This window comes from Centropristis striata, chromosome 7 (genome assembly GCF_030273125.1).
Source record: "Centropristis striata isolate RG_2023a ecotype Rhode Island chromosome 7, C.striata_1.0, whole genome shotgun sequence".
In the NCBI taxonomy this organism is placed as follows: Eukaryota; Metazoa; Chordata; class Actinopteri; order Perciformes; family Serranidae; genus Centropristis; species Centropristis striata.
In genome coordinates this window covers 1,893,520-1,965,608 of record NC_081523.1, presented here as the reverse complement: position 1 = coordinate 1,965,608, position 72,089 = coordinate 1,893,520, and the positions used below count along the sequence as shown (strand labels likewise).

Below are 72,089 nucleotides of genomic sequence, written 5' to 3'. Positions count from 1 at the left end.
CTTCTTTCTTGACATTTTGACGACATGCTATACTATGACTTCTTTCTTGACATTTTGACGACATGCTATACTATGACTTTTATGATGACATTTTGACGACATGCTATACTATGACTTTTTTCATGACATTTTGACGACATGCTATGCTATGACTTCTTTCATCACATTTTGACGACATGCTATACTACGACTTCTTTCATCACATTTTGACGACATGCATTACTATGACTTCTTTCATCACATTTTGACGATATGTTATACTACGACTTTTTTCATCACATTTTGACGACATGCTATACGATGACTTTTTTCATCACATTTTGACGACATGCTATACTATGACTTTTTTCATGACATTTTGACGACTTCTTTCATGACATTTTGACGACATGCTATACTATGACTTCTTTCATCACATTTTGACGACATGCTATACTATGACTTTTATTATGACATTTTGACGACTTCTTTCATGACATTTTGACGACATGCTATACTATGACTTCTTTCATCACATTTTGACGACATGCTATACTATGACTTTTATTATGACATTTTGACGACATGCTATACTATGACTTTTTTCGTGACATTTTGACGACATGCTATACTATGACTTTTTTCGTGACATTTTGACGACATGCTATACTATGACTTCTTTCGTGACATTTTGACGACATGCTATACTATGACTTCTTTCGTGACATTTTGACGACATGCTATACTATGACTTCTTTCGTGACATTTTGACGACATGCTATACTATGACTTTTATTATGACATTTTAACGACATGCTATACTATGACTTTTATTATGACATTTTGACATGCTATACTGACTTTTATTTTGACATATGACGACATGCTATACTTTGACTTTTTTCGCGACATTTTGACGACATGTTATACTACGACTTTTATTATGACATTTTGACAACATGCTATATCAAATCAAATCAAATTAAATCACACTTTATTTACATAGCGCTTTTCATACATATAAATGCAACACAAACTGCTATACAAAAAATAAGAATAAAAACAGACAATAAAAATGACAAAACCCACCCCTCTCATCCCCACATACACATCTGTATGTTTACACACACACACACACACACACACATAGACACGCACATAAACACACACGTACACAAAACACACTCAGACTCACACACAGCACATATTTATTGACAGTGTAGAGACATAGCAAGGCAGCGAGGATCCAGATGAGGAAAAAACAACCTGTGGGAGCATCCACACTGAGAGGTGCCAGAGCCCACAGCCATAGAGGACGCTGTCACAGAGACCACCACGACCCGGGTAGACCAGGGTGGACTCCACACATGGTGCAGAGCTAAAAACTAAAAGACTAAAAGACTAAAAGACAACAGGACAGGATAAAAACTAAAAGACTAAAAGACAACAGGAAAGGATAAAAACTAAAAGACTAAAGGACAGCAGGACAGGACAAAAACTAAAAGACTTAAAGACAACAGGACAGGATAAAAACTAAAAGACTTAAAGACAACAGGACAGGATAAAATCTAAAAGACTAAAAGACAACAGGACAGGATAAAACTAAAAGACTAAAAGAAAAAAAGGACAGGATAAGAACTAAAAGACTAAGAGAAAACAGGACAGGATAAAAACTAAAAGACTTAAAGACAACAGGACAGGATAAAAACTAAAAGACTAAAAGACAACAGGACAGGAAAAAAACTAAAAGACTAAAAGACAACAGGAAAGGATAAAAACTAAAAGACTAAAGACAACAGGACAAGATAAAAAGACTAAAAGATTAAAAGACAACAGGACAGGACAAGAACTAAAAGACTAAAAGACAACAGAACAGGATAAAAACTAAATGACTTAAGGACAACAGGACAGGATAACAACTAAAAGACTAAAGACAACAGGACAAGATAAAAAGACTAAAAGACAACAGGACAGGATAAAAACTAAAAGACTAGAAGACAACAGGACAGGATAAAAACTAAAAGACTAAAAGACAACAGGACAGGATAAAAACTAAAAGACTAAAAGACAACAGGAAAGGATAAAAACTAAAAGACTAAACACAACAGGACAGGATAAAAAGACTAAAAGACAACAGGACGGGATAAAAACTAAAAGACTAAAAGACAACAGGACAGGATAAAAACTAAAAGACTAAAAGACAACAGGACAGGATAAAAACTAAAAGATTAAAAGACAACAGGACAGGACAAGAACTAAAAGACTAAAAGACAACAGAACAGGATAAAAACTAAATGACTTAAGGACAACAGGACAGGATAACAACTAAAATACTAAAAGACAACAGGACAAGATAAAAATTAAAAGACTAAAGGACAACAGGACAGGATAAAAACTAAATGTCTTTTCTTTTTTCTTTTTTTGGTTTGTTTTTTGTATTCTTTTTATGTTTCAGAATTTCCAGTAAGTCAAAATGACTTGATAATAATGAGGTTGAGCTGAAAAAGATGATACCAGCATGGCAAAAAAAAAGAAAAAGAGTCAAAAACCAACAAAATAGCCCCAAACTCCAGAGCGTTAAGTTTTATTTTAAGAACACTTCAGTGAATCCGGCCCCTTATTCTGGTCCTGGTCCTGGTTCTGGTCCTGGTCCTGGTCCGGACAATGCTGACATTATACCTGAATCAAAGATTCAGTCCTTTTCTTTTTTTCCCCCCCATCAAATCAAACCAAATCTTCAATCATAAAAATAAAATAATGTCGCTCAAAGTGTCACACAGACTTATTTTTCTCATATTTCTTTCAGCTGATGTTTTGGACTTTTTACTTTCTGCACAGAGGCAGAAAATAAAAATGGATATTTGGCTCCACCCAGTGGCCGAGTCGAGTTACTGCAACTGATGGTGTCCACTGCTGAATCACACTCACAACAATACAGAAAGATTTGGGGTAGAAATAAAGTGAATTTAATAGCTTTTTAAAATGATTGTTCATGTGTTTTTTTGTTTTTATTTTAAAGGATTTTGTGTGATCTTGGAGAATAAATGACGTTTTGTTGTCCTACTAATTAATATTTTTATGAACTTCCCATCTAAATTTTGACTTTTTATTATGAACTTTTGACGAAATACTATACTATGAGGTTTTTTTTAATGAAATTTTTTACGACATGCTATGACTTTTATTCTGAAATTTTGACTTTTATTATGAATTTTTTAAGAAATACTATACTAAGACTTTTTTTAATGAAATTTTGACGACATACTATGACTTTTATTCTGAAATTTTGATGACATACTATGACTTTTATTCTGAAATTTTGACAACATACTATACTATGACTTTTATTCTGAAATTTGGACTTTTATTATGAAATCTTTAAGAAATACTACACTTAGACTTTTCTAAATGAAATTTTGACAACATACAATGACTTTTATTCTGAAATTTTGACGACATACTATGACTTTTATTCTGAAATTTTTATGAAATACTATACTATGACTTTTTTTAATGACATTTTGACGACATACTATGACTTTTATTCTGAATTTTTTGTGGGTTGTCTTTTTTTATTCTTTCCTGGTTCTTCGTTCTAATGTACCGGTTTAAAAAATAATAATAATAAAAATAAAAAAAATTGGATAACAGCTGTGGAATAACTTTATGTCTTGGGTTAATGATTATGAATTGCTGATCTCCAGTAAAAATAAAAGAAAAACATGAAAGAAAAAGGAACTTGATTCTGGCATTCAAAAACTCTTTAAACATTAAAACACTAAACATTAAAACAACTAATATAAATACTATTAAGATAACACTGTAAATGAGCTGCACTATATCAGGACTGTTAGAGTTAAAAAGACAAAGAACATTATATTATTATAATCTATAAAATAGAGCAATACAGCTCTATTAGCTCTCTTTCTGCAGCACAGCGAGGAAAATATGACAGTTAATAAAGCAGCTGCAGGACGTTAACAGCATTGTAAATCTTTAGATTCCATATTAAACAACAACAACAACAACAACAGATGAGATTAAAGCTGCTGCTGCTCTTCTATTGGTCGACCTGCTGGTAACCCACAGACATGATAACTGGGAAATCGATCCTCCGCTCTGTAAACTATAAACTGTGGCTTTAAAATGATGCAGACGCAGAAATGAAGACTGTAGCAGCAACAACATATCATCATATTATATTACATCATATCACGTCATGTTGTCTTGTGGCAACTGGAGGTTTGATCAAATTAAAGGTTTTCTAATTGCAGCCTGACTCCTTTTATTATCTCAGATTAATCAAGACTGATTTAGGGTCTAAAAAAAGTTTTTTTTTGCCTTGAAATTACGTTTTGAGTGATTTTTTTATATTATTTTGCAGACTTTTCAAAGGAAAAGTCTGCAAAATAGTGTTTCAATATGGCTTCCTGGAGGTCATGTGACTGATTAGAGCGTTGCTATTGGTTCCCTAAACTCCTCCCTCTTTTTTAAAGTATTGCATCACTCAAAAACATGACTTGTAGAAATCTGACAGGACAGAAATGGGGGCAACACCGAACCATAGAGGGTTTTTTTTTACATCCGACCACATTAGGCCTATATAAGGCCTTTTTTTTCTTCTATTTTTTCTATATAATATATGCCATCTATCACTTATACTACATTATACTATACTGTTTATCTCTGCATATACTTTGAATATATTTATTCTATTTTATATGTAGTCATCCTACTACATGCAACAACCCATTTAACTTATTTAACATACTAAAATGTATTTTCTCCAATTTGCAACATCTGTAAAATGCAAAGTACTTTCAAGAAAACAAAATTAAAAATATAAATTATTAATAAATACCAATTAGCAGAAATTCATGTATAGAATGTCTGTATACATCTTATTTTTTATTCTTATTCTGTCTTCTATATCTCCTCCAAGAATTACATCTGGAATGTCCTGCTTATGCTGCTGCCCCCGCGACCCGGCCCCGGATAATTTCCTCACTGCAGGATAAATAAAGTCATATCTTGTCTTATTATGAACTGGAATCTCCTGACTGTGAGATTGTAAACAACAAGAGGACAAACATGTAAACAGAGTCAGCAGCCTGCAGGCTCTGAACCAGACTTTGTTGTTGTGGGTTAAAAACTGAACCACCGTGCAGCCAAAACAGTCGATTCCTCCAATAAGAGCTCTGCAGGAAGTCTCTGCAGCTCATCCAGAGACCGCTGCATTTATTATAACAGTCAGCTGAAGCTTCAGTGTTTCCTCATTGACAATAAAAAGTCCTGGATGATCCTCCAGCCTCTGGGCTGCTCCAGGTCCAGGTCTGGAGTCAGTGACCTGGATCAGGATCTGGTTTGGTTGCTGCAGATGAATCAGTTTGGACACCTGCCATTATTCTTCTGTCCGTCAATAAAAGCTGCTGCAGGCTGCAGAGGCTCGTCAGACAGACGCACTGGGAAAAACAATTAATCATTCCGGGACCAAGACTGCAGCTCTGATGGAGCTCACACAGTTACAGCACAACATAAACCTGGAGCTTCACAGAGGAAAGATTTAAAGATTTAAAGAGAAGTTGCACACAATTACTATTTTATTATTTTCTTTTATCTCTCTTTTTTATTCACACTTCACACTCACAATAATACACAAAGATTTAAGTTAGTAATATTTATCAATATATTAATTAAAATGTAATATTTTTCAAAAATCCAAACAAAAACTTTTCAAAATTAAATTAAATTAAATTAAATTATACTTAATTTTCAACTGATCAGCAAAATGTTAAGTTTATCTGGAACATTTTGTTAAATAATATGTTTTTTTTAATTACACAAAAACTTTTTAAACTAAAAGTAAATTAAATTAAATTAAAAAAACATTTTCTATTTTACTATTTTATTTTATCTCTCTTATTTCTTCACACTTCGCACTCACAATAATACACAAAGATTTAAGGTAGTAATATTTATCAATATATTAATTAAAAAGCAATATTTAAAAAAAATCCAAACAAAAACTTTAAAAATTTAAATTAAATTAAATTAAATTAAATTAAATTAAATTAAATTAAATTAAATTAAATTAAATTAAATTTATTTTATCTCTCTCATTTCTTCACACTTCACACTCACAATAATACAAATATTTGAGGTAGTAATATTTATAAATATTATATATATATATATATATATATATATAAAAACACATTTTTTATTTTTTTATTTAAACAAAAAAAATAAAAAGTAATATTTTTAAAAAATACAGACAAAAACTTTAAAAATTAAAATTAAATTAAATTAAATTAAATAATAATTCATTTTCAACTGATTAGCAAAATGTTAAGTTTATCTGTAACATTTTGTGAAATAATATATTTTTTTAAATTAAACAAAAACTTTTTAAACTAAAAGTAAATTAAATTAAATTAAAAAAAACATTTTCTATTTTACTATTTTATCTCTCTTATTTCTTCACACTTCACACTCACAATAATACAAATATTTGAGGTAGTAATATTTATAAATAATATATATATATATATATATATATATATATATATATATATATAAAACACATTTTTTTAATTTATTTTTATTTAAACCAAAATATTTTATTTTTTAATTTTATATATATATATATATATATATATATATATATATATATATATATAAAACACATTTTTTATTTATTTTTGTTTAAACAAAAATAAATAAATACAATTTTAACAATATAAAATAATATATACATTTTTTTTTAAAACCCCACATATTTTCAACTTGACAAGATGTTTAAAGTTTATCTGGACCATTTTTAAAAAATTATTTTAGCCTCATTATTACAAATTATAAGCATTATTAGAACCTCTTTATATAAATATCATTCTTTAAAAAAAACCCTCATAATAATACACAAATATTTTAGGTAATATATTAATAAATAAATAAATATATTCAATAAATAATATAATTTTTAATTCAAACTAACAAAAATAAATGAATAAATAAATGAATAAATAAATAAATAAATAAATAAATAAATAAATAAATAAATAAATAAATAAATAAATAAAGAAATAAATAAATAAATAAATAAATTTTAATTCAAACAAAAATAAATAAATACAATTTTAAAAATACACATTTATTTTCCTAACAATATAAAATAATATATAAATCTTTTTTTATCATTATCATTCTTTAAAAAAACCCTCATAATAATACACAAATATTTTAGGTAATATATACATTTTAGGTAAATAAATAAATATATTCAATAAATAAGATAATTTTTAATTCAAACTAACAAAAATAAATAAATAAATAAATTAATTAATTAATTAATTTTAATTCAAACAAAAATAAATAAATACAATTTTAAAAATACACATTTATTTTCCTAACAATATAAAATAATATATAAAGAATTTTTTATCATTATCATTCTTTAAAAAAAACCTTCATAATAATACACAAATATTTTAGGTAATATATTTATAAATAAATAAATATATTCAATAATATAATAATATAATTTTTTATTAAAACTAACAAAAATAAATGAATAAATAAATAAATAAATATATAAATACATTTTAATTTAAACTAAAATAAAAAAAATGTAAAAAATACACATATTTTCAACTTGACAAAATGTTTAAAGTTTATCTGGACCATTTTTTTATTATTATTTTAGGCTTATTACAAATTACAAGCAACATTAGAACCTATTTATATAAATACCATTCCTAAAAATAGCCTAAATTAAAAAAACGCGGACGAAAGAAAGAGCATCTCGCACACCTGACCTGCCAATCAAATCGTTTGCGCGCACACGCGAGAACGCGCACAGCCGATGATAGAGAGAGAGAGAGAGAGAGAGAGAGAGAGAGAGAGAGAGAGAGAGAGAGAGAGAGAGAGAGAGGAGGATGAGGCGGGCTGGGCTCAGATAGATGACAGACTGACTGACTCTGGTTCTGTTTCTGTCCGGATGTTCGGATGGTTGAACTTATTTCTTCCGTTTTTTCCTCTTCTGGGCTCGTTTGAAGGCTGAAAATCACAAAATCAGGTGAGAACCGAAAAACACGGAACACCGAGCCGTTATTATCTGTGTGTGTGTGTGTGTGTGTGTGTGTGTGTGTGAGACGAGCAGCGGAAGTTGCAGGTGCACGACTCTCCTCTTCTCTCTAATGGAAATATTAGTGGATAAGCTTGCAAAATTACTATAAAAATATTATTTTGATTTAAAAAAATGTTTCTGGATTTTTTGTTCCACTCAAAGCTTAAAAAAAAAATGAAAAAAATAAATAAATCAGGGTAATTTCAGTGGAAAATATTTATTACTTATTATATTATTATAAACTTATTATAATAAGTTTATAATGACGTCATTTGTGATATTTGACAGTGTTTGAGTGTGTGTGTGAGCAGGAATGTGATGAATGAAGTGTGTGAATGTGTGTGTGGGAGACACAACAACAACAACACGATTGTTCTCTGACATTTTTCTCACTATGTGGACAGAAACAGGATGCTGACGTCACTTCAGGGGGAAATTATACTGAAAAAGTCTTATTTTGATCATTATTTAGACGCATTATTTCGAGAATCTGCTTCTTCACTGCAAAAAACATGAAGCTTACCAAGTATTTTCTTCTTCTATCTATCAATAGTATCTTAATTATTTTGTTTTGAGTATAATTTACCTACTGACCATAGCTTTATGTGCTTATTTTAAGAATGTGTGTCTTTTTTTGGTCTTGTTTAGTTACACTGTAAAAAATGTCTGTATATTTTACAGTGTAAAACTGCTAAATCACGACAGTAAAAGACGTAAAATGATAAATGAGTTAATTCAGTTTCAGTAACAATGAAACACTGTAAATGTATAAATCAGCCAAAACAGTATGTTTTACAGTTTGTTTTTTGAAAAATACATTACTCCACTGTAAAATACTCTGTAATAAGTATTTAATGTAATATATATGCAAATATCACTGTAATTTTTGCATTTATTTTTTGTAAAAATACTTTTTCTCACTGTTAAATGTACCAAACACCATATCTCTAACAGAAATATACTGTAATATTTAACGGTAAAATCTTTAATTCATGCAGCATTTATAAAGTATTTTTCTTGTCAATTATATGGCAGAACAGCGTTTATTTTGATGCAAAAACCTTTTATTTATATGGTAAAAAATGGAATAAAAAAGACAATCTTAAACATGAAATCAACAGTGCTAATATCATTTTACCGTAATATTAAAAAAGTTGCACTGTATTTATTACGGTAAAGTTCTGGCAACCACAGTTGCCGGTTTTTTACAGTGTACGTGAACAGAAACAGGCTGCAAAAGTCTTATTTTGATCATTATTTAGAAAATCTGCTTCTTCACTGCAAAAAACATGAAGCTTACCAAGTATTTTCTTCTTCTATCTATCAATAGTATCTTAATTATCTTGTTCTGAGTATAATTTACCCACTGACCATAGCTTTATGTGCTTATTTTTTTAAGAATGTGTCATTTTTTTGTTTTGTATAGTGTATTTTACACTGTAAAAAAAGTCTGTAGATTTTAGGGTGAAAAACTGCTCTTTTTGCCTCATATCATCGATTAACAATTTCTTTTTTTTCAGTTTCAGACTAAATAATAATAAGAGAATTATAATAACAGATAAGGAAATACTTTTGCTGCAAACTATCCACTTTTGTGTTGAACCTCTTAAATAAATCAATAGATGTTGATGGTCTAATAGTTACAGTTTGATATGAACACTGTAAAAAATGTCCGTAGATTTTACGGTGGAAAAACTGCTAAACCATGACAGTAAAAGACATAAAATGATAAATGAGTTAATTCAGTTTCAGTAACAATGAAACACTGTAAATGTATAGATCAGCTAAAAGAGGATTTTTTTTCATTATTTACAATTTAAATATTTTTTTAAATACTCTGGCACCGTGTTTGTGACAAAAATATACTGCAATTTTTGCATTTATTTTTTGTAAAAATACTTTTTCCTCACTGTTAAATGTACTAAACAAAATATTTAAAATAATAATTAAAACAATAAAATAATAGTAATAATAATAATAAAAAGATCAAATAAAATTATTATATATATATATAATCTGGTAAAAGTATTTTCTTGTCAATTATATGGAAGAACAGTGTTTGTTTTGATGGAAAAACTTTTTATTTAGACGGTAAAAAATGGAATAAAATGGCAATCTTAAACGTGAAATCAACAGTGCTAATATCATTTTACCGTAATATAAAAAAAAGTTGCACCGTATTTATTACGGTAAAGTTCTGGCAACTAGAGCTGAAACAATTATTCAATTAATGGACCAATAATCGATTATTAAATTAATCATCAACTATTTTGATAATCCAATAATTGGTTTAAGCAGTTTTTTTTAAAGACAATAAGTCCAAATTCTCTGATTTCAGCTTCTTCAATGTGAATATTTCTGGTTTCTTTGTTCCTTTATGACAATAAACTGAATATCTCTTTGGTTTGTGGACAAAACAAGAGATTTGAGGACGTCATCTTGTGGTTTGGAAACACTCATTGATATTTTTATATATTTTGTGTCTTTTTTTAGTCATTTTGTGTCTTTTTTAGTCATTTTGTGTCTTTTTCTTGGTCATTTTGTTTCTTTTTGTGTCTTTTTTCGGTCATTTTGTGTCTTTTTCTAGTCAATTTGTGTCTTTTTTTAGTCGTTTTGTGTCTTTTTTAGTCATTTTGTGTCTATTTTAGTCATTTTGTGTCTTTTTCTTGGTCATTTTGTGTCTTTTTTAGTCATTTTGTGTCTTTTTTAGTCATTTTGTTTCTTTTTGTGTCTTTTTGGTCATTTTGTGTCTTTTTCTAGTCAATTTGTGTCTTTTTGTCTCTCTTTTTTTAGTCATTTTGTTTTTTTTTGTCATTTTGTGTCTTTTTTTAGTCATTTTGTGTCTTTTTCTAGTCAATTTGTGTCTTTTTGTCTCTCTTTTTTAGTCATTTTGTGTCTTTTTTTAGTCATTTTGTGTCTTTTTTAGTCATTTTGTGTCTTTTTTTAGTCATTTTGTGTCTTTTTTAGTCATTTTGTGGTTTTGGAAACACTCATTGATATTTTTATACATTTTATTGACCAAACAACTAATCGATTAATCGTTTAAATAACCAACAGACTATTGGATAATGAAAATAATCATTAGTTGCAGCCCTACTGGCAACAACAGCTGCTGTTTTTTTACCGTAAAAAGAACAGTTTATTTTTTATTTTTTATAGTGTGTGGACAGAAACAGTCTGCAGGATAAGTTGAGGGTAAATTTCAGTGTAAAAGTCTAATTGTAGTGATTATTTAAAGCTTCCTGCTGTGGAGCAGAAAGGGAGTGACTGCTGCTGTAACTTAATACTTCCTGTCTCCTGAATAATAAATGGAGGAGACACTCGTTCAGCCTGATGGACTCATTCACTCTCTCTTTCTCTCTTTCTCCGGTTTTCTCTTCTTGCAGCGTCAGCACTTTTCTGTGAAACATCACTCCGACTTCCTCACACGGAACTTTTTCTCCTGCTAAATGTCCAAACACGTCTCACAGCAGAATATTAAAATAGTCCCAACATGTAATCTATTGTACATGGACATGAACCAGCCACCGTACCATGACTTTACATTCTTGTTTATTAACTCGATGGAGTCTCGTAGGGCTATTTTGTCCATTTTTGCATCCTTTTCATCTCTTTTTGTGTCTTTGTAAGTCATTTTGTGTCTTTTTTGGCCATTTGTGTCTTTTTGTGTCTTTTTTGTGTCTTTTTTGGTCATTTTGTGTCTTTTTTGGTCATTTTGTGCCTGTTGTTGTGTCTTTTTTAGTTATTTTGTGTCTTTTTTTTATATTTTGTATTTTGTTTTGGTCTTTTTTTAGTTATTTTGTGTCTTTTTTGTCATTTTGTATTTTGTTTTGGTCTTTTTTGTGTCTTTTTTGGTCATTTTGTGTCTGTTGTGTCTTTTTTAGTTATTTTGTGTCTTTTTTGGTCATTTTGTGCCTGTTGTTGTGTCTTTTTTAGTTATTTTGTATCCTTTTTTTAGTTATTTTGTGTCTTTTTTTTATATTTTGTATCTTGTTTTGGTCTTTTTTTAGTTATTTTGTGTCTTTTTTGTCATTTTGTATCTTGTTTTGGTCTTTTTTGTGTCTTTTTTGGTCATTTTGTGTCTGTTGTTGTCTTTTTAAGTTATTTTATGTCTTTTTTAGTTATTTTGTGTCTTTTTTTAGTTATTTTGTGTCTTTTTTTGTCATTTTGTTTTGGTCTTTTTTGTGTCTTTTTTGGTCATTTTGTGCCTGTTGTGTCTTTTTTAGTTATTTTGTGTCTTTTTTGGTCTTTTTTGTCTTTTTGTGTCTTTTTTAGTTATTTTGTGTCTTTTTTTGGTCATTTTGTGTCTTCTGTGTTTTTTTTTTTGTTATTCTGTCTTCTCATTTTGTGTCTTTTTTGGTCTTTTTTATTTTTATTTTATTTTTTTAAGTCATTTTGTATCTTTTTGTGTCTTTTTTTGGTCTGCTTTGTTTTTATGTCTGGATGTGATGAAGCCATTCTTTGATGCTTTTGGAGACTCCAGAGGGTTAATTGTGAGAATAAATGTGTAACTGTATTTTGACTCACTGATGACGACTGCTCATTAAAAACAGGACAGGAAATAGAGAAAATGTCGTGATTAAACGTCAGTAATGTGGCGATTATCTATCTATAAAAGCAAGAGCGTCTGTGTGTGTGTGTGTGTGTGTCTTGCATACTCGATTTTGAAGATTTTTTAATTCATTTTTCTAAATATTATTATTTAAGTTGGACGTGTTGCAGCATTGCACTGTTTCTGATCAGACGCCTTTTAGTGTAGCTCCGCCCCCTTTACTCAGTAATTCTCTGTGTATTTCCACCCTGACTCATCTCATCTGAAGTCTATTTATCCTTCCTATCTTTAGGAGGTTTAAAGTGGCTACAAGGTTCCATTTAACAATAATATTCTAATAGTTTCCAGAGAATATCAATGTTCAATGTGTATGTGCTGGATGGTGTGGTACCTTATGGAAAGTAAGAGTTTTATGGAGTTGCAGACGAATACAAACTTCCTAGGGGCACTGCACTAGTCTGATGAACAGGAATGTTGTAAAAGAGACCAAAAAAAGACACAAAATGATTTAAAAAAAGACACAAAATAACTAACAAAGACACAAAATGGCCAAAAAAAAAACCCAAAATGACCCTAAAAACACAGAAAATGACAAAAAATGATACAAAGTGACCAAAAATCAGACACAAAATGACTAAAAAAAGACACACAATAAAAAAAAAAAGATAAAAAATTACAAAAAAAACCCCACAAAATTATCAAAACAGTTTTCCCCAGCGTCTCCTGTCCTCTCCTCTCTGCTCTGTGTAAACAGCCTCTCAGTGTTCAGTGTGTCTGTGCTGGATTGTGTGGTACCTTATGGAAAGTAAGTGTTTAATGGAGATGCAGACGTTGTAGTGGTCTGCATGTAATGTGGGAATACAATACTTCCTTCAGGCTGCACTAGTTATTGTTAAATGGAACCTTGTAGCCACTTTAAAACTCCTAAAGATAGGTAGTGTTCCAATCAGAAACAGTGCAATGCTGCAACACGTCCTACGTAAATAATGATATTTAGAAGATTGAATTAAAAAAATCTTCAAAATCGAGGATGCACACCTTCATGAGCAAGACACACACGAAATCCAGTCAGAGAGATATGAACTAGACCATAGGTCTCAAACTGGCGGCCCGCGGGCCAATTGTGGCCCTCGTGACGATATTTTGTGGCCCCCACCTTGATATGAAAGTTTAATGTGAGTTTTATATGAATGGCACTTTACTGTGTTGTGTGTGGAAGGTCCCTTTAATTACTTTTTTTGGTAATTTTGTGTCTTTTTTGGTAATTTTGTGTCTTTTTTTGGTCATTTTTGGTCTTTTTTAAAATAATTTTGTGTCTTTTTTAGTAATTTTGTGTCCTTTTTTGTAATTTTGTGTCTTTTTTGGTCATTTTGTGTCTTTTTCTGTCATTTTGTGTCTTTTTTAGTAATTTTGTGTATTTGGTTGGTCATTTTGTGTCTTTTTTAAAAATAATTTTGTTTCTTTTTTAGTAATTCTGCGTATTTTTGCTATTTTGGTGTCTTTTTTTAGTAATTCAGTGTTTTTTCAGTCATTTTGTGTCTTTTTTTGTAATTTTGTGTCTTTTTTGGTCATTTTGTTTCCTTTTATGGTCATTTTGATACTGCCTCCAGTGGAAGTTCGTTTCACTGTACACGATTTAATAGAATAAATTTCTGTTTCTGTTTCACGTTCTGGGTTAAGACGTCTTTTAATCCCTGCAGCAGATATCGACTCTAAATCTGTCTTTGTCCGTCCAGGGGACGTCATGGGGAACGGCTCGATGAAATCGAAGCGCTACAAACACACCGACGGCCTGAAGAACTCGTCCCTGGAGTCCCTGAGGGCCCGAGTGGACGAGCTGGAGCGCGAGGGCCGGAGGCGGGACGAGGAGCTGGGGGCCCGGCAGCAGCAGATCAAGGCCCTGCAGGAGCAGCTGGCCAATCAGACGCGAGCGCTGGCCGAGCTCAGCCAGGAGCTGCACAACAAGTGCATCCAGCTCAACAAGCTGCAGGACGTGATGAAGAGCCAGGGCGGGGCCCCGGGGCCCCTGGCCTCCAGGCAGCCCTCCGTCAGGGCCACCGCCGGAGCCAAGAGCAGCCCCAACCTCAGCGTCCGCATCAAGGAGACCCTGAACAGAAGGAAAGGGGCCAAGGCCGGGGTCTCTGCTGAGCCCACATCCAGGACCTACGACTCCAGCAGCCTGCCCAAGTTCTCCTTCGAGAAGGCCCGCGTGTCCAAGGACGCCAGGTGAGACGGGCGTGGTCGGGAAGGGTTAAAACAGACAGAAATACACAAACAGGAGAGAAAGAGGAAGATGAGAGCAAAGATATTAGAGTTAATACTATAGGCAAAATGAGCAAAAAGACACAAAATGACAAAGAAAAGACACAAAATGAGCAAAAAAAGACACAAAATGACAAAAAAAAGACACAAAATGTCAAAAAAAGACACAAATTTCTAAAAAAACAACTAAATTAGTTTAAAAAAAGACAAAAAATTACAAAAAAACCCCAACTAAATTACTTAAAAAAGACAAAATGACCCCAAAAAGACAAAAAAAGACAAAAAAAAAAGACAAAATGACTTAAAAAAAGACACAAAATGACCAAAAAAGACACAAAATTACTAAAAAAAAGACACAAAATTACCAAAAAAAGACACAAAATTACAAAAAAAAAGACACAAAATGACCAAAAAAAGACACAAAATTACTAAAAAAAAACAAAAAAAACACAAAAAAAACCCAACTAAATTACTTAAAAAAAGACACAAAATGACCAAAAAAGACACAAAATTACGAAAAAAACACACAAAATTACTAAAAAAAAGACACAAAATGACCAAAAAAAACACACAAAATTACAAAAAAAAAACAAAACTAAATGACTTAAAAAAGACACAAAATTACTAAAAAAAAAGACACAAAATGACCAAAAAAAGACACAAAATTACTAAAAAAACAAACAAAACTAAATTACTTAAAAAAGACACAAAATGACCAGAAAAAGATACAAAATTACTAAAAAAAACAAATAAATTGTTTAAAAAAAGACAAGATGACCAAAAAAGACACAAAATGACCCCCAAAAAAGACAAACAATTACAAAAAAAAGACACAAAATTACTAAAAAAACCAAAACTAAATTACTTAAAAAAGACACAAAATGACCAGGGCGGGGCCCTGGGGCCCCTGGCCTCCAGGCAGCCCTCCGTCAGGGCCGCCGGAGCCAAGAGCAGCCCCAACCTCAGCGTCCGCATCAAGGAGACCCTCAACAGAAGGAAAGGGGCCAAGGCCGGGGTCTCTGCAGAGCCCACCTCCAGGACCTACGACTCCAGCAGCCTGCCCAAGTTCTCCTTCGAGAAGGCCCGCGTCTCCAAGGACGCCAGGTGAGACGGGCGTGGTCGGGAAGGGTTAAAACAGACAAATAAACACAAACAGGGAAGAGGAAGATGAGAGCAAAGTTATTAGAGTTAACACTAGAGGTAAAATGAGCAAAAAAAGACACAAAATGAGCAAAACAGACACAAAATTACTAAAAAAAGACACTAAATTACAAAAAAACAACTAAATTACTTAAAAAAAAGACACAAGATGACCAAAAATATACAAAATGACCAAAAAATACACAAAATTACTAAAAAAAACCCAACTAAATTACTTAAAAAACAACTAAATTACTCACAAAATTACCAAAAAAGACACAAAATGACCAAAAAAAGGCACAAAATTACTGGAAAAACAGGTTCAAAGGTTCAAAACACACACACAAAACACAACCAGGAAAGAAAGAGGAAGATGAGAGCAATGTTATTATAGTTAACCCTATAGGCAGTATCAAAATGACCAGGAAAAGACACAAAATTACAACAAAACAACTAAATTTCTTTTAAAAAAGACAAGATGACCAGAAAAAGACACAAAATGACCAGAAAAAGATACAAAATTACTAAAAAAACTAATAAATTGCTTAAAAAAGACACAAAATTACTTAGAAAAGACACAAAATGACCAAAAAATGACACAAAATTACAAAAAAAAGACACAAAATGACCAAAAAAAGACACAAAATTACTAAAAAAACAAAACTAAATTACTTAAAAAAGACACAAAATGACCAAAAAAAGACACAAAATGACTTAAAAAAGACACAAAATTACCAAAAAAAGACACACAATTACTAAAACAACAACTAAAATACTTAAAAGACAAAAAAGACAAAAGACTGATAAAACACGTTCAAAACACACAAAACACAACCAGGAAATAGGAAGATGAGAGCAAAGTTATTATAGTTATAGTTATAGGCAGTATCAAAATGACCAAAGAAAGACACAAAATGACCAAAAAAAGAAACAAAATTACTAAAAAACAAGAACTAAATTACTAAAAAAAGACACAAAGACACAAAATGACTGAAAAATCAGGACTGAAATGTAAGTGTTTCACAGACTGGACGGGCGTGGGGAAGATTAAGGGACACACACAACAAACTAATGAAAAGATCTGAAGCTATCACCGCCCTGGATGAGATGAGACAGACAGCAGCTAAAGGTTGGAGACTCCCTCCAGCTCGTTCTGCTGCTGGAGGAGAGTTAAATCTGGAAGCAGCAGCAGTGGGAGGGAGACGAGACGAAGGTGGCAGAAGGTTTAGTACGATGACGTGGAAGAAATTAGTTGTAAGAAACAACAAGATTTATCAGCTGCTGCTCTGTGTTCAAGCCAAGAGAAGATACAGAAACAAACAATTTCTATAAGATTCATGAGCCATTTATACCAGATAAATATAGTTAACTGGCTCAAAAATGTCACATGCATGGACAGAAGTATGTAGAGAACTGCTTTCTTTATGGTTTGAAGTCTTTAGTTTCTATACACTGCAAAAAAGCCAACTTGTATTTTTTGGCCTAAAACAGTGATTTAAGTTGGTAAAACTTGGAAATATAAATTATTGACATTTAGGGCAATAATGTAAGTTAGCACAACAAAGGAAGCCAGTTGTCTGCTCAAAAACAAGTTGGTGAGTTGTTGTTACTTATATCTTTAAGTTGGGGTTCACAACAAGGGACAATAGTTCTGATAACTCTTATTTCTTTGTTGGGAAATGCAGGAAAGCGGTGAAATTCGGTCATTAGCGAAAGCTAGCGGCTAACTGATGCTAGCGGCTAACTGATGCTAGCGGCGCTGCTTGTTACAGCTGCAAGAGTAGCCATTAGCGTATCAATGCTAACTCAACATTGTGGTCGCAACATTAGCTGACATTTCATAGCGGCGTTACAATCGTGTTGAGTTGACCAAAATCATAATTCAGAGTTGAGCAAACTCAAAAACAAAACTTAAAATATTTAGTTTAACTGTCCAACTTGAAATTTTATCGAAGTTTGTTGCTTTGAAATTTTGAGTTCACCCAACTTTTCTTTTTTTGCAGTGTAGAGGGAAATCCTAAAGTCTCCTAAAGGGAGATGTCTGTCCATTTCTGTATCATCTGAGATTCAAACATGAACCTGACAAGCTAGATTTGATTTGTTACAACTTTAAAAGCCAGTCGCTAATATTACACAAGTTACAATATAACAATTTAGCTTACTTCTTGGCTGAGTAGTTAGCTTAGTAGCTTGTTAAGCTAACTACTTAGCTAACTTCTTGGCTGAGTAGTTAGCTTAGTAGCTTGTTAAGCTAACTACTTAGCTAACTTCTTGGCTAAGTATTTAGCTTAGTAGCTTGTTAAGCTAACTACTTAGCTAACTTCTTGGCTAAGTATTTAGCTTAGTAGCTTGTTAAGATAACTACTTAGCTAACTTCTTGGCTAAGTGTTTGGCTTAGTAGCTTGTTAAGCTAACTACTTAGCTAACTTCTTGGCTAAGTGCTTGGCTAAGTAGCTTACTAAGCTAACTTCCAAGCTAACTCCTTGGCTAAGTATTTAGCTTAGTAGCTTGTTAAGCTAACTACTTAGCTAACTTCTTGGCTGAGTAGTTAGCTTAGTAGCTTGTTCAGCTAACTACTTAGCTAACTTCTTGGCTGAGTAGTTAGCTTAGTAGCTTGTTAAGCTAACTACTAAGCTAACTTCTTGGCTGAGTAGTTAGTTTAGTAGCTTGTTAAGCTAACTACACTGTAAAAAATGTTTGTAGAAGTAACAGTAAAACACTGTCAAATACATCAGAAATAGGCCGTAAAATGAAAAAAATGTATATCACCGTATTAGACACTTTTAATTACTGTAAATCAAAGAATAGCACAAAACTTTTACTTTTACTGTCATAAACTGGAAGAAACACACAGTTTTGCTGTAAAAATATAACATTTTCATGCCAATTTATGGACAAATACCATGATGTGTGAATGAATGACACAATAACCCTAAAAATAACAGGATTATTCAGTCTAAATGACAGTTTTTGCTGATATTTACATTTAAATTTGGAATAGAAAACCCATTCACTGTAATTTTTACGGTGAAGTTCTGGCAACCACAGCTGCCGGTATTTTACCGTAAATTAAACAGATTATTTTTTACAGTGTACTTAGCTAACTTCTTGGCTAAGTATTTAGCTTAGTAGCTTGTTCAGCTAACTACTTAGCTAACTTATTGGCTTAGTAGTTAGCTTAGCAAGCTACTTAGCCAAGTAGTTAGCTATGTAATAAAAGAAAAACTCTTTTTCTTCATAAAGTATGAGAAGTAAAATAGAAATAATGATCTGTTGTTATCAAAAACAAGATATTTAAAGAATATTTGGAATATTCAATCATAAAATAAGTTGATATCAAAAGATAGAGCACAGAAACACACAGCAGCATTAAATAACTCATTTAAGGGAATAAATGAATTAGGTAATTTTTGACCATGTTGTACATTAAAAGGGGTTAAATATGTTGTGCATCAAAGGGTTAAATGTGGTTGTTTTAGTCAAGATTATGCTCAAAAAATATATTTTCCCAACTATATTTAAGTTCCCTGTTAACCCTTTGATGTTCAACATATTGACCCCTTCTAATGCACAACATGGGTCAAAAATGACTCTCATTCATTCCCTTCATCTTATTTAATGCTGCTGTGTGTTTCTGTGCTCTATCTTTTGACATCAACTTATTTTAAGATAGAATATTCCAAGTATTCTTTAAATATCTTGTTTTTGAGAACAACAGATCATTATTTCCATTTTGCCTCTCATACTTTATGAAGAAAAAACGTTTTTGTATTATTACATAGCTAACTACTTAGCCAAGAAGTAAGCTAAGTAGTTAGCTTAGCAAGCTACTTAGCCAAGAAGTAAGCTAAGCAGTTAGCTTAGCAAGCTACTTAGCCAAGAAGTTAGCTAAGTAGTTAGCTTAGCAACACAAAATGACCAAAAAATTACAAAAAAGACACAAAATTACTAAAAAAAACACAAAAATATTTTAAAAAGACAGAAAATTACAAAAAAGACACAAAATTACCAAAAAAAGACACCAAAATTACTAATTAGTTAGCTTAGCAAGCTACTTAGCCAAGAAGTTAGCTAAGTAGTTAGCTTAGCAAGCTACTCAGCCAAGAAGTTAGCTAAGTAGTTAGCTTAGCAACACAAAATGACCAAAAAAAGAAAAAAAATTACCAAAAAGACACAAAATTACTAAAAAAACACAAAAATATTTTAAAAAGACACAAAATTACAAAAAAGACACAAAATTACCAAAAAAAGACACCAAAATTACTAAGTAGTTAGCTTAGCAAGCTACTTAGCCAAGAAGTTAGCTAAGTAGTTAGCTTAGCAAGCTGCTTAGCTAAATACTTAGCCAAGAAGTTAGCTAAGTAGTTAGCTTAGCAAGCTACTTAGCCAAGAAGTTAGCTAAGTAGTTAGCTTAGCAAGCTACTTAGCTAAAAAAATGGATATGGGTCATTTTTGACCCATGTTGTGCATTAGAAGAGTAGTGACACAAAAAGGGATTTTGTTAAAGAATGAATAAAGGAAAACATAAAAATTAGGATGTATGATGATCAAAAACAAACTAATTGAGGAAAACCTGGAATACTGAATGATGAAAAATAATTTATTGCGAAGATATAAAACATAAAAATACATATCGGGTCACTTTAGACCCATGTTGTGCATCAAAGGGTTAAAGGCACTTAAAGGAACCTTTAATTTGTTCCCGTTTATTCCCATAAATTCCTGTTAATTCCCAGAATTCTGCAGCCCTAGTTTCATCATGATAATGCCCCTGTGCAAAGAAATAAAAGGTCTGGTGTGAAAGAAGTGTCCCGGTCTGCCCAGAGGCCTGACCTCAGGCCTCAAGAGGACCTGGATCTGGACTCAGGACTCTCAGCTGGACCTACTCAGGCTTTTGTGGCTAAACGGGACCAAATCCCTGCAGCCGGGCTCCAAAAATCAGGTGGAAACTGTTACAGCTGCACATTAATGCCCGTGGTTTTATGTTTAAAAATCATGTGCAGGTGAATTATTAGGTGTCCACGTACTTTTGGCCTTGTTTGCTACTCTTGTGAAACAAAATATGTCTTTTTCAGTTTAAGAAAAACATATTAAAACCATATTTACTGGCAAAAAAAGCCACAATGGTACTTTCCCCCCTGTTTTTATGGTTTAATAACAGATGATGTCAGCTGCAGCAGGTATAAATCATCGTTTCCTTCCAAGAACAAGCAGCTCAGCCCGTCCTCGTCCCATGGAAACAATCAGCTGGTCCTTCATTGATTTATCCTGAGCGTCTGTGTTACAGTAAGTCCCGCCCCCCGACAGGAAGTAGATCACATTAAGGAAGTAAGTTGATCTCAAAATGCTGCCTCATGGGGACGGAGAGGCTTCAGAGGATCAGCTAGACCAGGGGTCTCACACTCAGATTACCTGGGGGCCGCTGGAGGCAGGGTCAAGATGACTAAAAGAAGACACAGAATTACTAAAAAAGACACAGAATTACTAAAAAGGACGCAAAATTATTTAAAAAAGACACAAAATTATTTTTTAAAAGACAGAATTACAAAAAAAGATACAAAATTATTTAAAAAAGACACAAAATTATGTTTAAAAGGACAGAATTACAAAAAAAGACACAAAATTATTTTAAAAAGACACAAAATTACCAAAAAAGACACAGAATTACCAAAAAAGACACAAAATGACCCAAAAAGACACAAAATTATTTTAAAAAGATACAAAATTACTAAAAACACACAAAAGTATTTAAAAAAGACACAGAATTACCAAAAAAAGATACAAAATTACTAAAAAGACACAAAATTATTTAAAAAAGACACAAAATGACCCAAAAAGACACAAAATGACCCAAAAAAAGACACAAAATTATTTTAAAAAAGACACAAAATTACCCAAAAAAGACACAGAATTACTAAAAAAGATACAAAATTACTAAAAAGACGCAAAATTATTTTAAAAAGACACAGAATTACCAAAAAAGATACAAAATTACTAAAAAAGACACAAAATTATTTAAATAAGACACAAAATGACCAAAAGAAGACACAGAATTACTAAAAAAGACACAAAATTATTTTAAAAAGACACCAAATTATTTAAAAAAGACACCAATTTACTAAAAAAGACACAAAATTATTTTAAAAAGACACAAAATTATTAAAAAAAGACACAAAATTACTAAAAAAGACACAAAATTATTTTAAAAAGACACAAAATTATTACAAAAAGACACAAAATGAACCAAAAAAAGACACAGAATTACCAAAAAAATACAAAATTACTAAAAAGACACAAAATTATTTTCAAAAAGACACAAAATGACCCAAAAAGACACAAACTTACTAAAAAAGGCACACAATTATTTAAAAAAAACCCAAAATTACCAAAAAAGACAGAATTATTTTAAAAAAGACACAAAATGACCAAAAAAAGTAATTAAAGGGACCTTCCACACACAACACAGTAAAGTGCCATTCATATAAAACTCACATTAAACTTTCATATCAAGGTGGGGGCCACAAAATGTGGTTGTTTGAAGACACATTAAAGATCTGTGAGGTGGATTAAGGATTCTCTCTAAGCTAACAGAAGCTGCTGTAGAGTAGAGGAGGAGTGGGCAGCATGTGTGACTCAAGTGTTAAATGTCTTTAACACTTGAGTCACACATGCTGCCACTCCTCTCTACTCTACAGCAGCTTCTGTTAGCTTAGAGAGAATCCTTAATCCACCTCACAGATCTTTACATGTGTCCTCTCAAACAACCACATTTTGTGGCCCCCACCTTGATATGAAAGTTTAATGTGAGTTTTATATGAATGGCACTTTACCTGTGTTGTGTGTGGAAGGTCCCTTTAATTACTTTTTTTGGTAATTTTGTGTCTTTTTTTTAATTTTTTTTATGAATTTTGTGTCTTTTTTAGTAATTTAGCGTCTTTTTTTTGGTACTTTTGTGTCTTTTTTTGTAATTTTGTGTCTTTTTTTAGTAATTTAGTGTCTTTTTTTGGTCTTTTTGTGTCTTTTTGTGTAATTTTGTGTCTGTTTCAGTAATTTAGTGTCTTTTTTTGGTACTTTTGTGTCTTTTTTTGTAATTTTGTGTCTTTTTTTAGTAATTTTGTGTCTTTTTTTGGTATTTTTGTGTCTTTTTTTGTAATTTTATGTCTTTTTGGATCATTTTGTGTCTTTTTGGATCATTTTGTGTCTTTTTTTGGTACTTTTGTGTCTTTTTTTGTAATTTTGTGTCTTTTTTTAGAAATTTTGTGTCTTTTTTTGGTCTTTTTGTGTCTTTTTTTGTAATTTTGTGTCTTTTTGGATCATTTTGTGTCTTTTTTGATCATTTTGTGTCTTTTGTAATTCTTTTTTTTGTAATTTTGTGTCTTTTTTGGTCTTTTTGTGTCTTTTTTGGTCTTTTAGTGTCTTTTTTTGGTCTTTTTGTGTCTTTTTTTGTAATTTTATGTCTTTTTGGATCATTTTGTGTCTTTTCTTTGGTACTTTTGTGTCTTTTTTTGTAATTTTGTGTCTTTTTTTTAGTAATTTTGTGTCTCTTTGGATCATTTTGTGTCTTTTTTTAAAGTAATTTTGTGTCTTTTTTTGGTCTTTTTGTGTCTTTTTTTGTAATTTTGTGTCTTTTTGGATCATTTTGTGTCTTTTTTAATTCTTTTTTTTGGTCATTTTGATCCTGCCTCCAGTGGCCCCCAGGTAATTTCAGTTTGAGACCCCTGGCTCTAAATGTTTGACAGACTGGACAGACAGTAAATCCCCCAGCAGAATGTTGAGGGTAATAAAGGAGGAGAGATGTTTTTGGGTCCTTCATTGAATCAGCTTCAAGTCAGTTAATTAGTTTGGCTGCACTGGGAATTTCATGTTCAAACTTCCATTTATTTATGTAAATATGTTGGTTGTTGTTTACACTACAGTTCATTTCGTCCCCCAGTTCTATAATCCCATCTCCTCCCCTGACTTCAGATCCTTTCTTGTGCATAAAACCAGCTCAGAAACCACAAAAAGGCTATTTCACGTGTCTCGTTTCAACATGAAAGTCCAATTTGTTCTGCATGTTGTTGAACATGGATTTGTTTCTCTGCAGAGAATAAATCTTACTCTCCTTCCCTCCGACTGATCCTCATGTTTAAAACATGTGGCACTAATAAGAGCAGCATGTTTTATAGAACCAAAACTAATGTAAATGAGGCAGTGTGGAGCAGGCCGGCCCTTTGGAAGTCTTCTCTGCAAAAAAAGGTCTAAAAACCAGAAAAAACAGTAAATCTGAGGGAAATTATTTTGCTGCAAATTTACCTTGACAAGATTTCTTAAATTGAGATTATTAAATCTAGAAATAAGCATGTTGAACACTTAAAATAAGAAATTAACTCTTAAAACAAGCTTTTTTTTTTTTTTATCTTGTTAAGAAACTAATAATCATCAGGTCACTCTGCTCAGGCCAGTTCATCACTGTTGGCAGCTTTAATTGATCTGGTTTTAAGAGTTAATTTATTATTTTAAACGTTCAACATGCTTATTTCTACATTTAATAATCTTAATTTAAGAAATCTTGTCAAGGTAAATTATCTGTCCATGCAACAAGATCATTTTACTCACTTACTTCTTGACTTGTATACTTACTTACTTACTTATATACTTGTACACTTACTTGTATACTTACTTATTGACTGATTGACTTGTATACTTACTTATATACTTGTATACTTACTTACTTGTATACTTACTTACTTACTTATTGACTTGTATACTTACTTATATACTTGTACACTTGTATACTTACTTACTTGTTTACTTACTTACTTATTGACTTGTATACTTACTTATATAATTGTACACTTGTATACTTACTTACTTGTTTACTTACTTACTTATTGACATGTATACTTACTTATATAACTGTACACTTGTATACTTACTTACTTATTTACTTACTTACTTATTGACTTGTACACTTGTATACTTACTTACTTGTTTACTTACTTATTTACTTACTTACTTATTGACTTGTACACTTGTATACTTACTTACTTGTAAACTTACTTACTTACTTATTGACTTGTATACTTACTTATATACTTGTATACTTACTTACTTACTTATTGACTTGTATACTTACTTACTTACTTATTGACTTGTATACTTACTTATATAATTGTACACTTGTATACTTACTTACTTGTTTACTTACTTATTGACTTGTATACTTACTTACTTATATACTTGTACACTTGTATACTTACTTACTTGTATACTTACTTACTTACTTGTATATGAACCAAAAAGCAAACTAAACGACCAAAAATAGATGTAAAAATGACAACAAAAAAAAAAAAATGACAGAAAATGACCACTATATAATGTATGCTTACATCTAAAATGTAATAATCTTAATTTAAGAAATCTTGTCAAGGTAAATTATCTGTCCATGCAGCAAGATCATTTCCCTCACTTACTTCTTGACTTGTATACTTACTTACTTACTTACTTACTTATTGACTTGTACACTTGTATACTTACTTACTTATTGACTTGTACACTTGTATACTTACTTACTTATATACTTGTATACTTGTATACTTACTTACTTATTTACTTACTTACTTATTGACTTGTATACTTACTTATATGATTGTACACTTGTATACTTACTTACTTGTTTACTTACTTATTTACTTACTTACTTATTGACTTGTATACTTGTATACTTACTTACTTATATACTTGTACACTTGTATACTTACTTACTTACTTGTATATTACCAAAGCAAACTAAATGACCAAAAAAAGACAGAAAATGACCAAAAATAGATGCAAAAATGACCCAAAAAAAGACAGAAAATGACCACCATATAATGTATGCTTATTTCTAGATCTAACAATCTTAATTAAATAAATCTTGTCAAGGTAAATTATCTGTCCATGCAGCAAGATCATTTCCCTCAGATTTACTGTTTTATCTGGTTTTTAGACCTTTTTTCTGTGTGACCAGTGTTCTGTGTGAATGACAGTGTAACAGGCTGCAGCAGACTCTGGGAGGAGAACGAGAGGAAGTGGGCTGAAAAATAAAGGATGTGCTCTGGTTTTTACGGAGCCCAAAGTGATAATTTATGTGAGCCGATAAGGTGGATAAACAGACCACCCATCTGCTGCTGCCATGATCTATAGTTGTGCCTCTTAACCTTTCTGCCTTTACAACTCCCGGAGGAAGTGATGTCTTCTTCTTCTGCAGCTGTTAAAATGCACCACGGTGAACTCTGACAGCTCACCAGGATTTTATGTTTTCGCATGTTTTACTTGATTCATAGTCAGAAGGAACCCAAGAGGATGCAAATAGTCATCTTTTCACAGGAGACAAAATATTTATCACGCAGACTCAAAGACGTGGTGAGTAATGAGGACGTGGGCGTCCTGGAGCACCACAGAGCTGCAGGGACACACTAAAGGCCTTTACTGAACACAAAGTTTTACCTGCATTAAACATGAACAAGTACTGCAAGAAAGACATACTCAGGTATCAAAAGCACCAAGTTATAGTACACTGTAAAAAATAATCTGTTTAATTTACGGTAAAATACCAGTAGCTGTGGTTGCCAGAACTTCACAGTAAAAATCACAAAATGACCAAAAGGGAAACTAAATGACCAAAAATAGATGTAAAATGACCAAAAAAGACACAAAATGACCAAAAATAGATGCAAAAATGACCAAAAAGAGACATAAAATGACCAAAAGAGACACAACATAAAGAAAATACATAAAATGATCAAAAAGACACAAAATGACCAAAAATAGATGCAAAAATGACCCAAAAGATACAAAAATGAACAAAAAAGACATAAAATTACCATAAGAGACACAACATAACAAAGAAAATACACAAAATGACCAAAAATAGATCCAAAAATGACCAAAAAAAGACACAAAATGACCAAAAAGAGACATACATTTACCAAAAGAGACACAAAATACCAACTGTGGACTCACATATTCAACTTCTTCACGATATTCTAATTTTCTGAGATGAACCTGTACTTGGTTACTTGAGGTTTGAAACCACCCAGATATCTTTCTCTGTTCCTCTGTTCATCTCTCCTCTAACGGTTCCTCTAACTGTTCCTCTAACTGTTCCTCTCTCTTCTCTAACTGTTCCTGTGTTCTCTGACAGCGTGAAGAAGCTGCTGACGGACTCCCTGAACAAGAACCAGTACCTGAAGAGGCTGGAGCTGCAGCAGGTCAAAGACATGGTGGAGTGTATGTACGAGAGAACCTACCAGCAGGGAGAGTACGTCATCAAGCAGGGGGAACCGGGGAACCACCTCTTCGTCCTGGCAGGTACGTCCACTTCATCATCTACCTACAGGTCTACAGGTCTACAGGTCTACAGGTCTGGAGGTCTACAGGTCTGGAGGTCTACAGGTCTGGAGGTCTGGAGGTCTACAGGTCTCCAGGTCTACAGGTCTGGAGGTCTGGAGGTTCACTATGAACTCTTCCTGTCCGCTGCATGCTGTAGCTGTCATGTCACACACATCACATGACTTGTAAGGACCAATCAGAAGCAGCAGCAGCATGTGACATGTTCAATGAGGAAGTCAGGGGAGCGTTCAACCCAACAACATGTTTATTGGTGCTTTTTAATATGGTTTAATATGGTGGGTTTATTATTTTATAACAGACTCAGTGTCCAAATACAAGATGTAGTCAGTACGTTTACATGACAAAATGAATTATTGCCTAATTCTGACTATAACTATTTACTATGAAAGCCGGTCACATTAGCAGGTCACATTAGCCGGTCACATTAGCAGGTCACATTAGCCGGTCACATTAGCTGGTCACACATTAGCCGGTCACATTAGCAGGTCACATTAGCCGGTCACATTAGCAGGTCACATTAGCAGGTCACATTAGCCGGTCACATTAGCAGGTCACACATTAGCCGGTCACATTAGCAGGTCACACATTAGCCGGTCACATTAGCAGGTCACATTATCTGGTATCGTCAGCCGATCGCATTAGCCGGTCACATTAGCAGGTCACATTAGCCGGTCACATTAGCAGGTCACATTATCTGGTATCATTAGCCGATCGCATTAGCCGGTCACATTAGCAGGTCACATTAGCCGGTCACATTATCCAGTCTCATTAGCAGGTCACATTAGCCGGTCACATTATCCATTCTCATTAGCCAGTCACATTAGCAGGTCATACATTAGCAGGTCACACATTAGCCGGTCACATTAGCAGGTCACATTAGCAGGTCACATTAGCTGGTCACATTAGCAGGTCACATTAGCAGGTCACACATTAGCAGGTCACATTAGCAGGTCATACATTAGCAGGTCACATTAGCAGGTCATACATTAGCAGGTCACACATTAGCCGGTCACATTTTGCTCAAATATTACAACAAGGTGGTTGAAGGAATGAAAAATGGAGGATGTGTTTACATGGTTTAAAAAGTTTTCCACTGCTGGAAAACTGGAAAAAAGTCAGTTTTGCATGCATGTAAACAGGAATATTAGTGGAGTATTTACCATGTAAACAGCTGAGATGGAATACATGGTATGATGGAATATTGCTAAAATCTGAATATTTTATGCATGTAAACGTAGTCAGTCTTGTTTTGTTTTTTTTGTTTTTTTAACCTTTATTTAACCAGGGAATATCCCATTGAGATTAAGAACCTCTTTTTCAAGGGAGCCCTGCCCAAGTGTTTCTAATGAAGAGAAATTGGTTCCTCATATTGGCTTGTTCACTGTGTGAAATCATGCAGAGACACAAACCTTTCGACTCCACAATCATTCTGCAGTAAATTCAGACTGCTACCTGTTATCAGCAGTAGAACAAGCTGTTCTCCGGCGTTACAGCGTCTCTCCGCTTCAATCAGACGGAGAATTTATTTCAATGTGTTGCTGGAAAATGTACAAACACAAACGTCAGGTCCAGGCCACGTTCACAGCTTCATGTGGAGGCTGGCTTTATCTCATAAATGGTTTTATCTGATCAGGCTGATGAGAAAGAAGATTACAGTGATGGGACGAGGATTAACATCTATGACCTAATGTAAAGGAAATCCAGATCTATAGAATATTATATAAACAGCTGAAACTACTGTACCAATTGTATATTTAGTTTGTCTTAAAATAGACGTTTTTGTTGCATATTTTCCTTTTAAACAGCAGCGTGTAATCTTGATACATCTGCTGTTAATAACACATATTCTCCAAACAAAGATTCTTCTTCCCAAAAATCCATCAGAGAAAATTATGAATCAACCTGAGAATTCAGTCAGGAGAGGCTGTTTACACAGAGCAGAGAGGAGAGGACAGGAGACGTCAGAAACATGACAGTTCATCAATATGTGGAGCAAACTGTTTTAGGTCATTTTGTGTCTTTTTTGTGTCTCTTTTGGTAATTCTGTAATTGTATGTCTTTATTGCCATTTTGTGTCTTTTTTGTGTGTGTTTTTCGGTCATTTTACATCTTTTTTTTGCCATTTTGTGTCTTTTTTTTGGTAATTTTACATCTTTTTTGGTCATATTGTGTCCTTTTTTGCCATTTTGTGTCCTTTTTTGCCATTTTGTGTCTTTTTTTGGTAATTTTACATCTTTTTTGGTCATATTGTGTCCTTTTTTGCCATTTTGTGTCTTTTTTTGGTAATTTTACATCTTTTTTGGTCATATAGTGTATCCTTTTTTGCCATTTTGTGTCTTTTTTTGGTAATTTTACATCTTTTTTTTGGTAATTTTACATCTTTATTGCTCATATTGTGTCCTTTTTTGCCATTTTGTGTCTTTTTTTGGTAATTTTACATCTTTATTGCTCATATTGTGTCCTTTTTTGCCATTTTGTGTCTTTTTTTGGTAATTTTACATCTTTTTTGGTCATATTGTGTCCTTTTTTTTTGCCATTTTGTGTCTTTTTTTGGTAATTTTACATCTTTTTTTGCCATTTTGTGTCTTTTTTGTGTGTGTTTTTTGGGCATTTTACATCTTTTTTGGTCCTCTTGTGTCTTTTTGGCCATTTTGTGTGTTTTTGGTTATTTTACATCTTATTTGGTCATTTGGTTTATCCAAGCTGTTGAAGACGTTTTTGTTGCATATTTTCCTTTTAAACAGCAGCGTGTGATCTTGTTGAACACTTTTTGCAGAATACATCTGCTGTTAATAACACATATTCTCCAAACAAAGATTCTTCTTCCCAAAAATCCATCAGAGAAAAGAGAGAAAATTGTGAATCAACCTGAGAATTCAGTCTCGGCTGCGTATCATTTTACATTTAACTGCATTTTAAGTGACCAATTATTGTGTTGGAATAGTGCTGACTGCAGCTCTGGCAGCAGGAAGCGAGTCACCTGCCACGCCGGCGTTTCTCACATGGTTTCAGGACTATTTCTGTCTTTTGCATGTTGTCAAACTTTGGCCTCTCTGGCTACTGAACAGGCTCGCTGAGCTCCAGCCAATCAAACCAAAGACAAGTTAGTTTCTGTTGGTTTCACTCATTTAATGCATCTATTGAAAAGCATTGTGCCAGTTTAAAAGGTGAACCAGCCAAATGTTATTCTTTGAGAAATACAGATTATAATTATTATTGGCCAGTGAAAAGTATTCCTGGCAGCAGGTGTATAAATCCCTCTGATTGGTTTTTAGTGTGTTTTTTGGGCATTTTACATCTTTTTTTGTCCATTTTACATCTTTTTTGTGATGGTCATTTTATATGTATTTTTGGTCATTTTATATGTATTTTTCGTCATTTTGTGTGTGTTTTTTATTCATTCTACATATTTTTTTGGCCATTTTGTGTGTTTTTTGGTCGTTTTACATCTTTTTTTGTTCATTTTACATTTTTTTTGGCCATTTAGTGTTTTGTGTGTCTGTTTTTTGTTCATTTTACACCTTTTTGGGCCATTTTGTGTGTCTTTTGTGTCTCTTCTGGTCTGTTTATATCTATTTTTGGTCATTTAGTGTCCTATTTGGCCATTTTGTGTGTTTTTTGGTCATTTTACATCTTTTTTTGTTCCTTTTACATCTTTTTTTGGGCATTTTGTGTGTTTTGTCTTTTTCTGGTAATTTTTTATGTATTTTTGGTCATTTTGTGTCCTATTTCGCAATTTTGTGTGTGTCTTTTGGTCATCTTACATCTTTTTTTGGCTTTTTTGTGTTTGTCACAACATTTGTGACACTTCAATATGTTTAATATGTTAATGTTTATATATAAATTCCAATTTTTAAATATAATTTAGCATTAGCTTTTTTTTAATGATTTCGGTCATTCTATAGAGCTGCAGGACTTATAGATTTATAGAGATTTTATATATTTCATTGAAATACAAGGCCATAGTGAGTGAAAAGTGCACAAAATGCCCAGAAGCTGCTTGTTGGAGTTCAGAGGGTTAATAAATAAATGAACTTAAACTTATGAGTCCCAAACTTCACTGGCAACTCAAAGTGACGATGCAGCCAAGAGTTGTTGTTGACCACATGGCTCCCAACAATGATTGGTGGCGTTCCAGAGAGGAATGATCCATTCACAGACACAATGTCCCTGTACTGTATCTGTTCTGCTGTCTGGTGTTAGAGATTTATCACGCAGCAGCAGAGCAACTGTCAAAAATATAACCCTGAGTCAATCAGATATGACCAAATATTATCATAAAAAGTCATACATTACGTATTGTTTTAAATTAAACTGAATCTTGGCTGTGATTTTACTCTGGAAAGCAACAATATAACATGTTGTATCACAAATACTGAACCCAGCAGGTATGAAAACAAATTAATCACTAAAGAAATAATCACTCAGACATTAGAGTCACAGTCACGGACGGAACAAGAGGCTTTAAATATGTGTTGAACGCTTAGAACGCTAAGCAGGAAGTGACGTAGTACTGGACGCCACAACAACACGCGCCATTTGTAAAAGCCGGTGAAGCAGTGTTGGCAACTTAGCTACTTTGTTGCTAAATTTAGCGACTTTTCAGACCCCCTTAGAGACAATTTTTTTTTTAAAATGACTGCCGACAAATCCAGAGACTTTTTCTGGAGTTATTGGAGACTTTTGGAGACTCGTTCTTACTCTTCTTAACGAGCCGCGGGGGCCGGAGGCTCTCCTTAACGAGCCGCGGGGGGCCAGAGGCTCGTTAAAAAGAGTAAGAACGAATTGAAGTGGCACTGTCCTCCTGCAGCAGTCTCTCCCAGTCGCAGAGCCGGAGGGGATGTTAACTCCTTCGCGTTTAGTCTGCAAATTGCTAACAGGCTAACAGTTAGCTCTGTAGCAGTATACTGTGTATATGCTAACAGGCTAAGAGTTAGGTCTGTAGCAGTACAGTGTGTATGTGCTAACATGCTAACAGTTAGCTCTGTAGCAGTACAGTGTGTATGTGCTAACAGGCTAACAGTTAGCTCTGTAGCAGTACAGTGTGTATGTGCTAACAAGCTGACAGTTAGCTCTGTAGCAGTACAGTGTGTATGTGCTAACAGGCTAACAGCTAGCTCTGTAGCAGTACAGTGTTTATGTGCTAACAGGCTAACAGTTAGCTCTGTAGCAGTACAGTGTGTATGTGCTGCTGCTGCAGGAGGTGTTCACTTAGAATAACGAATATCCATGATTAATAATCGTGATTACACTATTGATCAAAATAATTGTGATTATCATTTTGGCCATAATCTTGCAGCCCTATCTAATGGCATATATTTAAGCAGAGATAGCCCCAAGAGGAATTTTTGCTGTTATTATTGGTGGTATATCCAAGGATTAATGTTGTAAAGAAGCTCTAAAAATTGTAAAAGACAGGAAATAAAACCTGCGTGAACATAATTCTCTGTAACAGATATTATGCTGCTGATTGTTTACAGGTTTTCAGCTGCTGAAATGCTAAAAGAAGAGTTTAGTGTTGTGATGTGTCATGTGGTTCTGGTTCAGCACGTGTCTGTCTGTCCTCTGTGTCCTTAATGTGGCTTTGACAACACTATTGATTGTCCTTGTTTCATATTTACAGATGGGAAGCTGGATGTGTTTCAACAGAACAAGCTGCTCACGTCGATAACCGTGTGGACCACATTTGGGGAGTTGGCCATTCTCTACAACTGCACACGGACGGCGTCAGTACGAGGTAAAGATTTCTAACATGCAAACAGTAAATATCTCCATCCATCAGGCTGAAAGACACTCTTCGGACTGACGGCTGCAGGGAGTCAATCTGTGACCTCGAAAAGCTTTTAACCCTGTGGAGTGTCCAAAAGCTCCAAATCCAGACTTGTTGATGACCTCCAGACTAGAAAACAAAGCAGCGTGGAGCCCTACTACTAAAATTTACATTTTATGTTGGACTAAAGGACTAAAAAAGACTCAAAATTACCAAAAAAGACACACAAATAGACACAAAATGACTAAAAAAAGACACAAAATTACCTAAAAAGACACAAAATGACTAAAAAAAGACACAAAATGAATTAAAAAAGACACAAAATTACCAAAAACGACACAAAAAGACACAAAATGACTAGAAATGACTCCAAGTGTCCAAAAGCTCCAAATAATCCAGACTTGTTGCCTCCATCCAGACTAGAAAACAAAGCAGCGTGGAGCCCTACTGTACATTTACCTCTAAAGTTCTGGCTGTAAACTCCATGAGGCCAGTTTCAGTTTGATGATGATATACCAAGTAAAACTGGAGACAAGCTCAAATAGATTTAGTATCAAATGATAGAACTGGATGGAACCCTCTTATATGGTAGATTTGACACCTTTGGTCACAATTGCAACATTTAAAATTCTTTATTGAGCATCATAGTGTTTTGAAAGTAAAAAAAAGATTCAAAATCACATTTTATGTTGGACTAAAGGACTAAAAAAGACACAAAATTACTAAAAAAGACACAAAATGACCAAAAAAGACACAAAGTCATTTAATTAGTTGCCACCTGCATAGTTTTGACTGTAGCTGAGGGCAAAAGATGACAGATACCAACCAACAATTACCTAATCTCTTTTATTCCCATCATATCCAGTAACCTGAAACATCATTAGGGCCACGGGGCAATCGCACCAAGCACTGGTCCCTACAGCAATAGCTGTAGGCTGTAACACCTAGAGACTCCATTTGAACTTTAAGTCTTCAAGTCTTGTGTATCGGTGTATTAATCCACGTTTCGATAGGTCATATAGTTTTTTATCAATCCCTGTTCAATGACCATGATCGTTTTTGGAGAAATTCTGAGATTATAATGGGTGTGTATTGCACGGAATGTTCGTGTCACAGTGTGTGACATCATCGCCAGAGTGTAGAGGGAGAGAAAAAACTGTCAAAAAATAAATTTGAAAACTGCGCTCCAGGCCGCAAATTCCACTCTACAGAAATAATTTATACATAGAAACGTAGGAAAATTAGTCTTCTCCCTCACAATCCTCTGGTAAAGCTGTCAGAGTTATAGTTTGGGCGTATGCACAGATGATCCACCAACACCACCAACAGCCTCATTGGTTCCCATATTAAAAACACAGGAAGATTTCTGAAAAAGGGAGATGTAACAGTTTTTTTAGATCGCTTTAACAAAGCTATTTTTTCATTTTTCTTAAAAAAAACAACATATGTAGACGTTCAGGAAGAACCCAGGATGCTCAAAGTGAAGTCGGATCAATGATAGGTAGCCTTTATGCAATTTTTGCTACACACACACACACACATTTTGAGGATAAAGGGCATAGTTTGAAATCTCTGAAGAATCTCATCATAGTGTACACACACCGACAGTAACCCCCATGGCCCTTTCACAATTTCCCCAGAGGAAATTTTCTAATTTTCTCTCGTATCCCCCCAAAACCTGCTGTCTCCTGTAATCTGACCTTGATCTGAGCTGCAGGGACTCCTTAAGTGAATCACCTGCAGAGTCTTTAGTCTTGAAATAAACAAGCTGGTGCATCGGGCGTGTTGACAGAAGCTTTACATGATATCCTCGGCTCTGGATTCTGATTGGTTTTCACCTCCTCTGCATTTAAAAGAGCTCATACCGCGTTCCATGTGAGGGCTCTTTGTCCGGGTTTGTGTATTTAACCAACTAATTGACATGTGGCCCTTTGGGTGGGGGGGGGGGGGGGTCACTGATCTGACCTCAATATTCAGGGTGAAGTGGAAAGACGGTGACAGCTTGACGAGTCTCTCTGAGTGGCTTGTACATGACAACAGATGAAGTGGATCAACTCTTTCTTTGCTACCGCTTCATGTCTACTTCCTCCTCGCAGAAACAACAGAAGCTTTTCTCACAGTTTCTGTAGATTTGATGTGACTAGAAGACAGATTACAAGAAGCTGTTCTCGCCTCCTTTTTGTCCGTCTGACAAAATAAAACAATGTGTACTCTCTATGTGATGTAACAGGGCTTCAATTAAACAGGAAAACGGGGGAAAAGATCATCATTATTCCATCATGTGTCTAAAAGTTTCCTTCAGCCCTCTGCTATTGGAAACAGCTGTGGCTCCTTTAGTGTTTACAGGTTAACTAGTCTTCTGCTCTGACTGGTTACAGCCTCTCTGATGGATGAGATGTTGGTTTGTTTCAGCGGTGAACAAAGTGAGGGTTTGGGCTTTGGACCGGGAAGTGTTTCAGAACATCATGAGGAGGACGGCTGAGACCAGACAGGAACAGTACCGCAACTTCCTCCGAAGGTTAGTCCCCAACTACTGTGTTAAAATATAGATGAGTCAGCATTTAATTCATTAGTGGGACAAAAACAACTAAATAAGGGCTACATTAAACGTTTATTCATTTATTTCAATAGAAAAATCACGAGAAAAGTTGAAAAATAAAGGCTATATCGCCAGAATAAGGACATGTGTAACATCCCTCCTGCAGTATACACAGGTAACCTCACCTAACGGTAACCTCACCTAGTGGTAACCTCACCTAGCGGTAACCTCACTTAGCGGTAACCTCACTTAGCGGTAACCTCACCTAGCGGTGACCTCACCTAGCGGTAACCTCATCTAGTGGTAACCTCACTTGAGGTAACCTCACCTAGCGGTAACCTCACTTAGCGGTGACCTCACCTAGCAGTGACCTCACCTAGCGGTAACCTCACCTAGTGGTAACCTAGCAGTAACCTCACCTAGTGGTGACCTCACCTAGTGGTAACCTCACCTCACGGTAACCTCACCTAGCGGTAACCTCACCTAGTGGTAACCTAGCAGTAACCTCACTTAGCGGTAACCTCACTTAGCGGTGACCTCAACTAGCGGTGACCTCACCTAGCGGTGACCTCACCTAGCGGTGACCTCGCCTAGCGGTAACCTCACCTAGTGGTAACCTAGCAGTAACCTCACCTAGCGGTGACCTCACCTAGCGGTGACCTCACCTAGCGGTGACCTCACCTAGCGGTAACCTCACCTCACGGTAACCTCACCTAGCGGTAACCTCACCTAGCAGTAACCTCACCTAGCGGTAACCTCACCTAGCGGTGACCTCACAGAGCGGTGACCTCACCTAGCGGTAATCTCACCTAGTGGTAACCTAGCAGTAACCTCACCTAGCGGTGACCTCACCTAGTGGTAACCTCACCTAGTGGTAACCTAGCAGTAACCTCACCTAGCAGTGACCTCACCTAGTGGTAACCTCACCTCACTGTAACCTTAGCTAGCGGTAACCTCACCTAGTGGTAACCTAGCAGTAACCTCAGCTAGCGGTAATCTCACTTAGCGGTAACCTCACCTAGCGGTAACCTCACTTAGCGGTAACCTCACCTAGCAGTAACATCACTTAGCGGTAACATCACTTAGCGGTAACCTCACCTAGCGGTAACATCACTTAGCGGTAACATCACTTAGCGGTAACATCACCTAGCGGTGACCCCACCTAGTGGTAATCTCACCTAGCGGTAACCTCACCTAGCGGTAACATCATTTAGCGGTAACATCACTTAGCGGTAACCTCACCTAGCGGTGACCTCACCTAGTGGTAATCTCACCTAGCAGTAACATCACTTAGCTGTAACATCACTTAGCGGTAACATCACTTAGCGGTAACATAACTTAGCGGTAACCTCACCTAGCGGTGACCTCACCTAGTGGTAATCTCACCTAGCGGTAACCTCACCTAGCGGTAACATCACTTAGCGGTAACATCACTTAGCGGTAACCTCACTTATCGGTGACCTCACCTAGCGGTAACCTCACCTAGTGGTAACCTCACCTAGCGGTAACCTCACCTAGTGGTAACCTCACCTAGTGGTAACCTCACCTCACTGTAACCTCACCTAGTGGTAATCTCACCTAGCGGTAACCTCACCTAGTGGTAATCTCACCTAGCGGTAACCTCACCTAGCGGTAACATCACTTAGCGGTAACATCACTTAGCGGTAACCTCACCTAGCGGTGACCTCACCTAGCGGTAATCTCACCTAGCGGTGACCTCACCTAGTGGTAATCTCACCTAGCGGTAACCTCACCTAGCGGTAACATCACTTAGCGGTAACCTCACCTAGCGGTGACCTCACCTAGTGGTAATCTCACCTAGCGGTAACCTCACCTAGCGGTAACATCACTTAGCGGTAACATCACTTAGCGGTAACCTCACCTAGCGGTAACCTCACCTAGCGGTAACCTCACCTAGTGGTAACCTCACCTCACTGTAACCTCACCTAGCGGTAACCTCACCTAGCGGTAACCTCACCTGGCTTGTATGTTTTCTTAAGTCTATATATTTTGCTATTTACACTATTTTTATATACATATATGCTGAATTTCCCTCCGGGGATCAATAAAGTATTTCTGATTTTGAATAATATGGCACGCACATTTTTTTTTGGGAAATCCTTCATTAATAACCTTCCTTTACAAACACATTTCGATCATGTTATGTCATTGTCTTGGTGTGACACAGGAGATATATTTGAAGATGAAAGGCCTCTGGCATCATGTTCACAGTGATTTGTATTGTAACATATGTGCAGAAATGAATGTTCATCATGTGTGTTTTGTGTTTTCTCTCAGCGTTTCCCTGTTGGCTAATCTACCAGAAGACAAGCTAAGCAAAATAGTGGACTGCCTGGAGGTGGTAAGTTATTCTGTCTGTATATCTGTATTTCTGCTGGACGGACAATAATCTGACGTCCTGGCGGCTCCTGGGGGCCCGGCAGCGTTGCAGATAGCTGCTGTCTAAATATCATTACCATTTGGCCATATACCATTACTGCATGTCAGCATATTCCCTCTAAATTACCTCTCTGATGAGCGGAGCCGGTATTATTCCTGTCATCGCCGCCTGCTGGATATTGTTACCAGAATTATTTGACCAAGGCCCCAGAAAGTGTTTATTCTAACGGGGGACGAGTGATTTCTTAAAGATGTGCCAGTGACAGGTGTGAGAACATACAAGAGTGGAGGAGAGTGTGTGTGTGTGTGTCTAATTGTGTGTGTTTGTGTGGCTGCAAGTATGTGTGTGTGTGTGTCTAATTGTGTGTGTTTGTGTATGTGTGTGTCTATGTGGCTTTAAGTGTGTATATTTGTTTGTATGTGTTTGTCTCAGTGTGTGTCTGAGTGTATGTGTGTGTGTGTGTGTGTGCGTGTGTGTGTGTGTGTGTGTGGCTGTCTGTGTGTGTATGGGTCTAAATGTGTGTGTGTGTCTGTCTGTCTGTCTGTCTGTCTGTCAGTATGTGTGTGTCTAAGTGTGTGTGTGTCTATGTGCCTTTAAGTGTGTATGTTTGTTTGTATGTGTTTGTGTACGTGCGTGTGTGTCTGAGTGTATGTGTGAGTGTGTGTGTCTCTGTGTGTGCGGGGGTCTAAGTGTGTGTCTGTGTGTTTGTGTACACGTGTGTCTAAATGTGTGTGTATGTGTGTCTGAGTGTGTGTCTCTCTCTCTCTCTCTCTGTATGTGTGGGTCTAAGTGTGTGCGTGTGTGTGTGTGTGTGTGTGTGTGTGTCTGGTTGTGTGTGTGTGTGTGTGTATTGTATTTCAACTCTGAAGGAGAAAACGAAGTGCAGCTTGTCAAAAAAAAACAGCTTTTCTCAGCGTCTTTTCCACAATGAGACCTTCAAGGACGTTCCCAGGAATCGTCCGTTCTAGTTCTACTGAACGGGAGAATCTCCTTATTCAGTCGTTTCTGACGGAGCTGATTGTGTTGCCCCTCGGGGGGGCAGCGGGGGGCCGGTGGGGGGGCGTTGGGGGGGCGTCTGTAACCAGATATCGGTGCAGATGTTCGCTGAGAATCCGCCAGATAATATTGAAGCTTCTTGTCAAACAGTGGGGGAAAGGAATTCAGTTTGTTCTGGTGTGTGTGTGTGTGTGTGTGTGTGTGTGTGTGTGTGTGTGTCTTTTCTGCCTATATAATATGTCAGTGTGTGTGTTTAAGTGCACGTTTTGGTTACCTTCTGAGGACCTTTTCCTGTATGAACTCCGATCTTGTTGGGACGAGCATTCCTTGTGGGGACCAAAGCCTGCAAAGTTGCAAAACATGATTTCTGAGGTCCTGGTTAAGGTGTGTATTGGTTAGATTTGGGTTCACAATGAATGGAAGTCAATGCAATCGTAATAAAATACCTATACTTTATATACTTTTATACCATTATTAGTTTATTGATCCCTCAACAGGAAAATTGTCAAATAGTGGGGGAATGGAATTTGGTTTGTTCTGGTGTGTGTGTGTGTGTGTGTGTGTGTGTATGTGTGTAAGTGCTTTTTGTGTAGTGCGTTTTGGTTACCTTCTGAGGACCTTCTTCTGTATAAACCATGGCCTTGTTGGGACGAGCATTCCTTATGGGGACCAAGGCCTGCAAAGTGGCAAACATGATTTCTGAGGTCCTGGTTAAGGTGTGTATTTGTTAGGTTTGGGTTCACAATGAATGGAAGTCAACGCAATGGTAATAAAATACTTTATAGTTTATAATTATTATTAGTTTATTGATCCCACATCAGGAAAATTGTCAAATAATGGTTGAATGGAATTTGGTTTGTTCTGGTGTGTGTGTGTGTGTGTGTGTGTGTGTGTCAGTGTACGCGTTTTGGTTACCTTCTGAGGACCTTGTTCCGTATGAACCCCGACCTTGTTGGGACGAGCATTCCTTATGGGGACCAAAGCCTGCAAAGTGGCAAAACATGATTTCTGAGGATTTGGGTTTGGGTTTGTCTGTCCACAATGAATGGAAGTCAAAGCAATGGAAATAAAATTTTACTTACTATTTAAATTTTTACTTAATTGATCCCACATCGGGGAAATTGTCAAACAGTGAGGGAAAGGAATTCGGTTTGTTCTGATGTGTGTGTGTGTGTGTTTGTTTTAGCTGTATAATATCCAATCCAATCCACTTTATTTATATAGCACAATTTTAGCAAACACAAGGTTTCCAAAGTGCTGCACAAACAATAAATAGATAACACAATACAAAGAGATGTAGCAAACAATAGAACAGTAAAATGCAATAAGATAAAATAAATTAAAAATAGGATAAAAATAAATAAAATAAAATGTAAAATGTACTGCCCGCACAAAATAAAATATGCATGTATACAAATAATAATAATAATATGTCAGTGTGTGTGCCCGTATACGCGTTTTTGTTACCTTCTGAGGACCTTCTTCTGTATGAACCCCGACCTTGTTGGGACGAGCGTTCCTTATGGGGACCAAAGCCTGCAAAGTGGCAAAATATAAAATTTCTGTATAATTTCTGTATAAAACTTTAAAACTCTTTTTTTTCCAAGGTAACTATCACTTCTCTGTGAACTTGGAGATGACAGGAAGTAACAACTGTCTCCTTTTTCAATCATTCATGTCCTCATGTCATGACGGATATTTCAGCCTGGGGGGGGGGGGGGGGGGGCAGCCGGAGACCAGCAGGGTCTTAAAAATAGGTTTCATCTTCATCTTTCCTCTGGTTTTAGCTTTTTCTGTCCCTGGAAGCAGAGAGAGGTGTAGGTGAATATGCGCCGCGGGCGGTCGATTGACAGTCGCCAAAAATAGGACGAGAACCAAACACACACACACACACACACACACACACACACACTCCTTTAATAAAACATAAACACACACAGCTGAGCATTTAAGTGGCTTCCTCCAACACTGACGTGGGAGCTGAATGAGAGTGAATGATGGTGAAGATAAGACAGAATCTATATACAACTGGGTATCATTTGTAATCGTAAAACAGAAAAAAGGAAACAAAAATGACAAAAAAGACACAAAATGACAAAAAAGACACAAAATGACAAAAAAAGACACAAGATGACGAGAAAGACACAAAATGACCAAAAAAAGACACAAAATGACTAGAATAATGACACAAAATGACAAAAAAAGACACAAAATGACTAGAAAAATGACAAAAAAAGACACAAAATGACTGGAAAAATGACACAAAATGACATAAAGACACAAAATGACAAAAAAGACACAAAATGACCCAAAAAAACACAAAAAAGGAAACAAAATGACAAAAAAGACACAAAATGACCCAAAAAAACACAAAAAAGGAAACAAAATGACAAAAAAAGACAACAATAGACACAAAATGACCAAAAAAGACACAAAATGACAAAAAAGACACAAAATAGCTGAAAGAAAGACACAGCAGACACAAAATGATCAAAAAAAGACACAAAATAATAAAAAAAGACACAAAATGAGTAGAAAAATGACCAAAAAAGACACAAAATGACCAAAAAAAAAAACACAAAAAGGAAACAACGACAAAAAAAGACACAACAGACACAAAATGACCTAAAAAGACACAAAATTACAAAGAAAGACACAAAATGACAAGAAAAAAAGACACAAAATGACTAGAAAAATGACCAAAAAAACCCACAACAAAATGACACATAAAAGACATGAAAAGGTTTTCAAAAATGGACAAACTAGTCCCAGACTCCATGGGGTAAAAACATATATTTAGAGAAGCAGAAGAGGACATATGAGCCTGTTGGGGGTCTGGGTACTTAGAGCATTTAATGGAGGAGAAAACGTCTCTTTTTCTTCCCTGAAAAGGTAAATGTTTGGCTCCAGTTCAGGAACGGTGTCGCTGTATCACCCAGACAGTCTTTATAAACAGAGCCTTGGCATGTTGTCTCCCCGTCACGGACGGGTGTTAAACCGGCTCTCCTGAAGCGTAAACGTGACGTAAACAAGCCCGGACGCTCGAGGAAAATGCCACTTGTGTCAAGAGTTTTGACAGTAAACACCAGGGAATGTTTACGCGTGGTTGCTCTGATTTGTTTGTCCACTTTTCCGCCAAAAAGTCCTCTACAGTCAAATGGATCACAGCCAGTTGTCTCAGCTGCTGGGAACCTGGCAGCCGGCCCAGAAACATCTCATCCTGCTCACCTTCATTCCTTCTGCACTTCTGTACAACCTGATAATGGAATAAATTCCCCATAATGTAATAACCCCAATAATGTAATAATCCTGATAATGTAATAAAAATCTGCACTTGAGTCCATTGAAAATGTAATAAAGCCTGATAATGTAATAACTGTTCATTAGCACGGCTGCTAATGAACAGCTCGGTAGCAGTCTTTTTTTGGTAATTTTGTGTCTTTTTTGTAGTTTTGTCTTTTTTTCGTGATTTTGTGTCTTTTTTGTAATTTTGTGTCCTTTTTTTTTTAGTAATATTGTGTCTATTCTGTAATTTTGTGTCTTTTTTCATGATTTGTGTCTTTTTTTTCATAATTTTGTCTTTTTTTCATGATTTTGTGTCTTTTTTAGTAATTTTGTGGATTTTTTTGGTAATTTTGTGTCTTTTTTGGTAATTTTGTGTCTTTTTTCATGATTTTGTGTCTTTTTTTCATAATTTTGTGTCTTTTTTAGTTATTTTGTGGATTTTTTTGGTAATTTTCTGTCTTTTTTGTAATTTTGTAAATAAATTATAACATTAATGGGAGGTAATTACATTATCAGGTTAGCCTTCATTTTGCAAGTCCTGATAATGTAATAATTCCCCAATATTGTAATAATTTAACAGCAGACCACCCATTACTTGGGTTCAAGTGGTGATACTGTGTATCAACTCTAGCTCAAGAGCTCTAGCGCCACCAACAGGTCAAAGTTGAATGTTTATTCACTTTTGACCCGTTCATCCGTTTTTCTCAAAGGATGTATCACTGGAACCCTTGGGCCAATCCCAGCTCAATGCATCCTCAATGGGGTTTTTCGGCCATATTGGATTTTCCGCCATCTTTGATTTGATCAAAAACCTTCCATTAATGTTATACTTTATTACATTTTTGGTAAAAAGTGTATTACATTATTGGGAAATGCACTTTATTACATTATCGGGAAGTTATTACATTATCAGATTTTATTACATTTTCCATGGACTCAAGTGCAGATTTTTATTACATTATCGGGGTTATTACATTATTGGGAATTTATTACATTATCAGGTTCTACAACTTCCCCTTCTTCACCTAAAAGCTTTAAAAATGGAGGCGACCTGGCAGCCGGCTGACTCAGCAGGCTGCAGACTGAGAGGACACACTGGGCCTCGGTGTTTAATTCAGGAATATTTCAACGTGTCGTTCACTTTTATGGCGCTCGTTAGACTGATCCAAACACTCCTCAGTGGAGTGTGATGTGCACCAACTGGACCGTGACTGGTTTTCTGTTCTGAGAGCTTTCAACATCGCCACCGGAGTGACTGGAGTCTGGTCGGCTGACAGGTGTCAGTTTTAATCAGATCACAAGTCTTCAAGGTTGAAACGCCACTCTGAGTCACTGTGGAGGGAATATTCAATCTGATACTACACTGATACTTCAGGCTTCGTATCTATTTAAGACTGTTCTTCAACTCAAAAATGTCAGGAAAGGTTGTTTATACATGCAGCAAAATCTGACTCATATTAATGTTTTAGAACATGGGTCTCAAACTGGCGGCCTGCGGGCCAATTGTGGTCCTTGTGACGATATTTTGTGGCCCCCACCTTGATATGAAAGTTTAATGTGAGTTTAATATGAATGCCACTTTACCGGTTTGTGTGTGGAAGGTCCCTTTAATTACTTTTTTTGTAATTTTGTGTCTTTTTAAAAAAAAATGTCTTTTTCGGTCATTTTGTGTCTTTTTTGTAATTTTGTGTCTTTTTTTAATAATTTTGTGTCTTTTTTTGGTAATTGTGTGTCTTTTTCTCATCATTTTGGGTCTTTCTTGGTAATTCTGTGTTTTTTTTGTAATTTTATGTATTTTTTTGGTAATTTTTGTGTCTTTTTTTGTTAATTTTGTGTCTTTTTTCATGATTTTGTGTCTTTTTTTAGTAATTTTATGTATTTTTTGGTAATTTTTATGTCTTTTGGTGATTTTGTGTCTTTTTTGGGTCATTTTGTGTCTTTTCTGTAATTTTGTGTCTTTTTTAGTAATTTTGTGTCTTCTTTTGTAATTTTGTGCATTTTTTTGTAATTTTGTGTATTTTTTTGTAAATTTTGTGTCTTTTTTAATAATTTTGTGTCTTTTTTTGTAAATTTTGTGTCTTTTTTGGTAATTTTGTGTCTTTTTAAATAATTGTTTCTTTTATGCTCATTTCCTAAAGCTTTGTTTACGTTCCATGTAGCTTTCCTCATGCAAATCTTCCAAAAAAATGTGCAGAGTGATTCATGAATGGAAACAGGACTGTGAAATCCCATGGCCGTGATGCTGAAAGGCCCTCATGACAGACATTAAAAACATCATAATCAACATTTACTATTGACCTTCCCTTCGTGATTCATTAATCCCATCAGCTCCCAAAAACCCTGATGGGGGCTGAGAGCCATTGACGGCTGGACTCGTCCCTCAGGGGCCCGGCTACCAGGAATCACAGCAGCCGGTCCAATGGTTAATCAATCTGACTGTGCTCCTCACCCCTCCTCACCCCTCTCTCCTCTCTCCCATCAGGAATACTATGACAAGGGAGACTACGTCATCCGCGAGGGGGAGGAGGGCAGCACCTTCTACATCATCGCTCAGGGGAAGGTAAGAAACACAAACAAACAAACAAACAAACAAACAAACCGGGGACGGGAGTTATTCATCCATCATCCATTAATGGTATCTTTTAAATGGTTGGCTATAATAGTTTGGGATTTTTCAGTAGTTTTAGTTTTAATTTCGTTTGACGTCTTGAATGCCCTGCTTAGCCTGCTGCCCCCGCGACCCGGCCCCGGATAAGCGGAGGAAAATGGATGGATGGACATTCAGTTTTAATTTGTTTTTAGAGTGAGATTACTAGTTTTAGTTTAGTTTTTATTAGTGTTAGTGTTAGTTGTAGTTGTTTTGTAATGGGGTATTTGTTGGGTGCCAGATTCAAAAAGTCACAATAAATGTTTCCTTTATTTCCTTTGTCTGATCCATCTCAGCCCCAATAAGTTTAATAAGTCGTAAAACCAGATTTTATATCAATCAAAAAGTTTTACGGATGAAAAAAGTTGACAAAGACGAAAACGAAGGACATTTTCACACTAATTTTAGTTTGTTTAAGTTAGTTTTATGACCACAAAATACAGTTGTGAAAAGTAATCTCATGAATGTTCCGGGGCATGTAATCACTTGAAAAAAAAAGTTGAAATCAAGAAAAAAAAATAAAAAAAAAAATGAGAAAATAGTCAAAATAACGAGAAAAAAGTTGAAGTCATGAGAAAAAGTCAAAATTTAAAAAAAGGTTGAAATCATGAAAAAAAAAAGGTCAAAATGAGAATAAAAAAGTGGAAATCTCAAAAAAAAAAAAAAGTCAAAATAACGAGAAAAAAGTCAAAACAACAAGAAAGAAGTCGAAGTCATGACTTCGACTCTTTTGGTCCTTTCAAAATAAAAGTGTCCATTAGCAAAACAGGCTTTTTGCATAGTACTGTGTGTATATATATATATATATATATATATATATATATATATATATATATATATATATATATATGTATGCTATTTTGCCCATATATGCATGAAAGAGCAACGATCGATCTATAACATTATAGTTGCTCAAGATTTTCTTTAGGATTCTTCCAAAAGCCCATCCCTAAAACCTAGAAATATCTACTTAAGTCACTTTTGAGGACATTTGCATTGACTTGCATTAATTTTGCATGAAAAAAACATTTTTCTAATGGTCATCTGGTCAACATTAATCATTTTAGGCCACTCGAAAAAGTTAAAGGCAAATAAACTGATTAAAATTCATCCTGAGGGGGACATGAATCTGTGCAGCAAACTCAAAAAATGTTTATACATTTTGCCAAAAAAAATCCAAATATGAAACTCATAGTGGTGCAAGATAAAAAGCCAGTGGAGTCATTGGTATTCATCCTGTGGGATTCATCAAAGTCTGTGCGAAATGTCATAATTGTTGATATATTTGAGCCAGTGGTGGACGGACGAGAATCCACCATTAAGTGAATAAAATAACTGCAGAGAGGTTTTGTTCTTTCTCCTCCTGGTTATAATAAAACATTTCACTCTGGCTGCAGAGTGCATCTGCTGCATCTATTTTGGTCATTTTCCATCCATTTTGGTCATTTTTGCATCCATTTTGGTAATTTTTGCACCCATTTTGATAATTTTTGCATCTATTTTGGTAATTTTTGCATCTATTTTGGTAATTTTTTCATCTATTTTGGTCATTTTCCATCCATTTTGGTCATTTTGCATCTATTTTGGTCATTTTTGCATCTATTTTGGTCATTTTTCCATCCATTTTGGTCATTTTAGCATCTATTTTGGTCATTTTCCATCCATTTTGGTCATTTTTGCATCTATTTTTTGGCTGTTTGGTAATTTTTACATGTATTTTTCAAATCAAATCAAATCAACTTTATTTATAGAGCCCTTTAAGACAAGTCATAATTGTTGATATATTTGAGCCAGCGGTGGACGGACGAGAATCCACCATTAAGTGAATAAAATAACTGCAGAGAGTTTTTACTCTTTCTCCTCCTGGTTATAATAAAATGTTTCATACTGGCTGCAGCGCAGAGATTTCTGAGATGTTTTCAGACTCTGAAACAATGAGACTCTTTGCTGCAAAGGATTTTCTCATCAGTCAGCATGAAACCAACAGAAATACAGAAATAATCACTTTCTGCTTCCTGCTGTCATCCTCCTCACTTTAGTTTCCACAGGAATTTATCAGTCAAATCTGCACTGCAATAAAAGCCAACTTGTATTTTTTGGCCTAAAACAGTGATTTAAGTTGGTAAAACGTGGAAATATAAATTATTGACATTTAGGGCAATAATGTAAGTTAGCACAACAAAGGAAGCCAGTTGTCTGCTCAAAAACAAGTTGGTGAGTTGTTGTTACTTATATCTTTAAGTTGGGGTTCACAACAAGGGACAATAGTTCTGATAACTCTTATTTCTTTGTTGGGAAATGCGGGAAATCGGTGAAATTTGGTCATTAGCGAAAGCTAGCGGCTAACTGATGCTAGCGGCTAACTGATGCTGGCGGCTAACTGATGCTAGCGGCGCTGCTTGTTACAGCTACAAGAGTAGCCATTAGCGTATCAATGCTAACTCAAAATTGTGGTCTCAACATTAGCTGACATTTCATAGCGGCGTTACAATCGTGCCAATTCAGCACATTGCAGAAGTTAGCAGAAGTAAGGATTAAAAGTTATTACAATGTAAAATTATAAGTTCAAAAATCTGAATTCAGAGTTGAGCAAACTCAAAAACAAAACTTAAAATATTAAGTTTAATTGTCCAACTTAAAATTTTATCGAAGTTTGTTGCCTTCAAATTTTGAGTTCACCCAACTTTTCTTTTTTTGCAGTGTGGTGGAAACCAAGGTTATTACAGTGAACGAAAACTAACGAAATAACGAAAACTAGAATTGAAAAAACATTTTCGTTAACTGAAATAAAAATAAAAACGAGTTAAAAAAAAAAAGAAGATAAGTAACTGAAACTGTATTTTGTGGTTACAAACAACTCAGAGTGTTAAATTTAACACTTTTTCTGAGTTAAAATGACACTTTGAAAAGTGTTAATATTTTAACTCTTTAATGGTGTTAAATAATATATATATATAAATATATATGTTTTTTTCATTGTTTAGAAAAGCATGTAAAAAAGTTTTGTTTTTTAAGTATATAAACTATTTCTTGGGTTTCAGTATTTAATCGCCTTAAAACGTATAATATGCAACATTTCTGCATTAAAATGTGAAAAAAACAAAACAATATAAGTCAGTATAATCAAGGTTTTAGGGGACATAAACATTAAAAAAAACCTCAAATTTTTGAGCGGATGAGGGATTTAAAGGTTCTCAAAGTCAATGGAAAAAAGGGCTAAAAACAATATAAAATACAAACAAAATACATGCATTTAACTCCAATAACACAGCAGTTTTGAGCAATACTCCAACAAAACAAGCTGTTATTGTGGGAGGTTTGACTGTGACTCACCGTCTGTCTGATAAGTCGGTAACCCGACACCAGGGGGGGCGAGAGGGGGGCCGGAGGGGGGGCCGGGGGTCCACGGGGGACTTTTTTAAAATGCCATTATGAGCCGAAAGCTCCTCTAACCGACCAGAGAGGAACATGTGTTGTTTGGGAGGAATGGGGCTAATACAGGAAATGCCCCCCCCCTCACCCCCCCCCCTCACCAGGGAGGGAATAAACTCTGAGCCACCAGAAAAACAGGGGAAGTGAAAGGTCAGAGGTCAAACGGGACACTTAGCTAAAACACACCAGCTCGCTGCTCTGATGTCATTGCTGCTTTTCTTCAGCAGGACGGTTTGAGATGTCTGACCTGGTACGGAGGTGGGTTACTGGTTTTAAAGCCTCTAAATCAGAGGTTCCCAAAGTGTGGTGCGTGGACCCCTGGGGGTCCGCAAGATGAAAAATGTAATGACGGTCTGATAATTACACAATTACATTTTTTTCTCTCCCCACACAATAAAGACGTGTAAATAAACATTTCCTTTGTAAAATGTACAATCAAAAACTGTAATATTAATTAATTAATAAATGCAGGCTATTCAATTTTGTGTCATTTTTTGTTCATTTTTGCATCTATTTTGGTCATTTTTGCATCTATTTTGGTCATTTTTGCATCCATTTTGGTCATTTTTGCATCTATTTTGGTCATTTTGCATAAATTTTGGTAATTTTGCATCTATTTTGGTCATTTTGCATCTATTTTGATCATTTTTGCATCTATTTTGGTCATTTTTTCATCTATTTTGGTAATTTTCCATCCATTTTGGTCATTTTTGCATCCATTTTGGTCATTTTTGCATGTATTTTGGTCATTTTTGCATCTATTTTGGTCATTTTGCATCTATTTTGGTCATTTTTGCATCTATTTTTTGGCTGTTGGGTAATTTTTACATGTATTTTTCAAATCAAATCAAATCAACTTTATTTATAGAGCCCTTTAAGACAGCGTTAGCTGATACAAAGTGCTGTACATGACAGGACAGACCAACAATAAAAACAGAGAACAAGCAAAAACAACTAAAACAATTGGTCAATTTGTGTCTTTGATAATTCTGTGTCATTTTTGCATCTATTTTTGGTTGTTTGGAGTCTTTTTCGCTCATTTTTACATGTATTTTAGGTCAATTTCAAAATGCACTTCATCTTAAAATACCAAATATGTACACCAAATATGGGTATAATAAACATTTTTATGTGGTACATGAAGGGCAAAATCAAAAGTATTCAAAAACGGCTAAAATAGGCTCACAGTGGAAGAATAACTCCTTGAGTTGAAATCATTTGGTGATTTGGTTTCTGCTCTGACGTACAACGAATTCGTCTATTTTGACAGAAAATATCGTACATCAACGCCACTTCATCACTCACAGCCATCATGTTCCAATTACTATAATTGAACATGTCAATTATTCTAATTTCTCAGGATTTTCGAACTTTTTTCTTCTTCTTACAATGCACGTAAAAACATTTGTAGAGAATTAGAAGCACCTGTGAAAGCTGCAGCGGTGCAGCAGAGACGTCAGGAGTTAAACGTTAAACCTTAAAGATCCTTAAAGATTGCTGACTGAGTGTTTTTGTGTTTTTGTGCAGGTGAAGGTGACGCAGACCACCGAAGCCCACAAGGTTCCTCAGATCATCAACACGCTGCAGAGAGGCGACTACTTCGGAGAGAAAGCTCTCATCAGGTGAAAATAAACAGCGAATACCAGCAGAGTGTCATTTCACTGCTTCTGTCTCTGGAGCTCTTTAGGGGAAGAAAAACAGTTTTAACAGGCGAGTCGTGTTTATTTATACGCCACAAAACATTCCTAATATTGTCTCAGAGGGTTTTAGAGCCTGAACGACGCTGGAGATAAGGAACACTTCTGCTTTAAGAGGAAGACAGAAAGCTGGGGGGAAAAAAGGTTCTTCTGCAGCTTTTTCAAAAATCTGCAAAACAAGATATTTTGCCTTCAAACAAAACTAGTAATCTGATTACATGTAATCTACTGGTTTAACTGGTTCATTATTGTTAAATTCGGGTTTTAATGTATGCTGTTCAGGAAATTACTATATATAAGCAATGAAAACCTGAGAATATATATTGAACTTGAGAATATATATTAAAAGTCTCAGAATATATATAGAAACCTGAGAATATATATTGAAGGTTTTAACCAAAGGTTTTATATATATTCTCAGACTTTTAATATATATCCTCTGGTTTTGAATCCATCCAATCCATATATATATATATATATATATATATTCTCAGATATATATATTTATATATATTCTCAGATATATATATATATCTGTGAATATATTGACGGTTTTAACCAAAGGTTTTAATATATATTCTCAGGTTTCTTTAATATTCTCAGGTTTCAATATACTCTGGTTTTGAATCCATATATATCATGATTTCTTGAACGGCTTGCCATAATATATATATATATATATATATATATATATATATACTTTGTCGCCAATAAAAATAGTTATTTCCATGACATGATTGTGATGTGCTGATAATGACATTTATCAGCTTATAGGTAATAATAATAATAATAAGTTTATAAGTTATTTATAAAGTATTATTATTCCAACTTTATGAGCAACTGTGTATATCACGACTTAATGCAAGAATCAGAACGTAAGATGTTGTCGAAGTGACTATATTATATTACCAGATCACAGTTCAGACACTGTTTTTTCTGACAATTTTTATAAAAATATATATGCGATAAACATTTTATACAGTTTTCACATTATATATTGTCATACCGCCCAGCAATAATAATAGTTAAGCAATATCACACCACTTTTTTATTATTATTTTTACCATAACTGTGTAAAAATCTTGAGAAGATAATAAATGAACAATTTTTTTTTTCCTGCTTTCCACATTGATTTTACAGTAATTGAGTTCAGGTGGTTTATAAGCCTTCTAATGTTGGTAAAACCCTGGTAAGCTCTTGAATGTTTCTGCAGACAGAATGTTTTACATATTGATTGTTTAAGAGGAGATCCACAGCTGTTAATGCTGTTAATGGATGCAGGTTAAAGACAAAAAGCTTTTCTAATCCTAAAACCATCACAGAGACAGTGGGAGGAGTCCGAGTCAGAAACATGTGTGTGTATGCACTAAAATGTAAATACTTGAATAAAGTACAATAAATTATACAAAATTATACTTAAAAAATTTACAGTACTTAAGGAGCCTACTTAGCGTAACTGTATCCCAAATCAGACACCGTTCGGCTAAGATTCTTTCAAAATTTCACATTAACTACTAATATAAATGATCATGTTATGCTTCCAGTTAAAAATGGTGTGAAACTAAAGTCTAACTTCTTATTTTTTGAACCGTATATTGTTTTAACCATGTACGTTAGCCTCAGGTTTACCAGAGTCTGCTAAAGGACGATAACGCAGCTAAATTAGCCGTGAGCTAACTGTATCCCAAATCTGACACCGTTCGGCTGAGATTCTATCAACATTTCACGTTAACTACTAATATAAATCATCACGTTATGTTTCCAATTAATTAAATAGTGTAAAACTAAAGTCCAACTTCTCATCTTTCAGACCGTATATTGTTTTAACCGTGTACGTTAGCCTCGGGTTTACCAGAGTCGGCTAAAGGACGCTAATGGTGTGAATTAGCCGTTAGCTAACTGTATCCCGAATTGGACATCGTTCGGCTGAGATTCTATCAACATTTCACATTAACTACTAATATAAATCATCATGTTATGATTCCAATAAATTAAATGGTGTGAAACTAAAGTCTAACTTCTTATCTTTTGAACCGTGTATTGTTTTAACCGTGTACGTTAGCCTCGGGTTTACCAGAGACGGCTAAAAGACGCTAACGCCGGTGAATTAGCCGTGAGCTAACTGTATCCCACATCAGACACTTGATCTCCTCGCTGTTAAACAATAAAACAATGGGGGTTGTTGATTTTTTCGGGGTAAATTGGATGTTTCTGGGTAAGATAAATAAATATCACCGTTATCAACCATCATTATCAACACACCCGGATGGTACTTCTGTCCTTCACAATAAAATACAGAACAATAAAAATACAGATGGACTTTAAGGTTGTTGCTGAGTGTTCTTATCATTGTTTTATGATGATACGTGTGTGTGTGTGTGTGTCTTTCAGTGATGACGTCCGGTCCGCCAACATCATCGCCGATGACAACGGCGTGGAGTGCCTCGTCATCGACAGAGAGTGAGTACTCTGACATTTGAAGTGCACTTTTTATGGAAACCTACAAAATAATGTTCAACCCTCTAACAGAAGGTTTTCATCAGCACGTTAGATTTATGGTTATTTGGAAAAATCTGCACTGCAAAAAAGGTGTTTAGTCTAAAAACCAGATCAAACAGTAAGTCTGAGGGAAATGATCTTGCTGCATGGACAGATTATTTACCTTGACAAGATTTATTAAATTAAATTTTATAATCTCTTGGTTTTTATCCTGATTTTAACTGGTTTCATGTGGTTTTATGTGGTTTTATTCTGGTTTTAACTGGTTTTATGTGGTTTTATGCGATTTTATTCTGGTTTTAACTGGTTTTATTCTGGGTTTATGTGGTTTTATTCTGGTTTTAACTGGTTTTATGTTGTTTTATGCGATTTTATTCTGGTTTTATTCGGTTTTATTCTGGTTTTAACTGGTTTTATGCTAATTTTATTCTGGTTTTAACTGGTTTTATTCTGGTTTTAACTGGTTTTATTCTTGTTTTAAGAGTTAATTTCTTATTTTAAGTGTTCAACATGCTTATTTTTAGATTTAATAATCTTAATTTAAGAAATCTTGTCAAGGTAAATTATCTGTCCATGCAGCAAGATCATTTCCCTCAGATTTACTGTTTTATCTGGTTTGTAGACTAAACACCTTTTTTACGGTGTGAGCTTTTTGGCTTAGTTTGTGTATTTATGTTGTTCTTTTGCAACACTGCTAAAAAAGGTGTGGTTGAACTGAAAGGTTGAACACTTAAAATAAGAAATGAACTCTTAAAACCAGATAAATTCTAAATCTTAGTTGTTTTTATCTTGGTAAGAAACAAATAATTTGTAGCGAAATCTTCAGAAGTATTAAAGGAAGCATGCTGCCTAAATACTGAGTGAGATTTCTTCCATTATCACTCATGACGAATGTGTGACTGACAGATGTGATGGTTCCTCCCGTTAGCATCCTACAGTCTGATTCATTAAAACATAATCAGATCTTCCTTTGGAAAGACACAACAGGGTTTTATTGTATCTATCAGCTGCTGTCAACTGTTTCTTTTGCTCTGATTTCTTTCTGTAAAAAAATGCTTTTTTTCTCTCCCGTCAGTCAAAAAGTCAAAGTGTGTGTTGTGAAGCCAACATTCCTGCTGTTTTTTCAGGACATTTGATCAGACGGTGGGAACGTTCAACGAGCTGCAGAAGTACCTGCAAGGCTACGTGGCAACACTCGATCGGGACGACAAGAAGAGACACGCCAGGTAGGAGCGGGACACATAGGCTGCATCCCAAAGTCAAGGATCCTTCCTTGGTAGGATCCTTCCTCGGTAGGATCCTTCCTTCAGAGTCGGGTCCTCCAGAGACGAGGCCAGAGTCCTTCCTTTCACTGTAATAATGCACTAATGGAACAGCCTTCAGTGTGCAGATGTGAGTCATTGTGTAATTGGACATCCTGTTAAAATTCAACGCTGCAATTTAAAAACAGTTACCGTATTTCCTCAAATAGTAGCCGGGGCTTCTATGAATAAAAAATCCGTTTGGGACCAGGCTAATAATAGGGGCAGGCTATTATTTGAAGGAGGCTTTTATTAAAAAAAGAAAATCAGAGCAACTCTAACCGGCACTTTTTAGAGTGTTTTGCACAGCGAATTGTAGCCAGCTACCTGGATATCGGCCATATTGGAAGTACTCGGATGTAAACAAACAATGAACAGCACGCTGAATGTTCATTTTAACAGGATTTAAAATGCTAAACTACTAAAAAGCCCAGAAGAATGTGCGTAAACGGCTGGACTTTACAGAGAATGACTAGGACAGCAGGAGACTTTGACATAACACCAGTAAGACACCCGGCTTATAAAAGAGGCCGGCTTTTATTTACTAAAAATTGTTTTTACACCCGGTTACTAAATGAGGCCGGTCATTAATTGGGGAAATACGATATTTATAAATAACAATAAAGGATTATAGCGGACTGTCGGTCTGTTAACACAATAAACATGTATAACTTTCTGAATGGCATAGCTACGTATACTTTACACATAGTACATCATCATCTGCATATAAATTAATTAACAATAACTTTAGCAACTGAGACGGCATTAATTAACTAAATGTATCAAGATGATGTTAATTATCTTTAGATAAATATTCTGACATTTGTTTATGTAAATACTTATATATTTAAATTAGGGCCGGGACTTTAACGCGTTAATTAAGATTAATTAGTTACACAAAAATGAACGCGTAAAAAAAAATTGACGCATTTTAATCTCACTTATTTTTGCACCGCGGAACGTTTCTCACTGGATGAGTTTCAGGAGGACCGATTATACTGGAGCACCAACTAGCGTTGATGAGTTGAGACAACAACAAACCACAGTGAACATGAAGGAAGAAGCTGATGAGACGATTTGGTTGGCCCCGTGGATGATGGGACATTTAGTTACTAAAAACCAACGGATGGAAGCGTCCATAAGTAATAATAATAGTCAGGGTTTCCAATGTTCTGAATGTACTTGAAAGTATTGTGTTTTACTTAAAAAACCAAAGTATTCTAGTTTACAGAAGGTCTACCTACCTATAGGCTACCTGAATTCATGAAATGTACTATATTTCTAAATATGCTATTGCTACACTTGATGGCAAAAACTGCACTGGTCTTAAATGCATATTGCGCCGCCGGCGTCACTGTTTCTACGCTCACAATTTTTAAATCTCCCTGTAGACCAGTGTGCACAATGCATTATGGGTAGTTGGGGCGCACGGAGGATAGACACATGCATCCTCAGTATTTGGGCAGAAGAAGGACTCTGTCCTCTGGAGGATCCTGGACATTGGGACAGTCCTTCAGACCTCGATGAGGTAGAATCCTTCAGATTCAGCCGTTCTAGGATCCTTCCTTGACTTTGGGAAACAGCTAGAATCACGGATAATAAACTAACCTGAGTGAGTGAAAATATAATGCCCACTTACAGTTGGTGAGTGAAAATGAAGCCCCTCCTCTGTTTCTCTGTTTCCCGACAGGAGGTCGGTGTCTCGCCACCAGAGCCAGCCGTTGTCTCCAGACGTCATCCAGCTGAAGGAGATGGTCTCCGTGTTTCCTTCCTCCAGACCTTTCGACCACCTGGAGGTGGTGGCCACTCTCGGGGTCGGAGGCTTCGGACGAGTGGAGCTGGTGAGACCTGGAGATTCAAGCACTTATTAATTATTCAGGAAAAGAGAAATTGCCATTCACAGTTCAAGGTTCTTCAGCTGTGGACATAGAAATACAGACCCAGTCAGAATCAGTATGTTGATATTAATCCTTTGTGGATTCACCCCCTAAAACTGATCCATGCAAAAAATATTTTAAGACAACTGACTGCCCGTAAAACTCCTCCCTTGTATGCCCACTCCTACCTTAGCAACCGTTTCTAGGGGAGGAATGTCCGTCAAGCTTTGAGCTCTGAGCAACAAGGTGAACCGGTCTGATACCAGGTACCCCCAGAGTAGGGCTGCACGATTATGTCCAAAATGATAATCACGATTATTTTTGATCAATATTGTAATCACGATTATTAATCACGATTATTCATCATATAAGGGAAAACATCTGTATTTTTATTGCACTACTTTTAAACAAACAATAGGAACAGTTTTTAGTATCTGGTGCTTGTTGTAAACAAACAGAGATCGCTAAGTGAACACCTCCTGCAGCAGCAGCACATACACACTGTACTGCTACAGAGCTAACTGTTAGCCTGTTAGCACATACACACTGTACTGCTACAGAGCTAACTGCTAGCCTGTTAGCACATACACACTGTACTGCTACAGAGCTAACTGTTAGCCTGTTAGCACATACACACTGTACTGCTACAGAGCTAACTGTTAGCCTGTTAGCACATACACACTGTACTGCTACAGAGCTAACCGTTAGCACATATACACTGTACTGCTACAGAGCTAACTGTTAGCCTGTTAGCACATACACACTGTACTGCTACAGAGCTAACTGTTAGCCTGTTAGCACATACACACTGTACTGCTACAGAGCTAACTGTTAGCCTGTTAGCACATACACACTGTACTGCTACAGAGCTAACTGTTAGCACATATACACTGTACTGCTACAGAGCTAACTTTTAGCCTGTTAGCACATACACACTGTACTGCTACAGAGCTAACTGTTAGCCTGTTAGCACATACACACTGTACTGCTACAGAGCTAATTGTTAGCTTATTAGCAATTTGCAGACTGGACCCTAAGGGGTTAACATCCCCTCCGGCTCTGCAGCTGGGAGAGACTGCTGCAGGAGGACTGTGCCGCTTCGAATATCATTTTTATTTTTATTTCAGTTAACGAAAATGTTTTTTCAATTCTAGTTTGTTATTTCGTTAGTTTTCGTTAACTACAATAACCTTGGTTTAAACCTGACCATTGTTTTAAAACAGACCTATGCTGAAATGTTCTTAATTTCCTGCTGAGACAAGTTAAAAAAGTTCTCATTCCTTCCTGCAGGTGAAGGTTCGGCACGAGGATGTGACCTTCGCCCTGAAGGTGATAAAGAAGAAGCACGTGGTGGACAACAGGCAGGAGGAGCACATCCACTCAGAGAGGAAGATCCTCGCCGAGGCTCGCTCGCCGTTCGTCGTCAAGTCAGTTCTTCTTCTTCCCCTCCTCATCCTCTAAAACAGTAGTTCTCAACCTGGGGGTCCAGACCCCAATTGGGGTTGCGAGATGATTTCTGGGGGTCGCCAAATGTTTTAGTCTTTTTGTTCATTTAATGTCTGTTTTTGGACATTTTGTGTTTATTTTTAAGTTTAAGTTTGTGTTTTTTCTTTGGTAATTTTGTTTCTTTTCTGGTTATTTTGCGTCTTTTTTGGTCATTTTGTTTCTTTTTTGGGCCATTTTGTGTCTTTTTTTTGTCATTTTGTGTCTTTTTTTAGTCATTTTGTGTCTTTTTTTGTCATTTTGTGTCTTTTTTGGTCAATTTGTTTACTTTTCTGCTCATTTTATGTCTTTTTTTAGTCATTTTGTGTCTTTTTTAGTCATTTTGTGTCTTTTTATGGTCATTTTTTGTCATTTTGTGGTCAATTTGAGTCCTTTTTTGCTTAATTTTACGTAATTTTTGCTCAATTTGATTCTTTTTTGGGTAATTTTGTGTCTTTTCTGACAAATCCCAAAGTATCAAGTTGTTACTTTCCAAGGAGTCTCTGGCTTGAAGCTGACTGTTACACACTCAGGAGGTCAGAATGGACCTTTAAACTGATAGCAAAGGACTTAGATTAAAAGTAACAATAAAATATAAAAAATATATATATAAATGCACAGACAGAGAGAAGTTTTAGTTGTTGTCTGCTTCATTATTTGTCCAAAATTCGTCGTATCAACTGAGTTTGTCTGATCTGAACTGTGAGATTCTGTTCAGTGAGACAACATGATGTTAGATTGGGGGTCGAGACTCAAAAAGGTTGAGAATCTCTGCTGTAAACCAGAGCAGACCGTCTCCAGTGTCTCTCCTGCAGGATGATCTCGGCTCCATTAGCGAGGGGAAACAGCGCTCCGCTTATTAGTTTTTGATGAGATCACATCGAGGCCTCCAGCAGATTACATCTCCTCGACGGGGGATATTAAGACGTCCGTGAACCAAAACGTAGTTATTTGCAGTGAAATATTGCAGCGGTGGCTTTTTTTCTTTGCCTTTTGTGAGATTACGATGATCCGATTTCCCTGAACGCAGCAGAAGAGACGCAGATATTAAAGCCATTCTTCACCTCCTCCTGTTGACCTCCTCTTCTCCTGTCGGTTTGACCCTTTTTCACGTGTTTTAACTATTATCTCTTCATGTTTCACACTAATCTCTTTCCAAGGCTGATGTGAGGTGATATAAGATTTAAGAGCATGCAGGGTGACGCTGTGGCGGAGCGGCTCACATCCGCCCGGCTGTCTCCGGCGTCTCGGAGTCTCAGTCTGAACCTGAATCTGCTGCTGAACACCAGCAGAATCACATCAGGTCACAAATGAAGCAACAGTTTAAAGAATAATGTCTTTAACTATATTAAAGTGCATCATTCATTTAGTCAATTAATCAGACTTTATTTGTAGAGCACTTTCCATACAAGAGAAATGTAACATAAAGTGCTTCACATAAAAAAGGAAATAACAATAAAAATAATGATAATTATGATAAAACATAGAAACAATTAAACACCCTCGATCCCATTATAAACAAAGCACAAACTGAGGAAACACTGGAGGCAGGTTAGAAATTAATTAGATAAAATAAATAAAAAACTAAGTAAGGTAAGATATAATAAAATAGAAAAGTTAATAATAACAAAAAATTAATAAAGCTAGATAAAAAAATTAAAAGGTCCATTCTGTATAAATAATAATAATAATGTAAATATAATATAAAAGTACTGTTTTTTGATACTTTAAGTACATTTTCTGATACTTTTGTACTTAAAGTTACTTACTTCAGTGAGTTTTGAATGCAGGACTTTAATTTGCAGTGGAGTAACTTTACAGTGTGGTATTAGTACTTTTACTGCAGTAAGCGGCCTGATTATTTAAACTGTAAAAGTAACAAGATATATTTTAAGACCAACTGACCATTCGCAAAACTCCTCCCTTGAACGATCCTCGTCCAATCCTACCTTAGCAACCGTTACTAGGGGAGGAATGTCCGTCAAGCTTTGAGCTCTGAGCAACAAGGTGAACCGGTCTGACACCAGGTACCCTCAGAGTAGGGCTGCACAATTATGGCCAAAATGATAATCACAATTATTTTGATCAATATTGATTATTCATCTGGTTAGGGATAGGGTTATCACCATACTAAAATTTTCAACTCAATACAGATACTCAGGAAAATATTCGATACTCGATACCATTTTCGATACCCCAAGGATAAAAACAAAGACCCCAAAATTTAACAGAAATATTTTTACTATCAAGAAAAATGCAACATGTAAAAATGAACAGAACCAACGGTTAAATATTTATAATAAAAGCTTCAGGTCTGAGGTAGTGCAAAAATAAATAAATACAATAAAAAATAACAATTAGAACAATATTTTTTGGCTATGTGTGATGCTGTTTGGGGTTATCGATACTTCTGTTTTAGCATCGATACTTTTTTGAGTATCGATACTTTTGACAACCCTACTTAGGGAAAACATCTGTATTTTTATTGCACTACTTTTAGACAGACAACAGTTTTTAGTGTGTTCAAAAGGTCTGTGTTTCTCTTCCTGCAGGCTGTACCGCACCTTTAAGGACAATAAGTACGTGTACATGCTGCTGGAGGCCTGTCTGGGAGGAGAGATCTGGAGTCTGCTCAGAGACAGGTCAGTGTCTCTGGAACAATAATTTCACCTGCACGGCCTTTTTATTCCTGCCGTGCTGCGTAGAGTGATGCTATCACAGTCAGGCTGCCTTTAATGAAGGAGCCCTGCAGGAATGTGATCCAGACGTCATGAATCAGTGAATAAAAGCTTCCTGTAGCTGGAGTTCAGGTGGATTTGTGTAATGAGAACACGTCTCTGAACAGCTCGGGGTCCGACCCGCCTGTCAGCAACAACTTTAAATTGGTCTTTCTGGTCTTTAGGGGGAGTTTTGATGAGCCCACTGCCAAGTTCTGCGTCGGTTGTGTCACAGAGGCTTTCGATTACCTCCATCGCAAAGGAGTCCTCTACCGAGACCTGAAGCCAGAGAACCTCATGCTGGACACGGAGGGCTACATCAAACTGGTGAGCAGCGGAGCAGATTCTGTCTGAAACTGCAGGATCTTTCACTCCTATTGGTCTCAGATCCTCATTGTAAAGAGTTTGGCCCCTTCCTCAAAGGTGTTGTACAGTAGCTGCACTTATAAGATCTAACGAAAGCCAATAAACACCGGCGTTACTCAGTAAAAGTCCAAAAAGTCTTCTTAAAGTTAGTGGTCATTCTTAAAAGTATTTGGATATTTTTATGTTAACCCTCTTGGGTCTGATATACCACATAATATTTACGATACTTGGTATTTTCTTAGCACAACTCCAGCATGATCTGACAATTATTTTTTTCACTTTAACCCACTTTATTTTTTTAATTTTTTATTTTTTTCATTCTGCCTATAAACGACTTAAAAATGTTGGTATCATTTTTTTCAACACAACTTCACCTGATTATTATTTTGTAATTTTGACTTACTGGATCAACATTTTGAACACAAAAACACACATAAAAATACAAAAAACACACACAACAAAACATAAAACACACAAAAAATACACAAAAAAAACATACATAAAAAACACATAAAAACACAAAAAATGACAAAAAAACAAACAGAAAAACACACAAAAATACACAAAAACATGGAGCACGAAGATTGCATTGAAATGCTGAATGCACACTGCAAAATGTAATAAAATCTCTGTAAAAACTTCAGTAGTATCATGTTACAATTGGTCGAGGTGGTTTTTTTTTTTTACCTTTGGTGAAAAAGAATTAATGCATTAAATTGGACATGCAAACTTCTTGAAAAGCCAAAACTTTAGAGTGAAGCTGACTTCAGGATCTTACATCGTCGGTAAAACAGAGGATAATGTTCCGTTAGTTAGATTATTTATATCGCAGCACACATAAAGAGTCCGGCAGCTAATGGTGCGTTCAAGGTCTACACGAATGTCTTTTTTCATCAGTCAGAATTTTCAACGTTGTTCCGAGCTCCAAGTTCAGACTTTCAGTGTTAATTAAACACACCATTAGACGTTATGGTGAGAACGTGTTGGACCCGCCTTCAAAATATAAGCAAACACATGTAGCTTTCAAAATAAGAGCACATGGATGTGTTAGCAGAGTCCACCACAGAATGAACACACAAAAACACAAAAAAATATTTAAAACACATAAAAAATACACAAAAAACACCAAAAAAGAGCAACTAAAAAAACACACAAAAATACACAAAAACCACAAAAAATGGCAAAAACACAAATAAAAAACACAAAAAACATGAAGCACAAAAGATTGCATTAAAAATGCTGAATGCACGCTGCAAAACTCAATAAAATCTCTGCAAAAACTTCAGTAATATCATGTTACACTTGGTCGAAGTGGTTTTAACCTTTACTAAAAAAGGGTTAATGCATTAAATTGGACATGCAAACTTCTTGAAAAGCCAAAACTTTAGAGTTCAGCTGGCAGCAGGGAAACGTGCTGCTGAACGTTTTTACGTCGTGACGTCATGAAGAAGTCTTGCTCTGGAGCTTTCATGGACTCCAGAGGGTTAAAAATGCTGAATGCACACTGCAAAATTCAATAAAATCTCTGCAAAAACTTAGAAAATATCATGTTCCACTTGGTCGAAGTGGTTTTAACCTTTGCTGAAAAAGAGTTGATGTGCTAAATTGGACATAGAAACTTGTGTAAAAGCCAAAACTTTAAAGTTAAGCTGATCAGGACTCCATGCTGCTGAAATTTTTACGTTTTTACGTTGTTGTTAAGAGACCTTGAGAGTTATCTGATCAGCTCTGTCTCCCCAGGTCGACTTTGGTTTTGCCAAGAAGATCCGCTGCGGCCAGAAGACTTGGACCTTCTGCGGGACCCCGGAGTACGTGGCCCCCGAGATCATCCTCAACAAGGGCCACAACTTCAGCGTGGACTTCTGGTCTCTGGGCATCCTGGTGTTCGAGCTGCTGACTGGAAGGTTTTATCGTTATCTTATCTTCTTCTTCTGCTTATCTCTGCAGCCTCCTTCCTCGTCTCAGCTCATTATCGTTTGCTGAGAAGCCGAATTAAAGAAATTAAAAGATAATTTTTGTTTCTTTCCCGTCTCCACAGCCCTCCGTTCTCAGGGAGCGACCAGATGATGACGTACACGTTCATCCTGAAAGGAATCGAGAAGATGGACTTCCCCAAAAAGATCAGCAAGAGACCCGAAGACCTCATACGCAAACTGTGCAGGTACAAGATCACAATAAGATAATAAATCCTCCAATCTAACACTTTTACTGTTTATCTAAGGCACCAAACTCCCTCAGAACAGATTCTGATGATGGTTGATAAAGTCTGGGTACCTGAGATAGGTTTGAGAAATGTAATTTTGAGAGTTAAATTCAACTAATAGCCAAATATGCAACTAAATTAAAATGGTCTTTGCATTTGGAAGCTTTTTCTTATTTTTTTTTTATGTGCTTTTATTTGTTGTTTACTTTTGGGTAACAGAGCACATGTCCACATGTCAGTCTTTTTTTTGGAATAAATCACAAATCATTGGGACCACTTTGAGAGGAAAACTTGATACATAAATGTATTGACTTTATAATGACTTTAAATCAAGGGTCCCCAAACTACGGCCCACGGGCCACTTCCGGCCCGCCAAAGCAATTGGAGTGGCCCACTTAACTATCCCAAACAATCCCTCTAAACATGGCCTGTTTTTTTTAAATTGCATTTATTATATATTTATTTATAAAATATCCACATGTAATGATTAAGGTAGGCGTTCTAATTAAAATTGACCTTAATTGTGAATTATTTACAGTAGTAGCTAATTTTCACCCCCTCACACAATGGTATATTCCGACCTACGTGATGCCGAGCCGTAAGCGTCAAGTTTCCACGGGAAACTGAATGCAGTATCTATTTTCACCTGTACCTGTTACAAAATCACATCACCTCATTGTTAACTGGCATCAGTGTGTTTAAATTTTCTACAAAATAAAAGGAATATCTGTGGTACTTCAAATAAACATGTGAAGACTTTTTATTACTTTTTATTACACCAACAGGTGGTGCCAAGGCCAACAAATGATCGTTATATTGACACAATAACACTGGTGGTCACTTTGGCCCATATCATTTACTGTTATAGACTGACCCCGGCCCCCCATCACAGAAAGAAAAGCTGATGTGGCCCCCACCGAAAAAAGTTTGGGGACCCCTGGTTTAGATAATCTGAACCCATCAGGGTCAAAGTTATTTCCCAGTCAAATGGTTGTTTAAATGAAAAACGTAATACCAGTCCAACAGGTTATCAACACTTTAATATTTGGTGTTATTTAACAACCAAGCTCTTGTCTGTGTGCCAAATATAAAATACTGTCCACTCTTTCAAGATGTGATATATTCACTTATAAGTCATTGTTTGTATGAAAGCCTACTTGTTATTCTTCAAATGTATTTTGTCTCATTTTCTGAAGGGTTTTTCCCAAATTTGGTCCTGTCAATAATTATATCCAGTATTTGATCAAGGCAAAAAACACTTCAGAAAAAGTTTATTTGTCTCAAAACTGCTTTTATGTATTAATAAAAGTTCCTGCTGTGTTCTACTTTCCAGACGAAATCCATCAGAGCGACTCGGAAACCTCAAGAACGGAATAATTGATATCAAGAAGCACAGGTAAGATCTGAGCGGGAGATTAGAGGAACTATTAGCTCTGATTGAACATTATGAATGTGAGTAAATGGTTAATGACCTCAGCAATTATAGAATCACTGACTGAACACAGTGTACCAGAACAGCAAAACATGTCACAGGCTCATTATTATATATATTATTGGAACTCATGCAGCTTTTCTTGCTTTTTCTGGAGAATATGTAGGCTGAGAGAGAGATGCAGGGTGATTAATTACAGCCTGCAGCAGGTAGAAGTCTGTTATATTTAAATATGTTGCTGATCTCAGGCCTTTGAGCTGATAAAAGCTCTTATGCTATGGTCAAGTTCAAGGCAAATGGTCATTAAGGTGCAAACTGCTCGGATGAGCTTTGATTTGAATGATTTTGTCTCTTTTGTGTTTCTGCTGTCAGAGTCAAACTCGTTATTGAAAATGAAAACACATTGAAAAGACAAGAAGTGATCTAGATTTACTCACACAGGTGTGTTTTTTTGTGTCTGCAGGTGGTTTAATGGCTTCAACTGGGAGGGACTGAAGGCCCGGACGCTCCCGTCTCCACTGAAAAGAGAAGTAAGTGTTGAAATGTATCAAGCTTGTAAAACAGTTTGCAAAAAATGCATTTTTAAAATATAAAATTCAATAGTTTTACATGACATTGATTTAAAAAAATATTATTTTTATGGAATGATATTGAAAAAATTAACAACTCACAAATATGTGAAATTAACCATTTCCATTTTATATGTTGATTACACTTTTCAAATCAAGCAGAAAAAGTTTCATCCCTTCATCTAATGATAGTGGGCTAACGTTAGCCGGCGATCGATAGCGTGCTAATGTTAGCCGGCAATCGATATCGTGCTAACGTTATCGGCTGATCATAGCGGGCTTATGTTAGCCGGCCGGTTGTACGTCGACCAAATCAATGTCAATATGTAAATGAGAATTGTCACCTGACCCCCTCGACCCCCGCATGGATCCTGTTGTTTTTTTTCCTACAAACTATTAGCGCTTACATGCTAACGTTAGCCGGTGATCGATAGCGTGCTAGCAAGACCAAAACCAACTCTGTGCCGAGAGAGACCAACTAAAATGCGTATAATTAATTTTTTTGATTGTTTAACTACGATGTGATTGATACGGGCTAGCGGGCTAATGCTAACGGGCTAACTGTTCCTGTGTGTTAGCCCTTTAGTTTTGCATGAATGTTTCTTGGAGCAGGCAGATAAACCTCCTGTGTTTCCCGTGTTCACAAAGTGTTTGGTTCAGAATAAAAACATGTGGAAAACACATGAATGTTCCTGCTCACGTCTGCTCTGCATGTGTCAACAACAAGGGCAGCAGAGGTAGCAGCAAACCTCTGATTGTGGGTTTCTAGTGCTCCTCAAGGGTTCCTCAAGTGTAAATTACTGTTAGTAATCCAGGAGGCATTATTAGAAACATGTCTCTCACCTCTTCCTGCCTCTCCGTCTCCTCCTGCAGCTCACCGGACCGACAGACCACAGCTACTTCGACAGCTACCCTCCGGACGAGGACAGTCCTCCAGACGAGCTCTCCGGCTGGGACATGGACTTCTGAGGCCTTCTGCTGCTCCGTCTGTCTTCTCATCTTCTCCCTTTATTCTGCACACCTCGACAAACTAAAGTTAAAGGGTGAAGGTGGCCTCGCGTCATGGTGGAGGTTCAACAGCTGCAGATAGCTGGTTTCTTTATGATCGTCAGGTTCAGGAGATCCTCTTTGAGTTTGACTGTGAAGTTCAGCAGCTTGTTGCCCTTTCAAGGAAAGTTTGACAAATATTTAAAACTCCTTGTTTGTAGTACAAGGTGTCGTTTCAACAGTTTTACAGTTTTATAACGGTGGTCTATGAGGGAAGATTTGAGCCACAGAGGAATTTTTTGTTGCAGTACCGTAAGTGGCCACTGGAAAAATCGGCTGCAAGGCCAACAAGTCCTCCAAACCTTACGACCACATGTTGTTTGTTCCTACACTCAAATACGACCCACGGGAGCATTTCCAAAAATAGCGGGAAAGACCATATTTGGACTGGGGAGGAGCAAGGACGGGTGTATCTAGAAATAAACACGCTCTTAACGCTAAAACAAAATGAATGTTTCTTACTCTAAATATTGACCCTTTAGAGTGTCTTTTAGTCCAACCGAACGCTGAACAAGACATTTTTAAATTAACAAAATGTTCTAACTAGAACATTTTTAAAGAAATTTTGAGTGTGCTTGACTCTGGCCTGTGACTCTACCCAAACATTATTAGATTACAAATTGAACCTTAACTAATAACTCTGACAATTTTAGCAGACGAATGTGAGTGAGAAGACCAATTTTCGTACGTTTCTATGTATAAATTATTTCTGTAGATTGGCATTTGCGGCCTTGAGAGCAGTTTTGAAATTTATTTTTTGACACATTTTTCTCTGCCTCTGCACTCTAGCGATGATGTCATTCACTCTAGTCTCTCCATAGGGTAACATTGGGGTGATTTTTTTTTTTGCCAAATAATTTGAAAACTGTTTGTCGAAACCCTTAGAAAAGTCATAGCACACTTTTCATGGCCGAGCCGGTCGATTTGATGCCTTTTTACCTTTTGACCAAAACTGTGGGAGTAGTAGTCAACTGGAAAAAAACATGGAAGAAACGGAAGAATAATAAAATTAGGAATAGGCCCGGTGAATAGTACATGGTGTGCTTTTTCAAGCACACTCAATAAACTTTCATGATGTGAAAACACTTGGTGTTAGCCACCTGTCAATCAAAGGTTGTCATGCCCCAAATCATTCATTCATTCATTATCCTTAACCGCTTATCGATTTTGGGCGGGGCTACCTTTGATTGACAGGTCACTAACAAGGCGAGCCGTCATCAGGAGAGAAGCAGAACAATTCGTATCCACGGCAACGAGTCAATGAAGTTATATATAACGTTATATAGATATAAAAAAGGACGTTTAGCGGTTTTCACTGTATTTTCACTTAACGACTTCAAATAAATAAAAATAGAAGTCATTAATTAAAAAAATACAGTGAAAGGCTCAAAGTTGTGAGACCAAACCGATAAACGGGGCCATTATTTACACTATTAACATCAGATTGTCTTGAAGAAGATTTTTTTACTCGTGATTGAGACCATAGTGTTGTCCTAAAAACATTTCTGAGCTGATAAATCAAGTGACAAGTTTACTCATTTTGCATTGAAATGAATGGACCAAAATGCTTCTGCAGCCGTCAGCGCCCCCTGCTGGAATTTTCGGTAGAATGCCGCTTAAGGCACTTCCTGGTTTGCCTCCCTGCTCAGACCAGGAGGTTGCCACTTGCTTCAAACGTGAACATCAGTTGTAATGAGGTGTTGTTAAACTGACATGTGGTCGTATTTGGAAGACAGTCTTAAAGTTAAATGTGAATCGTATTAAGCTGCTTGTAGAAACGACCTATGTGGCGTTTTTAAGGGGACAAAAAACTGTGAAAACAAGTTTTAAAAAGTCCAGTGCTGAGAGCGGTAACAAGGTAACAACTACATACTGAACCAGTGAAACCAACGAGAAACGCAACGTCAGATGCTTTGTTATCTTTGCTGTAGTTTCAGAGTTGGTAGTGATATTGATTACAGCTTTAGCTTTGCTAAGCTAGCCTGCAGGCTCTACAGGGAGAGAAACAGCTCAGTGTCCCGTGTCACGGTATTATGTTTTCACATTCCTTAATCAATCTACGCCCATAAAATAATCTCTTACAGATACCTCTCATGTATTGTTTTCAGGCGCTTTTTTTTTGGTCATGATGGCTCCAGATGTGCTCTGTTGGTTGGTTGGTTGGTGGAGAAGTTTTCTGATGCAGCTGCAAATTATTTCTTACTGCTGATGGAATTTGTGATTGCATGTGCGGTTTGTTTACAGATGTTGGAGGAGTGGTGGAGGTGGAGATATGTGTGGAGATGCAAGTCTTTTCTCCTAGATTTGCCATTTATAATCTCATAAACCTACTTCCCTTTTCTCCAAGATTTGCCACTTTTAGTCTAACAAATCTGCTACTATTTTCTCCGAGATTTGCCACTTTTAATCTCATAAATCTCCTACCTTTTTTGCTAGATTTGCCACTTTTAATCTCATAAATCTGCTACTCTTTGCTCTGAGATTTGCCACTTTTAATCTCATTAATCTGCTACCCTTTTTTCCAAGATTTGACACTTTTAATCTCACAAATCTGCTACTATTTTCTCCAAGATTTGCCACTTTTAATCTCATAAATCTGATACTCTTTTCTCTGAGATTTGCCAATTTTAATCTCATAAATCTGCTACTGTTTTCTCCAAGATTTGCCACTTTTAATTTCATAAATCTGCTACCTTTTTTGCAAGATTTGCCACTTTTAATCTCATTAATCTGCTACCCTTTTTTGCAAGATTTGTCACTTTTAATCTCATAAATCTGGGACTCTTTTCTCCCAGATCTGCCAATTTTAATCTAAAAAATCTGCTACCTTTTTTTCCAAGATTTGCCACTTTTAATCTCATAAATCTGCTTCCCTTTTTTCCAAGATTTGTCACTTTTAATCTCATAAATCTGATACTCTTTTCTCATAGATTCGCCACTTTTAATCTCATAATTCGGCTACTCTTTTCTCGTAGATTTGCCACTTTTAATCTCATAAATCTGACACGCATTCCTCCAATATTTGCCACTTTTAATCTCATAAATCGTCTATTCATTCCTCCAATATTTGCTGCTTTTAATCTCATAAATCTGATACTTTTTCTCCTAGATTTGCCAATTTTAATCTCATTCATCTGCAACTTTTTTCTCCTATATTTGGTTGGTGGAGAAGTTTTTTCTGATGCAGCTGCAAATTATTTCTTACAGCTGAAGGAATTTGTGATTGCATGTGCAGTTTGTTTACAGATGTTGGGGGAGTGGTGGAGGTGGAGATATGTGTGGAGATGACACTGCAGAAACTTGAGAACAAACACAGACTTGGAGGGAAGAGATCCTCCTGAACAGTGTCATCCTCCACCGCCCACAGAAACATGAAGAACACTTAGACTGGGAGCATCCTGCAGCCTGAAGAAACCTGAAGAAATATTTACCTAGTTGAAGCTGAGTCAACTCTGCAGCTCCCGGCTCCTTAAGAAGGGAAAGTTATGCTCAGTCTGAGGCGTCAATGATGACGTGAGGAGCAGCAGAAAACCTTCAGTGTCTCCTTCGAGGGTTAAAAATACACGTTTTTCCATTTTTAAACACTTGAGGTTTACAGTAAATGGACTGTGTGTCTATGTATATAGTGTACACTGTAAAGCACAAGCATCAAAAATACACAATTTATACAATCCGAGCTACTTGTTCCTTTATGTAAACCTTAAAAACTGTGTGATTGTAAATAGTACACGTGATGTATACACTGACTGGTGAATGTGTGTGTACAGTGTGTGATCGTGTGTGTGTGTGTGTGTGTGTGGGAGCACCTGATGTTCTTGGAGAAGCTGTGGCCTTAAAGATAATGATGACTTGTTTCAGGATACAGCTTGTATGTTAATATTTCACATACAAGTTTCTTTTTTTTAATTTGACTTTTTGTAATTGAATCAAATTGGTGTTGTTTTTTTTTTTCTTAGATTGGTCCATTAAAAATGTTATTTTATGCCACAGTGGATTATTCATGATTTTATTTTATTTCCAAAATGTGCAGACTTTTCTTACTGGAGACATTTTGACTTGTCAGACATAAAGGGTAGTGTTTATAATAATATTAATAACAGCTGCATGTTATTTGGTTCAGTGCCAGTCCTGATAATCAAACTACATTTCCATATATTGGATTTAATCCTGGCGGGGAGATGTTGTTTTGTGTTGTGTTTTGCTGTAAACAAACAGAAAATATTGACAGTTTTCACACAAAAACAACAACAATGAAATATGCTAATTTAAGATTTTAAGACTCTACCTCTACAAGCCATCCATACGACGGCATATAAGAGCCAAGTATGAAAATATTTTAAAAATACGGATCCGGGGGAGGGGGTGATATTTAGAGAAAAAAGTGGCAAATCTATGAGAAAAAAAGGTCAGAAAAATAGGCTAGTGTTTTGTTTTTTCGAGGAACTCACCACAGAAGCTGCTGCATGACGTGTACTCTGTCTGCAGAGTCTAATTATACTGTGCAATCAGATTTAGTAATAAGGAAATACTAATAACTAATACTAAAACGAATGGTTTTAGCCCAGAATCACCATATTATCATTGTCGTGAATTGGGCCTATTCAAAACAAAACACGTACTAATCTGGATGAGGTGATATCTTTTCTGCATCAGGAACTACAACGCAATGGACAGATGCAAGGATATCGCTGTTACATCTACGGGCAATTCACTCATGAATCTGCAAGTCTTTTCTCTTAGATTTGCAACGTTTAATTCCATAAATCGGCTACTCTTTTCTTGTTGATTTGCCACTTTTAATTCCATAAATCTGATACTCTTTTGTCCAAGATTTGCGACGTGTAATTCCATAAATCTACTACTCTTCTTTCCAATATTTGCCACTTTTAATCTCATAAATCTGCTACTTTTTTCTCATAGATTTGCCACTTTTAATCTCATAAATCGGCTACTCTTTTCTCCAAAATTTGCCACTTTTAATCTCATAAATCGGCTTCTCTTTTCTCCAAAATTTGCCACTTTTAATCTCATAAATCTGCTACTTTTTCTTGTTGATTTGCCACTTTTAATCTCATAAATCTGATACTCTTTTGTCCAAGATTTGCGACGTTTAATTCCATAAATCTGCTACTCTTTTTTCCAATATTTGCCACTTTTAATCTCATAAATCTGTTACCCTTTTTTCCAAGATTTACCACTTTTTATTGGATTAAAATTGGCAAATCTATAGATTTGCCATTTTTAATCCCATAAATCTGCGACTTTTAACCTCATAATCTTCAATTGCCCCCTTCCTCTGGCCCTAATCGCCGTTCATCCACTCTTTGTTGTTTCTGCTGCTATTATTTTTGATAAATTCTAACAAGATTTCCAACCTAAATGTCAGAATAGGTTTGTCAGCACCACCCATAACGACACATATTAACATTTGTCATATGAGCATTTCAAGGCTCATGGTAATAACACGTCTTTATACATTCATGTAAGGTTCACGATTGTTAAAAAACAAAAAAAAACAGTTTCTGTGAATTTAAAAGACAATTTAAACAGTAAATAAACATACAAAAATGCTGGAAGTGAAGTAGCTACAAGGGTGACATGACTACCGTAAATTACGTAAAAGACATAAAAAATAATGTGAAGATACGTAAAAAGTCCACCATTTAAACTCTGCATCCACAAGAGGACGGTCTAAAATGTAAATATGAGTCGTATTTTGCTGCCTGTACAGACATTTTTGACGAGAGAACAGTCTATTGTTTGTCTAACCAAGAAAACAGCAACCAATCAGTAAACACACTCCCTGTTTGAACCACTGCAGACGTTTGGGATCATTACAGGAAGCCTACATGAAAACATCTTTAATAACCTTTAATTCACACTAACTCTACCACAATGACAAGTAAAAATGTCTGCCATGAGACGGGACTGCCCATTGTTCTGACGTCCCATTGGTCAGATGGCTCCAATCATCTGAAAACAGACACTTGAGTCCAGTTTCTGCTGATTCGCTTCTTAAACTATAACCTGTTTTATGGTGCAACAATGCTGCAGTTAAAGGATTGTAAAGTTTAGGCACAAAACCACTTTGTTAGGCTGAGAGAAAGAAGTTTTTCAGACTGTTGGGCCGTTGGACCGATGGGATCATTGCACCACCAACATGGCCTGCTGCTTAATCTGTGTGGATTCATGACTGAACTGTACCTCGAAATAAAGTTTTACAAAAACAGAAAGGTAAGCAAACTGTTTTAAAGTCTCAACATGCATTCACTGCACATAGTCAGCTCTAGAAGAGAGCAAATATCTCCAAGCCAACATAAGAAGAACTGGGGATAATAGCCCAAAAACAGCTTATTTACATGCACCTTGCACTCTTGCTTGAAGCGCCTTCCTCT

At 35.7% G+C, this 72,089-nt stretch overlaps 1 protein-coding gene across 3 annotated transcripts; it reads left to right on the top strand.

Moving 5' to 3' along the window:
- The first annotated feature begins 14,399 nt into the window (after window positions 1-14,399).
- Window positions 14,400-66,059, top strand: prkg2 (protein kinase cGMP-dependent 2). Of its 3 annotated transcripts, none has more exons than XM_059338128.1 (18): window positions 14,400-14,882; window positions 27,226-27,392; window positions 33,058-33,171; window positions 35,617-35,722; window positions 38,042-38,102; window positions 44,908-44,985; window positions 50,032-50,126; window positions 52,593-52,661; window positions 53,828-53,926; window positions 55,692-55,842; window positions 57,169-57,305; window positions 59,913-60,002; window positions 60,263-60,404; window positions 62,184-62,347; window positions 62,482-62,604; window positions 63,980-64,042; window positions 64,542-64,608; window positions 65,521-66,059. In XM_059338128.1, the coding sequence occupies exons 1-18, from the start codon at window positions 14,401-14,403 to the stop codon at window positions 65,614-65,616; spliced, it is 2,304 nt and encodes a 767-aa protein (XP_059194111.1). In that variant the 5' UTR covers window position 14,400; the 3' UTR covers window positions 65,617-66,059. The 3 variants fall into 3 exon arrangements, with proteins under 3 accessions (XP_059194111.1, XP_059194112.1, XP_059194110.1); XM_059338129.1 differs by having other exon boundaries at window positions 38,042-38,105; window positions 55,692-55,755; XM_059338127.1 differs by having other exon boundaries at window positions 38,042-38,105.
- The last annotated feature ends 6,030 nt before the right edge of the window (window positions 66,060-72,089 follow it).

Excerpts from the sequence above, each read along its gene's own strand:
- prkg2 (XM_059338127.1), top strand. The coding sequence starts at position 14,401 with ATGGGGAACGGCTCGATGAAATCGAAGCGCTACAAACACACCGACGGC. Across the intron at positions 60,405-62,183 it reads CGGAGGGCTACATCAAACTG|GTCGACTTTGGTTTTGCCAA; the intron begins GTGAGCAGCGGA and ends CTGTCTCCCCAG. Across the intron at positions 62,605-63,979 it reads CTCATACGCAAACTGTGCAG|ACGAAATCCATCAGAGCGAC; the intron begins GTACAAGATCAC and ends TCTACTTTCCAG.